The 72,089-nt window shown below is 36.6% G+C and overlaps 1 protein-coding gene across 1 annotated transcript; it reads right to left on the reverse strand.

Annotated features, from left to right (window-relative positions):
- Positions 1–3,285: 3,285 nt before the first annotated feature.
- Positions 3,286–29,641, reverse strand: LOC127878290 (ubiquitin-protein ligase E3C-like). Its single transcript, XM_052424810.1, is given in 19 exon segments — positions 3,286–3,456; positions 4,347–4,634; positions 4,991–5,089; positions 11,160–11,375; positions 12,609–12,889; positions 14,076–14,217; positions 14,878–15,051; positions 15,460–15,564; positions 15,819–15,997; positions 16,154–16,308; positions 16,634–16,720; positions 17,150–17,325; positions 19,944–20,083; positions 20,625–20,852; positions 21,136–21,368; positions 23,863–24,015; positions 24,513–24,656; positions 25,648–25,760; positions 29,516–29,641. Coding segments are annotated over 19 exon segments (3,210 nt in total).
- Between the last annotated feature and the right edge of the window lie 42,448 nt (positions 29,642–72,089).

Consider the following 72,089-nt stretch of genomic DNA (forward strand, 5'->3'; position numbering starts at 1 on the left):
GACGAGTTTTATCCCTACGATGCCGAGAAACAGCTCGGCTTCGATTGGAACGACGACTCCAAGAATAACGTCTCCTAGAGTCTCGAGATGATCGGTACCGATCATATCGACACCGTGAATGAGGGCTACTCAATAAAGGAGATCGTGTACGACGTCTACCTCTATTGTCAGTACTAGTTGACGACTCAGATGCCTTTGATGAAGAAGAGGAGAAGGAATAATCTGATGAAGATGATCGATGTCTCTTTCTCGATTGATGACCGGTGAACTGTGACCGTTGACCGGTAGTACTGACTGTTGACCGGTGACCGGTAATATTGACCGGTGACCGGACCGGTCCCTGTTGACCGGTGGCATTGACCGGTGACCGGTAGTATTGACCGGTGACCAGACCGGTCCCTGGTGACCGGTGTTATTGATCGGTGACCGGACCAGTCACTGTTGATAGACCGGTCCCCGGTTATCGGTACAATGGATCGATGACCGGATCGGTCCCCGCTGACCGGTACCTAGGACCGTTGACCGGACTGGACCCGGTGACCGGTACCACGGACCGGTGACCGGACCGGTCCCCGGTGACGTACCGATCATACTATGACCAGTGTTGTCACCAGGCAATGACCGTATGGCGGCTGCCAAATGGTCCGACATTGGTAGTTCCATGACCAATGCCATCGGGCATAGACCGGCTGACGGTTGTCACCATATGTTTTGATGTTGATTGACTTTCTAACGAAGTAAGCATAGTACGACCTCCATCTTGCCTTATACCTAGTGACTGATGCTGCAATTTCTCGTCCGAAGTCTGCAAAGTCACCGGAACTTTCTCATCTGATGAAGTTTCATCTGTCCGTTTTCAGCTTAGAAACGTTCTGCGATGGATTGCTCTCTGCCACGTCGCATCGTCCCAAGCACTGCAAACAGAACATTTATGTTCAATGGTACAATTAGTACAAGACAAACATGTCTTGTGGAAATCCCACGAAGCCTTAATGTGTCCACACGAGCCTCTAATTTGTAAATTCATTCTTAGAAAGAAATCTACGTAAGAGAACAATTTATTTGAACAAATTAATTGAAATAAACAGTAAACCAAAGCAGAAATACTGTACAATATATTTAATACTTGTTGACAAAAAAGGCCACGAAATGCACGTGCTCAGTTCATGTGCACATGTAAAAACCCGAAAAAGTGTTGAAAATCAATTAAAAAAATAACAAAATACTACGAAAAAAGATTTCTGAATGAAGCAGAAACGATAAATGATCTAATTCATCAATTTCAAACCCATATACCACGCAGAATATAATAAAAACATCCAAATTTCAGATCCGATGAAAAATGGCGAACTGCACGGCGTTCTCCAGAAAAGTAAATTAAGTTACGGTTCTTGATTTCCGGTTAGGTTACATTGTACTATGTTTAACCTGATCTGTTTTCAGTTAGAGAGGTGGTCAAATTCCGGCACTTGAAGATTTCTGGAGAAGCTAACCCTCCTAGAAAGGTATAGCTAGGGATAGCAGGTATGTATTTATGACATAAAAACAAACATCATATAAAGAAATTAACATGTTGACAAATAAAAATATGTAAGTACATTGGCTGATGAAAGTACATAGTATATGCCCCCAGGAATAAGCTGGAAGCTTATTCTGAAAAGCTTAACAGGTAGAATCAGAAAAGATCATTCAAGAATAAGTTAAGGTCTTGGGCAGATAATTAAGACTGCAAACCCAAATATTCCTTAAAAGAATAATGACATAGTGACAATACAGATGCAGTGTTAGAAGCAAATGGTATATCATCTAATGGTCAAGATATCAAATGAACACACAAGACAAACAAGGGCTGTTTGTGCAACATGCATGCCCCCATATGGGCTCTCCGTTATAGTGACAGCCATTGTGTGAATATGTTTTTTGTCACTGTGACCATGACCTTTGACCTAGTGACCTGAAAATCAATAGGGGTCATCTGCCAGTCATGATCAATGTACCTATGAAGTTTCATGATCCTAGCCATAAGCGTTTTTGAGTTATCATCCGGAAACCATTTTACTATTTCGGGTCACCGTGACCTTGACCTTTGACCTAGTGACCTGAAAATCGATAGGGGTCATCTGCGAGTCATGATCAATCTACCTATCAAGTTAAATGATCCTGGGAATAAGCGTTCTTCAGTTATCATCCGGAAACCATTTTACTATTTCGGGTCACCGTGAACTTAAACTTTGACCTAGTGACCTCAAAATCGATAGGGGTCATCTGCGAGTCATGATCAATGAACCTATGAAGTTTCATTATCCTAGGCATAAGCGTTCTTGAGTTATCATCCGGAAACCATTTTACTATTTCGGGTCACCATGACCTTGACCTTTGACCAAGTGACCTCAAAATCAATAGGGATCATCTGCGAAACATGATCAATGTACCTATGAAGTTTCATGATCGTAGCCATAAGCTTTCTTAAGTTATCATCCGGAAGCCATTTTACTATTTCAGGTCACCATGACCTTGACCTTTGATAAAGTAACCTGAAAATCACTAGGGGTCAACTTCGAGTCATGATCAATCTACCTATTAAGTTTCATGATCCTAGGCATAAGCGTTCTTGATTTATCATCCGGAAACTATTTTACTTTTTCGGGTCACCGTGACCTTGACCTTTGACATAGTGACCTCAAAATTAATAGGGGTCATCTGCGCGTCATGATCAATCTACCTATCAAGTTTCATGATCCTAGGCATAGGCGTTCTTGAGTTATCATCCGGAAACTACTTTAATATTTCGGGTCACCGTGACCTTGACCTTTGATCTAGTGACCTGAAAATCAATAGGGGTCATCTGCCAGCCATTATCAATCTACCTACGAAGTTTCATGATCCTAGGCATAAGCGTTCTTGAGGTATCATCTGGAAACCATTTGACTATTTCGGGTCACTGTGACCTTGGCTTTTGACCTAGTGACCTGAAAATCAATAGGGGTCATCTGCGAGTCATGATCAATCTACCTATCAAGTTTCATGATCCTAGGCCTAAGCGTTCTTGAGATATCATCCGGAAACCATTTTACTATTTCGGGTCACTGTGACCTTGACCTTTGACCTATGAACCCCCAGTTCTATCTTCTATCCACCTCTGGAGCATCATTCAGAGTTAAACCTCTGTTACACACGACTTATTGAAGCCATGAAGTCTTGACAGTACTTCCCAACTGCCACTTGAGTTACAATAGGATATTTGGAAAATTAAAAATATTTCTAATGTATCTATCTCATATTTTCTCAGCCGAGTTCAAAGCCTGCTTCTGACTCTATGGAGTACAGGAGCTTGTCTCTGAGCATTCCATAGTCATGGAACTCTGGGAGCTCGAGCAGGTTTATGCAGGTGCTTGCCATAGGAAGTCGGTCCGCCTCCCAGCCTGCGTTGTGGATGCAGAAGGCTGGATACAGCTCCTGTTAAGGAATACAGCATCATGTACTGAACATGTTTGTATAACAATTGTAAACTTGTATTGTTAGATGGAAACTGCCTACATACAAAAATTATAATTTAATATGATAATATAATCATTTAGCACATATTTCAATTGCAGTAATTGGTCATATTTTGTTGTATCAAATCTCAATGGAAAACTTTGTCAATCAGGGAGAAACTGACACATATACTTTAACATTTATTTGAAAGAATGAATATTTAACATTTTACAATTTAACTAGAAGTGACCATTACCAGATATTGCTTTAAGCGCACATAACGATATTAACCTTACGCAAGCATGGGCAATGTACCACATAAATTATCAGACCAATATGGGCAATGTACCAATTAAAGTTAAATGAAAATCCAGGCATGTGGAAGTTATTGAGCTGAAGCATATCAGAACAATTCGCAAAAAAGCTATTAAACAAGAAATGGATGGAGGCACATATGAGTGAACCTATACATGAAACGTCGCATTGTCAAATAACTTGCCTTGCTTGCCTTGTAACACAAAGACCACAAATAATGAAAAATGTTTAATATGTTCATGTGATAAATACATTTTTAGAACAAATGCATATTTTTAGTGAAATGAGTTTTTTTTTAAATGAATGAGTCACATCAGTACAAAGCTTATAGGATTTGGTAGATTCAAAAGTAGTTCAGTTAGTTTAAAAGCATGTGATTAACACGATTGGTCACTTCCTTTCATACCTCATTTTAGGAAAGCACTTTTTATATAATTTGATATTCCTAAACTTTTCATTAAATATAATTATGAAAAGTCAATACAACATACCACAAATCCAATTAATCTAGAATCCCAACACGTAAGTAATAAGGGGTATACACATCACCGGACCTTGAATCCCAGCAAAGGTGGTCGAGAGCAGCTAGTGATGAACTTGAGTAACTGCCTCTTATGTTCATCTGTAAAGTCCTCCACTATCTCCCAGAACATCTTGATGACCGGGTGGTCGGCCGCATACCCACCGCTGTAGTTGGTGTACGTGCGTAGGTCGTCTATATCTACGGGTACCGCCGCACCTGAGATGAGCACCTGTAACTCCTGCTGGTCAAACATCCGCAGCCACTCCAGGTTCAGTAGGTCAGACAGACCATTACGGAATGCAGCACACTGCTTGTGAATCTGTATTAGTAAACAAGGGAATGGCAATCTAGTCTCATGTCATATAGGTAAGGTTCAGCAGGTCTGACAAACTGTTACAGAAAGTCATACACTAACGATGAATCTGCATAAGTTAAAAAGGCAATGGTAATAGGATATCGTGGTTATTAAGTTTCTATACAGGTAAAAACTAAAAACCTAAACTGTTATGTTTTTAAACTTAGTATATGAAAAAGACAAATGTAACAAATATTTTTGCATCAATCTATTATTCTGGCACCAAACCACAGCATAAACCCTCAACTTTTATTTTTATTTAATGTACTAAATATCTCATAGCAGCAATTTTAAAAAGGTTTAACATAAACATATTGTACCCGCTTGTTTAGATAGAAGTCTGCCATGAGGTGAATGTATTCTATGCGATTGTTGGTTGTAACTGGTATGTTCCGGCCACCGTGTTTCAGCTCTACAACCTTCCAAAATTATATAATAAAGATTTATCAATTTATTTAACTTAAGGTTTGCATGTATGCTACCAATGCCTCAAATTTCATACCATTAACTTTAACCCCATCTCAACTTTAACAAGAGGACCATGATGGCCCTGTATCGCTCCACTGCTGAAAAAAGGCTGAAACAAATATTCTCTGCATGTGCAAATAGTTAAATATAGGCCCTATTTAAGCACATGAACACTTTTGTGACCCCTGGGCTTGGTCAAATTTAACCCCAGGGGCATAATTTGAGCAAAGTTTGTAGAGGACTACTATAACTCACTACATGTACATACAAAATATGGTAGCCCTAGGTCCTAGAGTTAAGGACAAGAATATTTTAAAAGTTTTCACAAAATAAGCAAGATATAAGCGTATATAATGTTCAATTTTGTGACCCGCGGGTCAGGGTCTAATTTGACCCAAAGGGCATAATTTGAACAAACTTGGTAAAAGACTATAAGATGTTACTGCATACCAAATTTGGTAGCCATAGTCTGAATGGTTTTCAATTTTTTTTTAAAGATTTCACAAAATAGGCGCTTTATAAGCGTTTATTCAATTTTGTGACCCCCAGGGCAGGGTCAAAGTTGACCCCTGAGGCATTATTTGAACAAATTTGGTATAGGTTTATTAGATGTCACTACATACCAAATTTGGTAGCCTTAGGCCCAATGGTTATGGACAAGAAGATTTTTTAAAGTTTTCACAAAAAAGGCCCCATATAAGCGTATGTTCAATTTTGTGACCCCCCGGGCAGGGTCAAATTTAACCCAAGGGGCATAATTTGAACAAACTTGGTAGAGAACTATTAGATGTCACTACATACCAAATTTGGTAGCCCTATGCTTTATGGTTGTCGGGAATTCATAACGTTGACGTTTATCCGCTAACATACACGCGACGTCATGTATACTATCGACGTCACTTCTTATGTTGTACATATACAAGTTCGTATTAACGTTTATTAAAAGGTCGAACCTAACGCACGATTCCGTAGTTTATTAACACTCTACGATCATACGCATCATTTTGGTGCCGTGAATAAAAGAAAAATGCAACTTAACGAAAAAATCTTATCAAACACGGAAACTGAAGGAATCGAATATGAAATTGTGGAAACAGAAATGTACATGATGGATTTACGCATGAAATTAGACACACTTATTGCCGAGCGTGATCAACGGGATACGAGCATAGTGAGTCAGCAACCGACGAGTGACATGGTTATTGTGGCAACAGTAACGGCAACAAATAATTCGCAAGAATTAATTGACGTGAAAAGATTCAGTTCGTTTCAGAAACTGATCAGAGTGACTGCTTATGTTCTGCGATATATTTATTATTGTCGCAATGGACGAAAACCAGCAGGCATAAAGCTAACCATTCAAGAAATGACAGAAGCTGAAACAGCATGCATTCGAACCTGCCAGATGACATCATATCCTGAAGAAATCCAGTATTTAAAAGATAACAAGAAGGTATCGCCGCTTGTTAAACAGCTTAAGCTTTTCATGAAGGACAATGTGATTCGTTGTGGTGGACGCTTTCATAATGCAGCCTTAGAAGAAGAGACGAAACATCCGATTTTGCTGTCGGCAAAGCATGCATTCACGCACCTGGTAGCCAAGGACGCCCATGAGAGGTTACACCATGCCGGACCCAGCTCAACTATAACACTTTTGAGAGGAAAATACTGGATACCAGCTATACGTCCATGCGTTCGTTCGATATTACGAAAGTGCGTGATCTGCAAAAAGGTTTCTGGTAGACCATACAAAGCACCAGACCCTCCTCCGTTACCGAAGACAAGAGTGTCAGACGTAGCCCCGTTCACGTATACAGGTGTTGACTATTCCGGAGCTCTGAGTGTGCGTGACACTAACGGAAACAACATGAAAACATAAACAATACATATGTCTGTTTATCTGCACCAGTACGAGAGCCGTTCACTTTGAACTGGTTCCAGATCTGTCGGCGGAGTCATTCCGGTTTGCATTTAGGCGCTTCTGTAGTCGCAAATCAACACCAAATTTTATGATGTCTGATAACGGCACGACATTCACGGCTGCTGCTAGACATTTGAATAATTTGTGTGAATCTGCGGTTGTGCGTGACGAATTCAACAACCGATTAATCGATTGGAAATTCATCCCTACAAGAGCCCCTTGGTTTTGGGGTTGGTGGGAAAGAATGATCGGTCTCACCAAGAATGTATTGAAGAAGGTACTTGGTAAAGCGTACGTGACATATGAAACACTACAGACTATTGTCACTGAAGCAGAAGCCGTTATCAACGACAGACCCCTTACTTACGTCACTTCCGGCGAGCTAGGACAGCAGGAAACATTGACGCTTGCCCATCTTCTATATGGAAGACGAATAACGTCACTTCCTGTCGAGCCTGCGACATTGCCAGCAGATTATTGCATCAATCGTTCGTCGCTTGTGAAGCAAGGTACTCGACGAGTGCAACTCATACAGAACTTCCGCGAAAGATGGCGACGTGAATACCTGACGGCACTCAGAGAAAGAAGTCAAGTAAGGGGAAATAACAACCAGACGATATCAGTAGGCGACGTCGTACAGATTCAAGATGACTGCCCGAGGACGCAGTGGCGCTTGGCCGTTGTGGAGGAACTCGTGCCGGGAAATGACGGACTCGCTCGTTCGGCGAAAGTTCAAACAAAAAATTGACTCACTCATCGACCAATTGTGAAACTTTATCCAATTGAAGAATGTGAAAACAATATCTAGAGACTGTTTATATAATGTGATAATAGAGACTTTATGTGATTATTGTGATAAGCAGAGACTTACGTTAATTTAATAATACGTGTTAACATAATTTCATGTTATATTTTACTATTGTTAGAATTTATATCATTTCGAGGCCCGGAATATGTCGGGAATTCATAACGTTGACGTTTATCCGCTAACATGCACGCGACGTCATGTATACTATCGACGTCACTTCTTATGTTGTACATATACAAGTTCGTATTAACGTTAATTAAAAGGTCGAACCTAACGCACGATTCCGTAGTTTATAAAAACTATACGATCATACGCAACAATGGTTAAGGACAAGAAAATTTTAAAGTTTTCACAAAATGGGCACTATATAAGCATATAATCGATTTTGTGGCCCACAGGGCAGGGTCAAATTTGACTCCTGGGGCATTATTTGAACAAACTAAGTGGAGGACTATACAATGTCACTACATACCAAATTGTGTAGCCCTAGGCCTAACGGTTATGGACAAGATTTTTTTTTTAAGTTTTCACAAAATAGGCATTATATAAGCATATGTTCAAATTTGTGACCCCGGGGCAGGTTCAAATTTAACCCCAGGGATAAAATTTGAACAAATTTGTTAGAGGACTATAAGATGTCACTACATACCAAATTTGATAGCCCTAGGCTGGATGGTTATGGACAAGAATATTTTTTAAGTTTTCACAAAATAGTCCTTCTATAAGCATATGTTCAATTTTGTGATTCCCCCGGGGCAGGGTAAAATTTGACCCCAGGGGCATAATTTGAACAAACTTGGTACAGAACTATAAGATTTCATTTCATACCATATTTGGAAGCCCTAGGCCAAATGTTTATGGACAAGAATGTTTTATACAGTTTTAATAAAATAGACCTTATATAAGCGTATGTTCAATTTTGTGACCCCCAGGGCAGGGTCAAATTTGACCCCAGGGGCATAATTTGAACAAACTTGGTAGAGAACTATAAGATGTCACTACAAACCAAATTTGGTAGCCCTAGACCCAATGGTTATGAACAAGACATTTTTTTAAAGTTTTCACAAAATAAGCCCTTTTTAACCATATGTTAAATTTTGTGACCCCCGGGGCAGGGTCAAATTTGACCACAGGGGCATAAATTGAAGAAATTTGGTAGAGGACTATTAGATTTCTCTACATTCCAAATTTATTAGCCCTAGGCCCAATGGTTATGGACGAGAAAATTTGTAAAGTTTTCACAAAATAGGTATTATATAAGCATATGTTCAATTTTGTGACCCCCGGGGCAGAGTCAAATTTGACCCCAGGGGCATAATTTGAAGAAATTCGGTAGAGGACTATTAGATGTCTCTACATACTAAATTTGATAACCCTAGGCCCAATGGTTATGGACGAGAAGATTTTGAAAGTTTTCACAAAGTAGGCCCTATATAAGCATATGTTCAATTTTGTGACCGCCGGGGCAGGGTCAAATTTAACCCCAGGGGCATAATTTGACAAAAATTGGTAGAGGACTATAAGATGTCTCTACATACCAAATTTGATAGCCCTAGGCCCGATGGTTATGGACGAGAAGATTTTGAAAGTTTACACAAAATAGGCCTTATATAAGCATATGTTCAATTTTGTGACCCCCGGGGCAGAGTCAAATTTGACCCCAGGGGAATAATTTGAAGAAATTTGGTAGAGGACTATTAGATGTCTCTACATACCGAATTTGATAGCTCCAGGCCCAATGGTTATGGACGAGAAGATTTTGAAAGTTTTCACAAAAAAGGCCTTATATAAGCAAATTTTCATTTTTGTGACCCCTGGGGCAGGGTCGAATTTGAACCCAGGGGAATAATTTGAACAAATTCAAAAGAGGTTCACCCCAGGAACATTTCTGAGAAATTTCATCAGAATTGGACCAGTAGTTTAGGAGAAGAAGATGTTTTAAGGAAAAGACAACGCACGCACGACAGACACAGGACCATGACATAAGCCCCCCTGGCCTCTAGCCAGTGGAGCTAATTATTGAGTGGAAATCACATGTTGATGACCACTTAACATACACGATCTTATAAAATTTTACATTTAGATTTGATTAACAGATGTCAGCCTTTCACACAGCTAGATTGGGTTATTACAAGAATATTGCTAAAGCAACAACAAAGACTGCTGATGTGGCTTCTTAAGTAAGCCCAAGTCAACTCCTGTGATACACATATTGTTTGGTATACGATATACAATGTATAATAATTGTTTAAATCTCATAGCAATAAGGATTTAGAAACAATGGCTGTTTGTAAAACATGCACGCCCGCCAAATTGGCTGTCAGTTTTAGTGGCAGCCATTGTGTGAATACGTTTTTTGGCACTGTGGCCTTGACCTTTGACCTAGTGACCTGAAAGTCAATAGGGGTCATTTACGAGTCATGATCAATGTACCTATGAAGTTTCATGATCCTAGGCGTAAGTGTTCTTGAGTTATCATCCGGAAACCATTTTTCTAATTTGAATCAACGTGACCTTGACCTTTGACCTAGTGGCCTGAAAATCAAAAGGGCTCATCTGCGAGTCATGATCAATGTATCTATGACGTTTCATGATCCTAGGCATAAGCATTCTTGAGTTATCATCAGGAAACCATTTTACTATTTCGGGTCACCGTGACCTTGACCTTTGACCTAGTGACCTAAAAATCAATAGGGCTCATCTGCGAGTCATGATCAATGTACCTATGAAGTTTCATGATCCTAGAAATAAGCATTCTTGAGTTATCATCCGGAAACGATTTTACTATTTCAGGTCACCGTGACCTTGACCTTTGACCTAGTGACCTAAAATCAATAGGGGTCATCTGCGAGTCATGATCAATGTACCTATGAAGTTTCATGATCATAGGCATAAGCGTTCTTGAGTTATCATCCGGAAACCATTTTACTATTTCGGGTCACCGTGACCTTGACCTTTGACCTAGTGACCTCAAAATCAATAGGGGTCATCTGCGAGTCATGATCAATGTACCTATGAAGTTTCATGATCCTAGGCCTAAGCGTTCTTGAGTTATCATCCGGAAACCATCTGGTGGACAGACATACGGACGGACCGACATCTGCAAAGCAATATACCCCTCTTCTTCGAAGGGGGGCATAATAAGAAAAGTTTGGCACCACTGAGATAAAATTCTTGGGGAAAGATTCAAGTAAGGACCGAATATTTTGACATATATCAGCAGGGGTAATTATAACCCCCCTAGCCTAGCGTCAATAAGACAAATTAAACTATGTTACACAAAAGATGTTACCTTTGTTTTCCCAAACTCGTCAACAGCCACAGTGAAGCTGAGGCCAAGATTGCTGACATCTCCCTCGTAGTGTTCGAGGAAGAGCAGGTTCTTGTAGATCTCTGGGTCGAAGGAGGCTAGGTGACTAATATCCAAGTTGTGGAGGTGACGACTTAGCAGCTTAGACAGGAAAAAGGACGCCATTGGAAGCGCAACTTGTATATTCTCATAGATCGCCTGGGTGTGGAGAAAGTAGGCACCAATTTTAATATGAAATTATTGGCCAATACTTATCAACAAGTTTTTTTCCTCCTCAAAAACTTTTGTGAATTGTAAAGACCAACAAATTTACACCTTCTTATCAAGCATTAGTTATGATCAGTATATTGTTTGTCAGCTAGGATAATTGTTCAACATGTAAAATTGAGTTTTTTATTGTTGCTATTCTAAGATTGGTTAACAAAACTCCTGTTTAAACAAGAAATTCTCACAGCTTTGAAGAATATCCATGGATGCCGTATGCTGATATATGCAGTGAGTTGCAATAATGAAAAGAGCACCGCATAACGGGTGCCACGCTCAGCTGCGGGTGCAATTTTGAATAAACGAAAGCTTGTCAGATTATTTTTTAGAGGTCACAGTGACCTTGATCTTTGACCTAGTGACCCAAAAATGGGTGTGGCATGTAGAACTAATCAAGGTGCAGCTACATATGAAGTTTCAAAGTTGTAGGTTGAAGCACTTTGATTTTAGAGCCAATGTTCAAAACCTTAACAAAATGTTCAGGTTTACGCACGACGCGTACGGCGGACGACCAGCTGGCTATGACAATACCTCGTGTTTTCTCCAAAAACAGCCGAGCTAAAAATTGGACCATGAGACGGGCCAGTTTTGACCCCAGGGCATTATTTGAACAAAGTTTTTAGAGAACCACAGTTCAATTTGTAATACCAAATACGAAACCTGTGGGCTTTCTGGTTTCGGACGATACAATTGTTAAAGTAATTTTTATATTTAAGTCTATATTAACTATTTGATCTACTGGGTATTGCGAATTTTCAACCCAAGGTCATGATTTGTTACAACTTCATCATAGAGAATCAGTACACAATGTTCCCTACCATATATGACGCATCTGGACATTTAAGTATAAAAAATGCATATTTAGCAAATAAAATCTTTAGCAATAACACAGACATTTTAGGATGAAAAGGGACATAACTAACACCATTTTTTAAAGATTAAAAAAATCGCATATACAAAATGTCATATTATAATAAAAATCATTGCAAATTTGAAAGTTGAACATAGACAAGTGAAGAAGAACATTTCTGGATTAATTTATGTTTACTAACAGACAAACAGAAGTACATGTTATATTTGATTAAAATCTCCACAAGTAGCATACCTTGACAAATAAAATGTTAATCAAATATTATATAAGGTATTTAATTACAGGTAAAATGTTACCTTTCCCAGCATCCTGCCCAGGAAGAAGTAATGTTTTTCAAAGTTATCCACCAGTAGAGCAGACTGCTGGTTGGGAAACAGAAGTCTGTCAGTGGTCTGACTGAAGAACCCTCGGTTGGGATCAAAGCCAAACTTCAGCAGCTGTCCAATGAACTCCCTGAAGATGCCGTCCCCGTCTATACCTGCCTCATCCATCCCTGCTGCATTCACCAGCTGAACACGCGTCTTGTACTTCAAAGTGGGCACCGAATGGAAAAATTGGCCACTTGTAAACAATCATTCTGAATAATAGCCCTAAACCATTGTGTTTTTTTTTTCATTCAAATAACTGTTGTTGTTTTTTTCATAAAAATACTAACCACTGAATGGAGTAATGGTATAATTATTGAATGATTACAGGTTTATACTTAAATCCGTAGCAATTTGTTATAAAATTTACATACATTAAGTGATTCGAGAAAAATTGTATATAAAACATCATAATGTATTAACAATCTCATGTAAATACGTCACTTGTAATATTAAGTAACTTAGTACACCTCTTTTTGGGGAATATTGCCTGTACCATGCAAATTGGTAAAAACAAGACTATTGCCAAGCAATATAGTCCCCTACCGGCTCAACCATTGTCTGAAATTCCAACCTTGTCAAAATTTTTATTTTCTATTTTTTGCCATAGCAACCATAATTTTTGACGTAGGAACAAAATGAACTGACGTGCATAATGTCAATTTTGCCATCTATCCATGTTTCAAGTTTCATGAAAAAATATTAAGAACTTTTTAAGTTATCGCAGGATCCAGAAAACCACTATTTTCAGCAGTATTTCTAGTATATTTGTTGCCATAGCAACCATAATTTTTGACGTAAGAACTAAATGAAATGACGTGCATAATGTCCATATTGCCATCTATCCATGTTTCAAGTTTCATGAAAAAATATTAAGAACTTTTAAAGTTTTCGCAGGATCCAGAAAAGTGTGACTGACTGACGGACTGACAGAGCGCAAACCATAAGTCCCCTCTGGTGAAACCCGTAGGGGACAATAAGCGCAATAAGCACTGAAATTGGGGAAATTGGCGTCATGAAATTTTCAGAAAGGGAAGTTTATGTCTTTTCAATTGCTTGGTATTTAATAGCATAACCACATTCAGATATTGTTTTACATGTCTTTTTGATTGAAATGTTCAGTTCCAGTGCTCAGAGTATTTGCTTAATTCATGTGCTTTTGGAACAAAATCCACGCAATTTTTCTTATTTTTGGGAATTTTTTTATTAAATTGAAATTGGGAATTTTTTCATTTTTCCTCAATGGGAAAGTACCTTTTACGGGTACTTAATAAAGAAGGAAAAAAATGCTGGTACAATAGTGTGTAAATTTCAACAATAATATCTGTATGATCATAGCATAACTATTTTTCATATTCTGCAAAATTGTGTACAACTAATTTATGGCTTACACCATACCATTGTCTAGTGATAGTTTTTCAAAGGCGTCCTTGTAGATATAGTTCCTCCTGATCATCACACTGACAGATCGGATGCCTATGAACGGACTGTTCTCGGTCTGGAATTCTTCCTTGTCCTTCTGCAGAAACTTGTGAAATATCTGTGGAACAAATATGACTGTCATCTAAGGAACAAATATTGCTTTCGTTTAATGTTGCAACATGATAAACATTCATAATAAATATAAAGTAATGATAATTCGGAACATACCGCTGAAAAATGTTTTTACATTTAAAATATACAAAACCATAGTATTCTATTATAAAATACTTTATCAGTGAATAGATATCTTAAATAAATCACATGATAAACTAAATTCTATGTTTAGTGATATAATATTTATCCACATTATACACAGTCTTCTTGGATGTCCTGTAAAATATCACTTGAAGGTTCTCACTAACTTAACAAGAGATTGCCAAGCAGCATGGTCCCCTTCCGGTGAAACTCCACCATTGTCAGTAATTTTTTATATATTTGTTGCCATAGCAACCAGAATTCTTGACGTAGGAACAAAATGAAATGACGTGCATAATCTCCATATTGCCATCTATCCATGTTTCAAGTTTCATGAAAAAAATATGAAGAACTTTTAAAGTTATCGCACGATCCAGAAAAGTGTGACAGACTGACTGACAGACTCACGGACACACAGAGAGCAAACCATAAGTCCCCTCTGGTTTCACCGGTAGGGGACAATTAACATACCTTTAAAGTGTATGAGAAAGTATATTATACTATAGAGAGCAATCCTTCCTACCTTCACTCTTTCATGGAAAGCTACAACGAAGGGCAGCTCTGTGAGAATAACGAGGTTCTTGTCGTCCCTGTTTGACAGCGGTGGTCCGCCTTCCTCCGCGTTGATACGGGTCAACCACTGCATGGTAACAAATGGGCGACGGACCAACATGGAAGAACCGTAGATCTGTGATGGCTAAATAAATTGGGTGCATTTTAAAATACTACGAGCAATATAGTATGTTTAATGAACAAAAAGCTAAAGAACACTATTTTTTGTTAAACAGATATGTTCAACTTAGGTTTGGTGAAGATCAGATGGAAACCTTTATATATTGTGACCCTGACTATTGACCTATACACCAAGAGGGGTCTTTTTTTCCTTCCATTAAACCATCATATTATTTGCATAATAATGGGTCGAAGAGTTTTCAAAACATAGTGCAGAAACATAATGGTCTACGGGCTGATCATCCAGATGCAGACCAATAAACCCACAGATGAGAATAACAATATAATTCATCTTCTTCAAAGGGGCAGGGGGTAAATAGATCCTTATTACGTTCTTGAAAATTAAACAAAATAATATAAGTCACCAACTTACTGCATCTGCAATTATTTTGAACCTGTCAGTTAGCCAATGATTTTTGCCACAGAATGACTTTCTTGAGTCTCTAGTATGTATTTGCCGAACAAGGCCAGCAACCACCTTTAAACAGATTAATGAGCAAGTTTCCAAGCTTTAAATTGAATTACAAAGATCAACACATTTTAACTTAATAATACTGCGATAACCAAATAACTTCAAATTTAACATTATACAACATAAACATATGATTTGTATGATATATTTTATTTGTGATACATTGTCAGAAATAACAGTAAAATTTCACTATTTTTACAAACATGTTTAACCTTCTTTATACATTTTCAAAAACGTATATGACTGAACATCAGACAGACCTTAAACAAACTTCCCCACTTCCTCTGGCGTTTATTAGCAAGAACACGTCTGTAGTCATCATTGACTGTTGGCCTGGCGTCTGGATGGGCCAGCTCTAGTATGCCCAGACATACATCTTTCAACGCCACGGACATATTCTCTACTTCTTTCAATTCAAACGGCATACTTGATCCAGGACCTGTGACCAGAATTAACAATGACAAAAGATATGGGAAATGTAAACGAAATATAAATAACAAATAATAAATATTTGAAACATAAAAAAACATACTAAATTTAAGTTACAGGATGTTGCAGATTATGGTAAATAAATTCTGGCAATTGAACAGCCCACCTTTGATACCCCCATAAAAGTCAGCATCGTGCAGTGTGTGGAGAGAATGGCTGAACATGGAGCAGAATGTAGACAGCAGTGGGACAATACGAGCCATGTCACTCTCTTCCATAGCCTGACTGCAGCTAAGCAGGTGAATAAGGGGCTTGGTCTCCCTACAATGTACAGCAGACTGTCAGGGCAGGGCTCAGTTTAACTTGTATATCAGGAGCAAAATCAAATCTTCGCAATCAAATTTACTTGTATTTATTACTATTTTCTGAAATTAATTTTACTAAAACATTTTACTAAAACATTTTTTGCATTGTTATTAAATAATAATATATATGTCAGTTTCACTAAAACCTACATTTGCGACCTGATTTTGGACCCTCCTACACATGGAAGGCTTTGAAAAACTAATTTCTTATCGCATTAGTATATTATGTAATTATTAGTTTGTTTACTTAGTAATAATTTGTGGTGCCTCTTAGTTCATACCTGGTCTGGGTGACCGTGGATTCTTGAACACAAAATTTCCACAGATTTCTTATAAATGTCGGATTGTAAGCAAGGCTGAACAGCATTCTGAAACAAACAAATTAAGTTAAAGTATTATAATATTTTAATAATTTGAGTTAAATTAATCCGTACCAATAACTTGTATGAGGTGTTTGTAATGTTAAAACCAGTTTCTGCCTAATTCTGTAATGCAATCACTTGTTTTATCCACTGACGAGTTTTTACACAATTGAACAAAAAGCTCTACTTGTGTTGGTTTCTTAAAACACATGCATTTACATTAACAATAAGTCTTGTTCTGGAAAAACTGGGCTTTATGAATTTACATAAAGTGTAATTCCAGAGGAGCCTGTGCAGTCTTCCAAGAGACTGTAACGAAAAATTCCACAAAAAGTGTAAAGTGCTATCCCTTCACAGGCTAATCTGGGATGAAACTGTAAGCAGATGGATCAGCCCAGTTTTCCAAGGTTCCAATAATGACACACCTATTCTTACCTTCTTCTATGGATGGAGTATCTGTGCTGGCTGATCAAACAGTGACATATGACGGCTACAGCGTGCAGTACGGGTGCCTTGCAGTGAACCTTCCCCACCAGTCCCACTATCTGGCTGACGTGTGTGTGTGAGTCCAGGGCTGACAGACACGCCTCCCTGACCTCTGCCAGCTCACTCTATGGGAAACATACAAAGTAAGTCACAATAATTTTGCAATCAGGGAAGATCCTTTCCGCCTAAATGGGATTTCCCCTAAAAAGAGACGTCCTTTACACCAAACACCATAAAAGCAGAATGTTTGAGTTTAAGTAATTTGTACCAATGTGGACTGCACAGGCTTATCTGGGCGACACTTTATGAATATGCATTAAGTCCTTTTTTCCTATAGGACAGCTGAATTTTGAAACAAGAATTCTTGGTTAAACAGTTATAACCCCAATAGTTAACAAGAGCACCGCCTTGCGGGTGCAGACCGCTCATCTTTTTTCTTTTTAAAGGTTAAGGGACTCTCATTTTCAATCACAAAGGAGGGAGGGGTGGAGTGAAGAGCGGTGCATTGTGTGGGGGTGTGGACATTTATTACATTATCTTCCAAAAATGCGAAAAAAAGGAAAACAAATCGGGGGGGTGTGGGGGGTGGGGGGGGTGGGGGTGGGGGGTGGGGTGGGGGGGGGGGGTGGGGGGTGGGTGTGGGTGGGGATTCTTGGGTGCGATGGTTGGACGGTATTTCAAACATAAAATAATAAAAATAAATATTTGTGTTTTTTAGCCGTTTCAAAAAAAAAATTGAGGGGGGGGGGGGTGAGGTGGGGGGTATAGTGTGAGGGTGTGGTGGTAATTTGTGAGATGATCTTTAAAAAAAAATAGGGGGGGGGGATTCGGGTGGGGGGAGGGGGTGGGGTGGGATTCTTGGGTGCGATGGTTGGACGGTATTTCAAACATAAAATAATCAAAATAAATAGTTTTGTTTTTTAATCGTTTAAAAAAAATTGGGGAGGGGGTGGGGTGGGGGGGGGGTATAGTGTGAGGGTGTGGTGGTCATTTGTGAGATGATCTTAAAAAAAAAAAAAAAAAAATAGCGGGGGGTTCGGGGGGGGGGGGGGCACGGGCGATGGTTTGGGTGGAGTCTTTTGTGGTATGTCAGGTAAGAGTAGTTTTGTCAAAGTATCAATCAAATCTAATCATAAATAAAGAAGTTATGGCAATTTTAGCGAAATTTAATAATTTGACCTTGACATTCAAGGTCATTTAAAGGTCATGGTAAAATTCAACTTGCCAGGTACAGTAACCTCATGATAGCATGAAAGTATTTGAAGTTTGAAAGCAATAGCCTTGATACTTAAGAAGTAAAGTGGATCGAAACACAAAATTTAACCATATATTCAAAGTAACTAAGTCAAAAAAGGGCCATAATTCCGTAAAAATGACATCCAAAGTTATGCAACTTGTCCTTTTACTGTACCCTTATGATAGTTTGCGAGTGTTCCAAGTATGAAAGCAATATCGATGATACTTTAGGGGTAAAGTGGACCAAAACACAAAACTTAACCAAACTTTCAATTTTCTAAGTATAAAGGGCCCATAATTCCGTCCAAATGCCAGTCAGAGTTACATAACTTTGCCTGCACAGTCCCCTTACGATAGTTAGTAAGTGTTGCAAGTATGAAAGCAATAGCTTTGATACTTAAGGAATAAAATGGACCTAAACACAAAACTTAACCAAAATTTCAATTTTCTAAGTATAAAAAGGGCCCATAATTCTGTCAAAATGCACGCCAGAGTTATCTAACTTTGCCTGCCCAGTCCCCTCATGATAGTAAGTAAGTGTACCAAGTTTGAATGCAATAGCATTGATACTTTCTGAAAAAAGTGGACCTAAACGCAAAACTTAACCAAAATTTTCAATTTTCTAAGTATAAAAAGGGCACATAATTCAGTCAAAATGCACGCCAGAGTTATCTAACTTTGCCTGCCCAGTCCCCTCATGATAGTAAGTAAGTGTACCAAGTTTGAATGCAATAGCATTGATACTTTCTGAGAAAAGTGGACCTAAACGCAAAACTTAACCGGACGCCGACGCCGACGCAGACGCCGACGCCGACGCCGACGCCAAGGTGATGACAATAGCTCATATTTTTTTTTTCAAAAAATAGATGAGCTAATAAAAAGCAATCTTGAGATAAACGTTTTGATTTGAGTGGGATATACACTGTCAGACAAAACAATAAATGACTCAAAAGGCCACTTGAAATAACTATTAAGCCCAGGGGAGCATTTATTTGAGAATATCACATAATACAAATCTACAATCTTGTAACATTTGGCTAATTAAACAACACGAATAAGAGTTTATCATGACACCATTTGCATTAAGATGGGATTGTAACATGTACAAAGCAGTGGCTGAAACATCAATTTCAGATCATTCCAATGGCTAGTACTCCACAATTCAGGAATAATATGGATGAGTAATCAAATTTGATCTCGTTATTATGTCATTATATATGAGCCTGGCTCTTTTTTGTCGTTTATGGGAAGCCTTTTCTTCAATCCAGATTAAGCAGAAAGTGTTGTCCCTAATTAGCTTGAGCAGACTGCACATTCTAATATGGAACGGCGCTTTATGCACATATATTAAACCATGATCACCCACAGAAAGGCTCATATATTACTGAAGCAGTGTCTGATAAGATTAAAACAGCTCGAAAATTATTCATTGTTCTACAGAAATCAGCAAACCAATAAACTCTGCCCATTTCTGACTAAAGAAGATGAAAACATAGCTGAAACTCACATCATCATCTGTCTCCATGTCCTCTTCCTCATCAGAATCATCGTCATCATCATCATCATCCTCACGGGCTGCTGGCAATGAAGGCAGTAACCACTGTATCACCTGCAGGTACCCACACACTGCAGAGTGGGGAAGATCATCTGAAACTCAATAAAGAACAATCAAAACTCTGTAGCAAAGAAGAGTCTGCAGACAACACATGAGTGTCATGTTATAAAATATCATGACAGATTTGTTTGATGTTGTTAAGCTTTTTTTTTTAAAGTTATGTGACATTGCACAGTTCAGATATGAAGATAGTTTCGCACTAATGTTCAATATGGTGCTTCTAGAATACACAAACATTAATGTCCACGTAACAATTCTTAAAAATAAGTTAAGTTCTGCAACATTAGCAAGACAGGCCTTTTCCTGGCGTTTCTATGGGTTCTTTAAAGTGACCCATTCCCAAAGCAAAATTGTAAAACCAATTTGAAACCAAATAATCCTTATTTGATGTTTGTTTCAAAATAAGTGTCTTATAATTATTATTTCTCATCTCTATTTTTTAGTACATCTAAAAAAGTATGAAAATTAAGATTTTTTCTTAAATTTAAATTATTATAAAAAGTCATATACAAATTCGCTTTCATAAAAAGCAATTTTTCCATTTGGCAAGGAAAAGCCATGCGGGAAACTTACCCAGTGCTTTAGCCCCAAGAGTGACAAATTCACCCAGAAGCCAGGATGTTTTTTTAATATGTGCAGGCTTCTTCGAAGTAGACTGGCCGGAGCCCCTGTTCTTCCCAGCACCAATTGCTTGTTCTTTTCTCCCTGTTATCAAAGTTGTAATCAGATCCACAAAGGGAAATGGGTATTTGCCGTACGCCATTGCAGGTATGAGGAACTGTGATACCTGCTCTGAGTAAGCTGGACACAGCAACGTCTTGCACACGTAACTAAGAACCTGTTGACTGTAATAGACAGGACAACGTCTTGCAAACATAACTTAGAACCTGTTGACTGTAATAGACAGGACAACGTCTTGCAAACATAACTTAGAACCTGTTGACTGTAATAGACAGATAGTTGTTAATCCTTTACCTCTGTGCATTTTAACAGGTTTGTAGTCCCTTAGAAAATCAAAAGAAATTAAAGACAATTTTTACTAGATTCAAGTTTTTAAGGCGTAATTTCCAAATGACAAATGCACCCAGAAGCCATGCTGTTTTTTCAATAGGTGCAGGCTTCTCGGTAGAAGACTGGCCGGAGCCTTTGTTCTTCCCAGCACCTTGTTCTTTGCTCCCTGTTATCAAGGTTGTAATCAGATCCACAAAGGGAAATGGGTATTTGCCGTACGCCATTGCAGGTATGAGGAACTGTGAGACCTGCACTGAGTAGGCTGGATACAGCAACGTCTTGCACACGTAACTAAGAACCTGTTGACTGTAATAGACAGCACAACGTCTTGCAAACATAACTCAGAACCTGTTGACTGTAATAGACAGGACGACGTCTTGCACACGTAGCTCAGAACCTGTTGACTGTAATAGACAAGACAACGTCTTGCAAACGTAACTCAAAACCTGTTGACTGTAAAAGACAGGACAACGTCTTGCAAACGTAACTCAAAACCTGTTGACTGTAATAGACAGGACAACGTCTTGCAAACGTAACTCAAGACCTGTTGACTGTAATAGACAGGACAACGTCTTGCAAACGTAACTCAGAACCTGTTGACTGTAATAGACAGGACAACGTCTTGCACACGTAACTCAGAACCTGTTGACTGTAATAGACACCACAACGTCTTGCACACATAGCTCAGAACCTGTTGACTGTAATAGACAGGACAACGTCTTGCACACTTAACTCAGAACCTGTTAACTGTAATAGACAGGACAAGGTCTTGCATACGTAACTCAGAACCTGTTGACTGTAATAGACAGCACAACGTCTTGCAAACGTAACTCAGAACATGTTGACTGTAATAGACAAGACAACGTCTTGCACACGTAACTCAGAACCTGTTGACTGTAATAGACAGGACAACGTCTTGCAAACGTAACTCAGAACCTGTTGACTGTAATAGACAGCACAACGTCTTGCAAACGTAACTCAGAACATGTTGACTGTAATAGACAGGACAACGTCTTGCACACGTAACTCAGAACCTGTTGACTGTAATATACAGCACAACGTCTTGCACACGTAACTAAGAACCTGTTGACTGTAATAGACAGGACAACGTCTTGCAAACGTAACTCAGAACCTGTTGACTGTAATAGACAAGACAACGTCTTGCACACGTAACTCAGAACCTGTTGACTGTAATAGACAGGACAACGTCTTGCACACATAACTCAGAACCTGTTGACTGTAATAGACAGGACAACGTCTTGCACACATAACTCAGAACCTGTTGACTGTAATAGACAGGACAACGTCTTGCACACGTAACTCAGAACCTGTTGACTGTAATAGACAGGACAACGTCTTGCACACATAACTCAGAACCTGTTGACTGTAATAGACAAGACAACGTCTTGCAAACGTAACTCAGAACCTGTTGACAGTAATAGACAGGACAATGTCTTGCACACATAACTCAGAACCTGTTGACTGTAATAGACAAGACAACGTCTTGCAAACATAACTCAGAACCTGTTGACTGTAATAGACAGGACAAGGTCTTGCACACGTAACTCAGAACCTGTTGACTGTAATAGACAGGACAATGTCTTGCACACATAACTCAGAACCTGTTGACTGTAATAGACAGGACAACGTCTTGCACACATAACTCAGAACCTGTTGACTGTAATAGACAGGACAATGTCTTGCACATATAACTCAGAACCTGTTGACTGTAATAGACAGCACAACGTCTTGCACACGTAACTCAGAACCTGTTGACTGTAATAGACAGGACAACGTTTTGCACACGTAACTCAGAACATGTTGACTGTAATAGACAGGACAACGTCTTGCACACATAACTCAGAACCTGTTGACTGTAATAGACAGGACAACCTCTTGCACACGTACCTCAGAACATGTTGACTGTAATAGACAAGACAACGTCTTGCACACATAACTCAGAACCTGTTGACTGTAATAGACAGGACAACGTCTTGCACACATAACTCAGAACCTGTTGACTGTAATAGACAGGACAACCTCTTGCACACGTACCTCAGAACCTGTTGACTGTAATAGACAGGACAACGTCTTGCACACGTTACTCAGAACCTGTTGATTGTTATAAACAGGAACTTGTTGACCCTTCACCACTCAGATATGCACTTTGACGGGTTTGTTGTTCATATGAAAATCAAATTAAATTAAAGACAATTCCTAATAGATTCAAGTTTTAAAGGTGTCATTTCCAACCTGAAGATACAGATTAGCAGCAAACAGCATAAAACTTTAACAGACTGCGAGTTACTCGCAGACTTTTCTTGTGTTATGCTGGTTGCATTTTGCCACTTTCACTTTGCTGGGAAAGGTTTGAACACTGTGCTGCTATGAATTCGACCCAGAATTATTGATCTCTTATTCAATTGCTGCTATTCACCTTAAAGTTGCACCTTCACAGATAAAACAGTAAACAATAATACATAACAAGATATTTGTCACAGACAAACCAGCAGTACCCTAATGGATGAATATTGTCAGATCAAGAATAGGATATCTGTAAGTTTCATAAACGTAGCTTTAAGTACTTTTTTGTAATGGCAGGATGCAGATTTTATTTTGCAATTATTTCTGTAACCATAGCAACCAGAATTTTGGTCTTTCAAAATCTTGAAATGACATGCATGTTCATTAAATGGCCCTCTATCCACATACCGACTTTGTAAGACTGCGCAGGCTCATATGGGATGAAACTTAAAGCCCTTGCATTTAGCCCCGTTTTTCCACAGCAAGTCTCATTTACCTGAATGTGGAGTCTTTACACTGTGCAGCATAGCAGATGGGCTGCATGACCAGGTCAAGAATTCTGCCAGCCGCCGGTGTGGGTTGCTGGGGTCCCCTCTCCAAGTTGCCTGGCACCTTGTGCTCCAACAGGTAACGCATGCGATGAAAATACCTTGCACAGAACAATACCATATCATCAGTTTGACACAATGACCTATATCAGCCTTGTACAAGGAAAACTGGGCTTAGTACATGTGAATAAAGAGTTGTCCCAGATAAGCCTGTTCAGTCTGAACAGATTAATCTGGGACAATACTTTCTGTTGCATGCAATTCATCGTTAAAAGGAAGTCTCTACTAAACAAAAATCTAGCCTAGGCAGAAAGTGAAGTCTGAACAGACTAATTCTGGATGACATTTTACACACATGCATTAAGCCCAGTTTTTACAGAGCGAAGCTAATATGAACCAGCACATATTCTGTACTTGTAAATTTTTCATTGACATAAAAAGAGAAAACAAACAATAACTTACTATCATTATTTACAGCTGACACATGCTTAGCAAAAAATACCGTGTAATTACCAGCTTTATCATTTAGTCAGTACTTTACTTTTCATTTTTCTTCATTCAAGTTTTATCTCACAAAAACATCATTATCAGTATGTACATCTGCTTACCCTTTTCAATGAGACATCGCCACAGGGTCTTAAGGAAGTTGGGGTTTTGTAAAGTGGTAGGAGTTGTAAATACCTCCAACATACGCATGGGGATTGCTATGGACTGTTCACTGTCAACAATACTCGTCAGATATCTGTATATAAACAAGACAGGTTCAAACTCAATACATAAAATCAATGCACACAATTTTCATCATATAAGCTCTAAAATACACTTCTTCCTATTACAAATGTGTTATAAAAATTAATAGTTCTCTGCTTCCAACTAAATTACATAGTAAATAAATAAGGTATTATACAAACATTTTTCCAAAAGGGCCAAAAAAAAACAAGATTGCCGAAATAATATTAAAATCACAGTTTTAAACGGTTTAACAAATTGGGAAAAAAAGTGACTTCTACTGACAGTGTACCCAAGCATTTTTTTAAAATAAACCAATCGAGGTAAAAAAACAACACAGCCCATGGGCTACCAAAATTTGAGTTGGACTATTAAAAATTGCATGTGCAAGCAAGGCAGGCTACTTAAAATGTCTATCCATAGAACCCGGTATTATGAAAAATTCAAACGAATAACCTTTTAACTGTTCCGCTGAGAGTGAAAATCCACGTTAATGCATTTGTTTTTTATGTGTATTATCTGTATGAATACATATAAATGTAGCACTTTTTTCCATTAGTTTTGCTACCAAGTACTTAGTCTGGCAGCCCAGTTGGCTACTCTCAAGTTTTAAATTTATCAAACCCTGAACTAGTGACCATGTTTGGACACCATATGACCCAGTTTCTAGATGAGAACAAAAGTTCTGACAAAATTGAAGATTGAACAATTTATGTTGCTTGCAGTGAGTTCAGGACTTCAGGACAGCATTTTTATTTATATCACACAATTTTAGATTATAAATCATTTAATTAATGCTTCATAATAGTATCAATCACTCTTATTTTTATCAACGTTATGTACATATATATGTTTTGTACAACGCCATTGAATATAATTATATAAATAGGCGTTTCATCAAATGAGCAAGTTTCAAGTTTCAATTTAGACAACATAAGCGAGACGAAAAAAAAAATTGTGATCACAGAAGCTCACCATGACCAAACAATCCGACAATCCTATACCTGAGACAGAGTGCCAAGATGTTCATGATCTGCTGGTGTCCCTGAGTGCAGTCAATGGTGAGAATTCTCAGGTAGACGTCCTTATGCTTCACCAGCAGCTGACACAGCCATACCTACAATATCAACACCGCTGGGTTAAAAACAAAACAATGGAAATCACGCTAAAAATGAGGGTCACACTGGGAAAACAAGGCTTAAGGTATGTGCGTAAAAAATATCATCATAGATCATGATGCAGTACGCACAGGCTAATCAAAAACAACACTTTCCCCTTAGACTTGATTCTTGTTAAGAAGACACTTCCAAAATTTCCATTGGAAAGTGTCGTCCCCGATTAGCCTTTGCAGACTGCACAGCCTTATCTGAGATTATACTTTACACGAATGTTTTAAGCCCGGCTTTGTTAAAAATTGACTTAAATTCAGGACTGAGTTTAAGATCTTGCTGTTGTTGACGATGCTGGAACAGCATCGTCCAAGGTTTGATAACCATCTAAAAAAAATTCACAATGGCGACCTATGTAAAAGACCGAGCCAGTCCGATTAAGATAACTCGATTTTTCAGTTACTTCCCTTTTGCATTCGCCACTGCGTAGGAGATTGCTCGTCATTGATAACATTCTCCTAGCAGAGTTGTCGTTCGTGTTTCAACATTCAACAATGGCCGCCCCCGTGAGAGTCTCGATTCAAAACTTTCTTACTGCATAAATTGGCTTGTTTCGCTATTTAGAAGCTGTCATTTAGGATATATGAATTATTTATTCACTAAATCTCCGCTTATGACAACAATAGTTGGAATTCGAAGGATATATACTCGATGTGAATGAAGGACTTTCTGGATCGTAACAGCTTGACACGGCAAAACTGGCATACTGGTATTTTTAGTTATCAATATAAGTCACATTGTGCTTTATAAATTGTATTCGAGCATTTTGCGACTTATTGAATGACTATGATACCCGATATCAACATTTCATCGGGGATTTGCAGATCACCAAGCTGTCCTGAAATTCAACATTGATTTCAAACTCTTTACTGGTTTGTACTATTTCTTAGTGTTAGTACTTTTTATCATTTTAAAGTTAAATGAACTGTGTCACAGTAAAAGAGACATTAAGGCGATTGTGGCCATTTTGGATCTAGATCAGCCTGCAGTCGCTTGAAAGCTGTTTGCTTAAAAGCTTTTTTCTGACAATAACAAATAATTTAATTGGATACTGATTTGACTGCGCTTTTCCTGTGACCTGGCTCAAATAATAGAATTGTCATTACTCAAATTATTTATTTCGAACATTAATCAATTGTTTTTCTTGTCCCTCGGGATCAACGACTCCAGCACTTTCCTGTTGAGAATTGAATACTGCTAAAGGCGATGCTAGGGAGCGTGAGAGATGTTGCACCTTCCAGTATCGCTCGATTGTTCATTGTCGGCTCGGGTACTACGTACATGTACCCCGGGTACTCTTAAGTATACTTACATGTATCCCGGGTACGGTAAATATACTAAAATGTACCCGGGAAATTTAACCCTAAATCAGTCGTTGTCAACTATTTTTTTGTAATAATTATATATACACATTTATGTCAATTTTCTGTAGAATGGCCTCTATATTATCGGAACACATACTCAAAAAGCATGTAAATGCAGTGTTTTTTTAAGAGAAGTGTGTTTAAGATAATCGGTTGCTTGTTTTACGACATCGGATTTTGGGCGCGAATACAACTCGGGTACAGTCTATTATGGACCGAGTACAATTATGTTTATTTACCGTACCTGGGGTACATGTAAGTATACTAAGAGTACCCAAGGTACATGTAAGTATACTTAAGAGTACCCATGGTACATGTAAGTAGTACCAGAGCTGACAATGACCAATCAAGCTCCATTATCCCTCATGAACCGACTCAAAAAACCGAGTCGGCAATATTTGACTTTATTTTTGGTTTGGTTGCTCTCGAGGGATCGAAAATTTCAGAATCTTCCTAAAAGCCCTACGGGTTTGATCCCCAGAAGCGACATTGAAAACTAGCATACTTTGTTATCTAAAAGGCTGCTAAACCTGATATACAATGATAATGTAAATTTTCTCTCACATGATGTTCATCAGTCATATTATATAAAAACTTACAGCAGTAGTAAACAACTGGACAATAATTAATGAACGCATCTTTCATTTGTCTTTGACACTTTGATTTTGACATGGCCTAGATTTAAATATGTGACTGGACTTTACCAGCACTCTTGTAACAGAGCTAAAGTTTAAATTTACCATTGAAGATCACCTAAATCCAGATTTGCTATTATAGACGTGTGGAAAGTTTTAAGGGTGTGACAAGTAAGAAAAAATTGGTCATTACCCAGAGGCCACAACTGATCTATGACTGTATTAAAACAAGAAAAATCAGTGCCTGATTTAGATTTCCTTAGATAGTTCAATAAAAACTAATTTCATAACACTGGTTACAGTTTAACAGTAATGCTACCAATGTGTCACACCAGGGCCTTGAATTTGAAATCTAGGACATGCATGGTCATTTCTTCATGAAATCAGGACACAAAATTGTATTTTAAGTCCTTAATTGACCTGGCAATAGTTCTCAGATTATTATAAGCTAAATCAGTATATTTATATCATTATTTATGCTTTGTGTATTGTAAACATATACACAATCATGCAGTTACATGATAGCAATAAATAATATCAAAGCTACCCTAACTATAAAGGTCATTGACAAAGCCTATGGTCAAAATGTTAACACATTGAGTGTAATCGCCCTCTCGTGCCAGCAAAAACAACACGTTGACAGTTTGTCATTTTTTACAGTTCTACTTTCACTTTCATTTTGTGATATCAAACTATTAACAATTATGTGGCTGAGAAAAATATCGCGATTGCTTTTTATGCCCCCGGTAGGGTGACCTATATCAGTTGAACTGTCAGTCAGTCAGTCAGTCAGTCAGTGTGTCAGTCTGTCCGTCCGTCCGAAAACTTTAATGGCCATAACTTTTTTAATATTGAACATAGAAACTTGATATTTGGCATACATGTGCATCTCAGGAAGCTGCACATTTTCAGTTGTGAAAGATGAAGGTGAAGGTCATCCTTCAAGGTCAAATGTCAAATATAAAGCGTATGTCTGTCCGTCTGTCCGAAAACTTTAACATTGGCCATAACTTTATCAATATTTGCGTACATGCGTATCTCATAGAGCCACACATATTGATTGGTGAAAGGTCAAAGTCATCCTTCAAGGTCAAGGTCAAAGGTCAAATTTTGCAATATTGAAGATAGCAACTCCATATTCGGCATGCATGTGTATGTCATGTTGCTGCACATTTTGAGTGGTGAAAGGTCAAGGTCATCCTTCATGGTCAAAGGTAAAATATATGGCTTCAAAGCTGCGCAGCAGGGGGCATTGTGTTTCACAAACACAGCTCTTGTTTAATATATTTTCTGCACATTTCTTCAAAAAACTTACATCAATACACGATTTTCTTCGTTAATTCAATCATTCCTGACAGACTTGTGTACATATTTGCTTACATTTTGACGCGCGTAGGTAGGACCGCATTACCGCTTCCGAAATGTGTATTCATACTATTGCCTTCGAGGAACTTATCTGATGTTTGACGGAAAAGTCCGAAAATGTGCGAGTGTGGGTCAAGTTCCCCACAGGTATTACTTTCCCGTTCCCCCAATTTTTTTCCCGTACCTAAAATTTTTCGTACCCAATTTTTTTTCGTACCCAATTTTTTTTCGTACCCAATTTTTTTGTCATGCTTTTATATCCATCCTCTCAAAAGCATCGTCACACCAGTACTGTCAGTACTTTGATTTTTACATTGTTAACACAACTCCACGTCTTACCAGCCGTTCACCATCCACCTTGCCTGCATAAAACTTGCAGATCAACTTCACAAACTCTTGTAGGGCATTTTCAGTGTATGGTCCTTTCCCCACCATGGTCTTCGTTTTATCAAACTGGGATTGCATGGCTTCTTTCTGAAAATTTCAAAAAGAATTCTTTAATATTGCAACATAAATGCTCACTTCACAAGCATGTCCATGCTAGACAGACTGTGTAGAGTTGAAACACTTATAACATAATTTTAATAAACATGCATGATGAACAAACATGGTTTGTAGTCTATTATACTATATTAAATAGTACAATAGTTTTAAGTATTAACGCGAGATTATACGATTTTTTATATGTGTTTAATTGTAATATATTGATAAAATATGTTACAATAACAAAAAATAGGCAAGAAAAATTATACATTAAAGTCGAATTTCATAAAATGCAGCGAAGACAAATTAGCGCCGCGAGTCGATTGTGACGTACATATCTTCCTACAATAACCGAAGCATTTATCTTAGTATTAGGATCGGAGTTAGTGTTCTTGTGTCGTATGAATAGATATCGTTGCAGGAAATCAAATAAACCGTTAAACTAAGTTTAGATTCACATCGTTCATGTATGGTATACATGCTGGCGAATTCGGCTGTACAGCCGTTTTCAATTTCAGAATTAAATATCTGGCTTATTTCGCATTTTTCGACACATGTTCTTGTTAACTTTTATTTTAATTTATATTGAAATATATATATATATAATACACATTTTATATAAATTCATAAATATTTGACAATATCGTATAATCTCGCTTTAATGCCCACTATTTACTATGAAATAAAATGCCAATTATAAAAACTGACTGATACAAACTAGCATATCATATGGGTTCATTTGCCCTGCACATTTGTCCGACCAAAAAGCACATATGATATTATTGTTTGCAAATGTGTATGTCACCAAATTACCACAATATTTTAATCTCTTAGTGTTCATGCATGTTTTAAAGGCTTCATTTCCAACCCTACGATACTTACCAGAAGCAAACTTAGCTTATGAGTAGGAAAGGGTTAATAATTTATAGCTTACCATATGCTTTTACAACTTTCATTGGTGTATTACACGTATAAGACATGGCTTAAAATTGCAGGGACCTTTTCAGATATTTGTGCATGTTTTGAAATTTGTCATTGAATGCTTTTATTGATAAATGTAAACATCGACCTAAATAGTTCTAGAATAAAACAAAAACATGAGGGCCATGGGCCCTAAGGCGCTCACCTGAGACCCAAAGGAACTAAACTATTCTGGGAAGGTGGAGTTCAAAATAATAAAAGTACTTCATACAGACGGGCGTACATACTTAGCTTGCGCTTTATAGTTCGATTATTTAGTGTAAACTCTTCAAAAGAGGACGAGTGCTGAGAAGACAGGCGGTAGTACAGACTTAGTGTGCTCTATTATTAAAATACGTTTTCACTGTTTTTGCATTCAAAGTTATTAAGAACAATGATATTCTGATTTTCAAGTAATACTGCATTTCACATATCATACATGACGTCTGTATATAGAATTAATTCGAATAATGGTATTTCTGACTTTCACATAATACTGTATTTCACATATCATCCATGTAGGCCTACATGACTTTTGTATATCAATCTGTATTTATGATTTAAAATGAAATTTCTTACTTCATTTAAGAGTTAATTTTTGTTAATTATTCACATCTGTAAGTGTTGTTTGTAAACAATTCCTCTACGCTTCTTCTCTTTATTTACAACCTATGAAAAACTAAAATGCATTTTAATTGTGAAATTTATTCTCAAATACAAGCTGCATTTAATATCATAAGTATCGCAAATAGTTGGTTTTAAGTACATTTTCACTATCTCTTTAATTCTTGAACAAAGTACATCTGTCATATGATATGTGTACATGTAGACACGATGGTTTTTTGTCAATAAATTTTCAACAGTAAAGTTGGAGAATATGTCATTCTATTTTTTATTTATCAATATAATTGAATTGTGACAACAGTTGATGCCTATAAAGCTTGAAAGGATATTTTTACATACATATCTTTACTTTTTCTTCTTGATATTCATAATATGCACTGGGACTTTTTGATAGTTATAAGTTAAATAATAGCCATATTGACTAAGTTCAATCAGGCATCACTGTTCTTAAAGCTAAAAAAATATGAAATATCACGCCCATTAAATGTATATATATTATATAAACCTTTCTTGGAAATATATTGGAAAGTACATAATTTTGCTATTTCAAGAGCTTGCTTCAATGTTGTAATCTGTTCTTTTCATGTAGTCAGCATGCTGATTTTTATACGAAAATTAATGCCATACAGATGTATTTATGTGTTTATCTCTATATTGATACCACTGTATAGCAATTGCTGTTCCCTGCTGGTCCCTGTAAAGTTCTGTAAACAAGGGGTTAGGCATCAAGCAACTGTCAGAGATAATGAGGTACCTGCTGTGGCTAATGGTTATTTCATTGGTCTGCAGTATTTAAATTACATGCAACAAAATGTGTGAGAAGTGGCCAGCACAGGAATTTGGGGCTTGACTCTAAACTGTTATATACAGTTGTTTTTCCCCTAAGTAATTTTCTGTGAAATCAATATTACTACGTAAAATTTTGAGATTATTTAATAAAGGGTTTTCAGATGGCAAAAATATTTTGTTGCACTTCATCCCCAACCAATCATAAACATAACTAGAAATGCAGTGGCAGAGGCCGACGCGTATCCCCACGCCGCATGTTTGACCAAGGGGCCATGCATAGTAATGGGGCCATGCATAGTTGAGATTGACCGTATTGTCAAAAGAGAAGTTCAGTATCAATTAGAAGTATATCGGTGTAGAAATTAAGAAATTATAGTAAAAGGCAATTTTGGGTGGGTGTCGCCTATGTGGGCGGGGCGCCCCAGGGTTGGTAGTCGGGGGCATGCATAGTTGAGATTGAAAGTATTGTCATAAGAGAAGTTCAGTGTCAATAAGAAGTGAATCGGTGTAGAAATAAAGAAATTATAGTAAAAGGCAATTTTTGGTGGGTCTGGTCTATGTGGGCGGGGCGCCCCAGGGTTGGTAATGAGGCCATGCATAGTTGAGATTGACCGTATTGTCATAAGAGAAGTTCAGTATCAATTACAAGTGAATCGGTGTAGAAATGAAGAAGTTATAGTAAAAGGTAATTTTGGGTGGGTGTGGTCTATGTGGGCGGGGCGCCCCAGGGTTGGACATGGGGCCATGCATAGTTGAGATTGACCGTATTGTCATAAGAGAAGTTCAGTATCAATTAGATGTGAATTGGTGTAGAAATGAAGAAATTATAGTAAAAGGCAATTTTGGGTGGGTGTGGCCTACGTGGGTGGGGTGCCCCAGGGTTGGTAATGGGGCCATGCATAGTTGAAATTGACCGTATTGTCATAAGAGAAGTTCAGTATCAATTTGAAGTGAATCTGTGTAGAAATGAAGAAATTATAGTAAAAGACAATTTTGGATGGAAGTGGTCTATGTGGGCGGGGCGCCCCAGGGTTGGTAATGGGGCCATGCATAGTTGAGATTGACCGTATTGTCATAAGAGATGTTCAGTATCAATTTGAAGTAAATCGGTGTAGAAATGAACAAGTTAATGTAAAATAACATTAAACAAGGGCTGTTTGTAAAACATGCATGCCCCCAATATGGGCTCTCCGTTGTAGTGACAGCAATTGTGTAAATATGTTTTTGTCACTGTGACCTTGACCTTGGACCTAGTGACCTGAAAATCAATAGGGGTCATCTGCCAGTCATGATCAATGTACCTATGAAGTTTCATGATCCTAGCCATAAGCGTTCATGAGTTATCATCCGGAAACCAATTACTATTTCGGGTAACCGTGACCTGGACCTTTGACCTAGTGACCTGAAAATCAATAGGGGTCATCTGCGAGTCATGATCAATCTACCTATCAAGTTTCATGATCTTAGGAATAGCGTTCTTCAGTTATCATCCGGAAACCATTTTACTATTTCGGGTCACCGTGAACTTGACCTTTGACCTAGTGACCTCAAAATCAATAGGGGTCATCTGCGAGTCATGATCAATGTACCTATGAAGTTTCATGATCCTAGGCATAAGCGATATTGAGTTATCATTCCGAAACCATTTTACTATTTCGGGTCACCATGACCTTGACCTTTGACCTAGTGAACTCAAAATCGATAGGGGTCATCTGAGAGTCATAATCAATGTACCTATGAAGTTTCATGATCCTAGGCATACGCGTTCTTGAGTTATCATCCGGAAACCATTTTACTGTTTCGGGTCACTGTGACCTTGACATTTGACCATAGTGACCTGTAAATCAAAAGAGGTCATCTGCGAGTCATGATCAATCTACCTATCAAGTTTCATGATCCTAGGCATAAGCGTTCTTGAGTTATCATCCGGAAACCATTTTACTATTTCGGGTCACTGTGACCTTGACCTTTTACCTAGTGACCTGAAAATCAATAGGGGTCAACTGCGAGTCATATATAATATATAATTTAATTGCATCCATTTTTTCAAAAGATTATGCATTTATCTTTCCAATGATGTATGGTGATATAGTGGGTCATTGCTTGATCATGGTAAAAATTGATATCGAACTTCAACTATTTTATATGTAATATAGAAGGAAATTAATTGCGCATGCGTAACCTTTAAGCACATCCGACCAAGTTAGTCGTCTGCCAGAATGTTGACATTTAACCATCAAAAACTCTCTGTATTGCAAAACATAATTGCCAGATGTCATTTTGACCCAAATTAGGGCTGTTTGCAATTGGGCTGTTGCACTTGGGGTCATGAGGGGGGTAAATGCTGGAAAATCACACCGAAACCTGTTCCGGAGACATATTCTAAGACTACGTAAACATCCTGTATTGTTTTTCAGTGCCATTTTGACGTTTATTTGCATCAATCTCAATAATGAACATAATGCATGTCTTTATTTCATCTGTATTTATCATTATTGTTTACTTGTTGAGCCTTTTACTGTTAAAATGCCCGCCAATTTTGGACCGACACTTCTATCTGCCTTCGCCTTCAACCCATTCAGGCAGAGCTACTCAGAATAACACTACTTTGCCTTATTTTACCTGTTTGGATATCTTGCTGAGTTCAAGTAAAATCAAGTATTCAGCTGAAAACACAAAAAAATGATAATAATAATATGTCTTCTTACCTGGAAGAATGTTGTTGTGATAGACCCTGCATGAAAAACACCAGGGAATCTGTATTTAAGTGACCTCAATATTAGGCGTAAACCTAAGTGTGAATTTGTAGGCGGTGTCGAAACGGGTCTATAGCTCTGCCTGAACTGTCGTCCGATTGGTTTACAAGTCCGGCTGAAGTGATAGGCCATCAAAAACTGTACAGCATGACTGATTCGGAGACGGCCCTCAACACTCGCCCAGTCGTGTCGAGATGATCGGTGTCTTTGCAGGTTAGTACGCCGTTATTTTCAATTAAATCTATTGTAAAATGATTTCTTTGATATCCTCGCACACTTTTGTCACCAAAATTAGGACAATTGGGTGTTTTACATTGACTGCAGCTCTGTAACAAATTTTGTGGCGATAACTTTGCCGGAGTGCCCGACAATGTGATGTTGGCGTGGTGAATTAACCATTTGCAGCAAATAAAGCAACATAGACTATTGAAAGCTTACTCTAGTTGTATCTAACTTACATTAGTTTGCACCGTAATGGGTAAATGTGCACAAAAAACCTTTTTGTTTTCTCAGATTACACGGAATTGAGAACCCGGGCCAGACTGACACTTTCCGGAGCCTGTCCGAGACGGAACTCGAGCCGAGGAATCATAGGTCCAGGTGTGACAAAAGACTTAAAGCTCATGTCTGACGATGACTTTTTTTAGTCAGAAAGTCAAATGTGTTGTTTTTCCATGCCAGCAAGCCCTTTTGTTGGGTCAAATGACATCAGAATTGCTGCTTCTACATGGATTTTACCTAAAATGTGCAAAAAAAAATATAAAAAAGTTTGTTCGAATCCAGTTCAAAACCTGCTTTGATGCACAAATATTGCCATTGATGATTTTTTTTCACTTATTAGGTCATATGTTAGATCAGCTTTGCCTATTAGAATCGAAAGTCATGCCTTGTATGGAGTCTAAGTGCTGCATGTATGATGTAACCAAGTTTGGCTTTTCTACCTTAATTCTTGACGCGAAACGCTGTTACGCATGGCGCTTTCAACGGCAACTTGTATGAATTAATCTATGTGTCATTGTTCCGGAACTTTGTGATCTTTCTCAAAACAGATTATACCTGTGGGAAAAGTGCCTTAAATTTAAATTTGAAGGGGTTGGGCTCTCTTAAAGGTCACATAACCCCAAACCGGAACTCCTGTTTGCAGGGTTACATCCACTCAGTTTGATACTTTCCACACATTGTTCAGTGCATGCTGCATAGGATTTGTAAAATACATTGCAAATGGAATATTTTGGTTTCAATTTGAAGGTATATTTGTAAGCAATAAGAAAAAAAAAGCCATTTTTGTGCTCTACTTTTTCTGTTGATGGTTCCCGGCTTTGAAAGTAGGTCATACTATTTGAGCCCAAAATGGTCGCCTGCACAGCTGTCAAAACCGCTTTGCCAATTCTAAGGTGAATATTTTGAGTTACAACGTATATAATTCAATGGCATCCATTTTTTCAAAAGATTATGCATTTATCTTTCCAATGATGTATGATCATATAGAAAATTGCCAGAAAATTCAAACGATTGTTTGAAATAGTTTGTTTTGGGTATTCGCACAAGCTTTAAATGTGTGTTTGTTGAAAATAACACAAACCATTTATAATAAGACTTCAATGCTTCATGAACTCGTTTTGGTTCTTATAGTTTTTGTATCATGAAATTTGAAAAGCCTTACAAAATTAAACTGAACATGTTTAAAAAACAAAGCAGCAATAATGTAATCCCATATTACAGATATCCACAAAACCCACAATTTAATATACCAGACATACTAATTCATTGTTATAGACTAAGCATATATATAAATATACTGCTATTTTATCAGAACACACCAAACACCAAAGTTCTGTATAGTTTCTAGCATTTTGTATGTGCATAGTAATTTTGCTGGGCAACCAGCTCACACAGACTAGTGCTAAAAAAAATAATTAAGTTGAAAACTGTTACATTGTGCGCACAAACTATTCACTATAGAACACTATACCTCTTGCTTTTTGTATTCCCTAACATCTATATAATTTCTTGAACAGTTCTAGGGCCTTGAAGCTTCCAGTTGCTAAAATAAAACAAGTGAAGAATGTAAGTTACATATTAAAATGATTAAAAGATTGAGTTAAGTGATCTTGATATTTAAATGTGTACAACAGGCATGGCATTACAACACCCATCATTCCCAAGAACATGACTAAAATGTAACACAAAATATACTAAAATGTATCCATATGAAACAAAGGCTACATACTAGCAAACCACACATTTCTTATTTACTTTTGACTTTTTCAGTCATATATTGTCATTACAAATTTGTACTGTGTAATTTTGGGATTTCGTACATTGTAAATTTTAATTAATGAGTGATCAAAGAATTCAAAACTTTTTAGAGTGGAGCAGTCTTTGATTTAATTACAGTATTTTCAAATAACACGTGTGAATAAAAATCGCTTACGGATCAAAATTTGACAAATTTTTTTACGAATTAAAGCTTTGTCAACTGTTAATTTTATTTCAGTTTCCAGCTGGAATAATAATGTACCGGGTAATGCCATCAAAAACAGTTGTCAATAAACTGGTCTTAACAGGGACATGTATCGATAATTGTTAATGTTGTTCTTCGCAATAAGTTATCCATTTTCTGTGTTCTATATTGACCTTAATCACAGACTAAATACAGACCTGCTTCATTAAATTCATATGTCCAATAGAATTTTATTATTTTTATGCTCCCCCAAATTTTTTTTGGAGAACATATAGTCGCCGCTTCGTCCGTCCGTCCGTGTGTCCGTCCGTGCACAATTTTTGTCCGGGCTATTTCTCAGCAGCTAATGACCGGAATTCAATGAAACTTTATGGGAAGCTTCATTACCAAGAGGTGATATGCATATTATCAGCCGGTTCTGGTCGGATGATTTTTCACAGAGTTATGGTCCATTGACATTTTCTATAAACTGTACATATAGTGCCATTCTTGTCCGGGCTATTTCTTCCCAACTACTGACTGGAATACAATGAAGCTTTATGGGAAGCTTAACTACCTTGAGGAGATGCGCATGTTATTTGTGGGTTCTGGTTAGATGATTTATTTAGAGAGTTATGGCCCTTTGAAATTTTTAAGTTTAACCATCCATCGTATTATTGTGTCCAAAGTTATGCCCCTCAAGACGTTTCCTTTTATCTGAACATATAGTGCAATATTGTGACAAAAAAACACCTTGGGGAGCATCACCCGTTCTCCGACGGTTTCTTGTCTTAAATAAAAACTATTAAACTAAAGTTGTAAACAACATCGATTAAACTGAAAGGTGACGAATATGCAGGGTTTTTCCAGCAACCATATAGTTTAAAGTGCGTTAAGTTGGTTTTAACTAGGTTTATTTTCTACAAGTTCAAAGCATGTGATTGGTAACAAATGCATAAATTACTTATTACAAACGTGCAGTGTGACAGAACACTTATAAAAGTACAACTTTATCTGAGCAGGTATTTATGTTTGCATTTTAAATGCATTAATATTTTTTGGAGGCATTTCAGCATTTTTATCCCTTGATTTATATCACATGTTAAACACATTAAATGATTTACTTGAAAAAACAATAATTTGCACACATACTAGCTAATTTCCTTCGCAAATTTGTCTGAATACTGTAGATTTCCATGTTTCAGCTCGCATCGTATTGCCGTTTTCAAGAGCCCGTTTAGCTTACGTTCAGCTCATCGTAATGGTTTATTATTTTTTCAAACAGACAGAGCTTTCAGACCTATGCATTTTCACTCTCGTAAACGAAAAGAAAACTGACACTATTTCCCGTTTAAGTGTTATAAATCAATCTCCTTTTGAAGAACGTCGCTTACATCTTTAACAAATAATAAATATTTGAGTTGAGTCGGAAAGTTGAGTCGGTCTCAACTGAGATAGGTTTTGAGTTCGTTTGTGAGATACACATCATACTCAATTCTCAGGTGAGTGGGAATTCAAATCTCATCTGCTGAGTTGAGTTTAAAACCTGAGAACGTTCGTGATACTAGGCCAGGGAACTACAGATGCTCTGCTCGCTGTCGCGAAACGTCTTCCGCTACCAGTTCTGGGAAGAAAATAATTTGCGACGATCTTTAATTCTAGACTTTGCGCAACACAAGTCTGACTGAATGAACATAAAATACAAAGTGTGTAGTTATAATGTTCTTTTTAGTGTTGTTGTTTTTTATGCGCATGTATGTACTTTGTGTGCTTTTTTAATATGCTAAATGTTCATTGAATATTGATGGAATATTTGTTATTATATATGTGGTTTGTGTGTATGTTGAATTAATTAAACGAATTTACGATAATCCTTATTGTTTTGTTTATTATACTGTAACCTAAAGCGATTTTTACAAAGCCTTTATTCTATAGCACCGTCTTACATGTAAAAAAAAGCGTTTGCGGTTAGAAATTGAGTATCATCAACCGAGACAGTGAAAACAAATAATATAGGGATGGGACCGAATATCCAAATATTTGAATATTCAAAAATCGGCCGAGTATTTGAATCCAAAATTGATATTCGAATATTCTGTTTTTATGCAAAGATACTTCCAAAAAAGTTATATAAGTACATGTACAAAGTCGCAATTTTGGTTTCCATTATATTTCATTGCTTTGATTACAGCTTACATCAATCACGGAGTGTATATTGATAAGAGATGAATCGAGTATTTGACACTTACTGTAGTAAATTCAATCTTATGCAAAAACTATTCATCCGATTTTATTGGTTTATACGTTATCTTGTTGCTTATTAATTCCTCTTTCAAAAAAATAAATAACTTTTAGTATATTTCCGTTGTTATTAATGGATTTATAGCGAGTTCAACACACGAAATACACATTTTATGTTTTACCACCGCGCGTTTTACCGTGTTGTGGCGATCGATCTTTTACAATTAGCGTACAGCGAAGCGCCGAGGTTGTACATTTTGATGTACCCACTCACGTCTTTTGTTAAATTTTAGTTTCATTTCTCGGCCGATTTTGACAAATTATATATCATTAGAAAGCTTACGTTACGTAGTAAACATATATATAAATATATATTATGTTTTTCTTCTGATTTCGACAGCCCGGCGAGTTATAACTTTAACTTTTGCAAATATCATACCGTTTTGGAGTTTTAGAATCTAGATTTACGGTTGACATGTTCGTACTTAATACCAATTTGTAGCGTTTATATTTGGAGTTCAGTTTTAAAAATTACATCTTGCTTAGGAGAATATAATTCTGTATACGATAGAAAAAAATGTTTAAAAACGAAAGTAATTAAGGAATGAAGGCTGATGAAAGTAGCGCGCGTTCCTAACGCACTGAACTGATGCTACGGTCTTGGCGATTATGCTTTTGTTTAGAAACCGGCCATTGAATTTCCTTTGCCATATTATTATATTTTTTATGGAATATATTGTAGTATTTTGTTCACGAAACATATCAATAAAGCTTATTATAAATGAATCTTAATAAATTAACGATTTCAGCTCTTGTTTATAACACAGAAAGGGTGTTACATTTATGATGAAACAGCGTATATAGCGGACCCTCTCGATATTACATGTATTCGGTTTTGCATGCATACTTGAAATAAAATGGGTGTCAAAAACATTTATCGTTTGCTGTTTATTATCAACGAGGTAATTATGTATAATTATATGACATGTTATTTACCTTAAATTATCAATTTATTAAAGATTCTTGAAAATCATGGTCGGTGTTACGCGGGTCATTTCGTATTTCGACATCAGGGCATCATGTCCAACTATTCAAAATCAGATTGTTTTTCACTGGGACGATGACGGCTTAGATTTAGACAGGCAGACAGATAGTTTATTCAGACTTATACAGCAGTATATCGTCTTCAACTCAAATATATAAATTATTTTTAGACGATTTGTTAGGTGATTACACATATAGCAGTGATGATTCTGAGAATGTTGCCATGTTTCTTATCCGTGTAATCTAGAGTCCATTTTTATCGCGGTGTTCAATAAAAGATATCTCAATAATCTTGTTTATTGATAGATCTGTGGTTTTATTGCCCCTGTGTTCAGCACAAAGCAATTATCTCGTTCTGATCAGATACTGTGCCTAACAATACTAAATAACACTATGGTGTCATACGCCACAGCAGGGACCTATACTTGTATATTGGTCCCTAATCAGAGGTGGCAATGTCTGGTCAGTTTACACTTTTTATGATACCTCCGTGTCTTCTCGTGGTATTAGTGGTCATTTCTTGGAGTAATGTAACGCCAAATACTCAATTTTTGCGTTTATAAGATATGTAGCGTATTGAAAACATTTATAGTCATCTGCCCATACAGATTGCCATAAACTAAATACTGTATAGATGTCAGCCAGCTTAATCATAATAATTATAAGTGCTTAATACCAACACATGTACATTTTAAACATTTAAAAAATCGAATACTTAACATTTTACGTATTTAGCGGGTACCGGTAAAAAACTCCGTCATTTCGTAGTCCTATAAAGAGTGTATGGTAGTGTACGGAACAACATGATAAAAAACAGCATTCTCATCTGACCACAACGGGGTTAAATAATCTTTCCGAAAAATACAAATAATACAGAGTTATAATTAAGAATTTTATATATTTATAACTCTGATAACTTATAAAGATATTTCAATATACATGCATAGACAGTTGACCGCGATTTTCAAGAATCTTTAAATAATTTTAATTAATTGATAATTTATGGTTAATAACCTTTCATATAATTTTACATAATTACCTTTTTGATAATAAACAACAAACGATGAATGTTTTGACACCCATTATATTTGAAGTATGCAAAGCCGAAAAATATCAAGAGGGTCCGCTATATACGCTGTTTCATCATAAAATTAACACCCTTTCTGTGTTATAATCAAGAGCTGAAATCGTTAATTTTTTAAGCTTCATTAATACTTAGCTTTATTGATATGTCTCTAGAACAAAATATTTCAATATATTCCATAAAAAAATAATAACAATGGCAAAGGAAATTCAATGGCCGGTAAGATGTTATTTTTAAAACTGAACTCCAAATACAAACGCTACAAATCGGCATAAAGTACGAACATGTCAACCGTAAATCTAGATTCTAAAACTCCAAAACGGTATGATATTTGCAAAAGTTAAAGTTATAACTCGCCGGACTGCTGAAATCAGAAGAAAAACTTAATATATATTTATATATCTGAAAACTACGTTACGTAAGCTTTCTAATGATATATAATTTGTCAAAATCGGCCTAGAAATGAAACTATAATTTAACAAAATACGTCAGTGGGTACATCACATGTATAACCTCGGCGCTTCGATAAAAGATCGATAGTTACGACACGGTCACGTGACAGACACAACAAGATATTTGGCGTAACGGTCCCGTTTCTTATCCGTGTAATATAGAATCCGTGCATCAATGAACGACATGATAATTGGCAGACGGGATGGTATAAGGAGAGGGACCAATCATCGATTTACTATCAATTCATAGTTATGCAATTTGTACAGACTATTTTCCGAAAATCACTCAAAAATGAAATTACATATATTGATACACATTGAAAAAGTGTGTTTTGACAGGGTTTTTAACCTCAGCGGTAAATTGTATAAACAGTGGTTAATATTAACTTTAGTAACTTGATTAACGCAGTTATTTACATGGTTATTTGTATTTGTATAAACGATGGTTACTTCGTTGTAACCTAATCATTGAAATTTGTTAACTTATCACAGTAAAATTACCAACAATGCAATCCTGAAAATGACGTTGTTTTCGCGCAATTTGTCAGATGAACATTGTCCAATATGGCATCTGACTCTGTCACAAAAGAAATAAGCGAAAAACAGGCTAAACCCTTTAGTGACCGAGAGGTCGACGTTTTTAAGAACTTAATGAAAGAAAATCTTCATAAACTCAAAGCAACCAAAGCGGCCACTCGTTACCTAATAAGTAATGGACACCATGCTCGCTGTAGTCAGAAACTTAGTACAAAACATTATTTAAAACCCCATTAACACTCAAAATCAACGAATATTTCGTAATATATTTCATAAAATAAAGTTACCTATACAAAATCACTGTTCCTTAAATCAATAGCCATAATTTCAACGCTAGATGTGGTCTGGAAACATAGATTTAACAAGATACATTGTTACCAGACCACATCTAGCGTTGAAATTATGGCTATTATATACGGAACACTGATTGTGTATGGGTTAACTTTATTTTTAAAAATAATTAACGAAATATTCATTGATTTTGAGTATAGATGGGGCTTTAAAAGGATCTGTCTGGTTATGATGTCTACGCATTGAATCGCAAAACTCATTAATTTATCGGGATGATATAACTATTGTGGTTGATCTACATTAGCGACAAAGTAATTGACATGGACTGAAGTAGGGTGCAACGAAGCAATTCAACAAAACGAACACATGATTTTTAAAATATGTTGTCACAAGATTTATTATCGAATCCCGGGTGAATACAGTTTCATGCTTTTGTACATAATTTCACGAAATTTATGATCGAATCCCGGCTGTTAAAAGTTTGAAGCAATAAAAGTGTGCGTTTTGCAACACTGCGTTTTGCAAGATAGAATCTATATTTGAAATATGAAATGAGTAAAAGAGACATAAAACCATTCTTTAGAACGAAATCACTTTCATTCAGTATCAAATTAATTCAAGTTTGTATTTAAATAGCTAATATGTATTTAATGTTTATGCCATTAAGCATTAAATATTGGGAACTTCATTCGTTTCAAGTTACTGAATTAATATACGTAACATCACTAAAAGTATGTTTCAATTAAGATTTATTTAATTGAATTCTTACATAGTTGATAAGTCTACTTATTGCTTTGTTCACTTAGCTTACTTTACCTTATCACTGTCTTTCATCACCACCGGAAATAGATAACCAGCGAAGCGAAAGTAAACATCACGCAAGAGGTAGTGCTCGTGAATGAATAAGTTTTACCATTTTTATCGCGAACAATTTCAAAAAACTGTGTGACAAATTAATAGTGGACATATCAATCTTCTATCATAAGTAGTTGGAGTTCTTTATAAATACATTCGAGTGTTGAAATAGATCAATCATCAGCTACCTCAGGTACCGAAAACTGAGTTGATTGGGACATCTTTTTTCCTTTTGTCCAAGGAAAATATAATTATTTTGCCGAATTGTTCAATGGTGTGCACAAAGAATTATAGAAACTATCGGTTTTTGCAAGCTTCAGCCCACAAATCAAATTAGTATGCAAATGTTTGGCTAAAATATAAACTTCGTTGTGTACGGCGAATAGAACCTGACGTGTATATATATATATAGCAAAATAAAGTTAAATTGGGTATGGCAAATAGTTTTGAGTTTGTAAGTGAAAATAAATGAAAATTTCGCAAATACGTGACCATCTTGGTATAAAACAAATAAATACAATTATATTCTTTGCGATGAGACTGTTTATGGCCCAAGAATACGTCTGATGCATTGTTGATATTTAAAAAAATGTTTTGTACCTGCTACATAGCGAATAACAGGTTACTGCCTGATCTTTTTGTTATATATCAGGCAAGGCCGAGCCTGATATATTACAATATATTACAAAAAGATCTAACCTATTTTTCTGTTTATCATACCTCTACGTCCCCAATTTTAAAGAAATAATGAAAAAATCGCTAAAAAGCTGCAGTTATAAAATAAAATATCATGCAACGTTTTATCATACCACCGCATTTATAACTGCCTGATATAATGTTGCCTGATATATTTTTTTAATACGATGGTCACTGGGATGTTCTTATATCAGTCATGTGTGAAGGATGGTCATATTACTCGGAATAAACTATAAAGTAATCGTCTAAAGTGAAATCGAATCAGATTCAACAAGCCAAACTATTTGTCCCAAGATGTGATATTTGTTAAACACAAAATGCAACACAGACAGCAAAAAACATTATCTTTTTGCAAATATTAAGCGCGCATGCTCATGACTTCACATTATCAACATGTCAAACGATAAAATTCATATTTTTTCCCGCTAAAAATGCAGCTTTTTAGCATTTTTTTATTATTTCTTTAAAATCGGGGACGTAGATGTATGATAAACAGAAAAAAACAGGTTACTGCCTGATCATTTTGTAGTATATCAGGCTCGGCGCGAATAAAATAACAGCTCGGCAAGCCGCGCTGTTAAATTATTTTAAGCCTTGCCTGATATATTACATAAAGATCTGACAGTAACCTGTTATTCTCTATATCAGGCAGATATCAATGCGGTGGTATGATAAATCGATCGACCATTGTTCAGTCCGTATTTTAGTTTAATACGATTCTAGCGCATTTCATCGTAGTTATGTTATAAAATCAAGATGAATTGATACAATATTTACTAACAAGTGGATTTCAATCAGGATTTGATATACAACTCGTGTAATTATTGGAACTCGGCTGACTTCCTGTTCACAGCGTTGTAGCGTTCAACCGCAAACGCACATAGCGTCGCCATTGTTTTAATTTCAGCATATGTGCTTTGTTTGCGTATTAATTCGGGGGGCAAAAGCAAAGTTAAAAATTAAGGTTTATACATCATTAAAAATGGCAAAAGTCCGACTTTAAGAATATTTATGTACATTGAAAAAATATTTTCTTAAAATCATTTTAATTTGCGACAACTTTTGCCAATACGCTGCAACTATTCGCCGTACATGACTTTAACTATTCACCGTACACGACTTTTGCCATAAACAACTATTCGCCGTACACTACAGTTATTTTAATTTAATAGATTTCCACGAATAATAATCAAACCAAAACAAGAAATAGCGTTAATATGGTATATATTGCCTATAAGAATAGGAAATCAACTCCATACCCAATGGCAAACCATGTAATCATGAAAGAAAAGCTGTTTCTTAGAGAAGCTCCAATTTCAACCCGGTACCAAGCAGTCATAAATTTGTGTAAATAACGCTTTATCAATACGAATTGCAAGATCGATACACATTTTTAAACATATTTATCTTTCTGTAAGATGCCAAACACGCACTGGTTATCCAGGAGCGAGTTATTATTAGATATTTTAGGTAAATACTGACTGCTCTCCATGGTTAATTTGTTTACTTTCGCTTCGCTGGTAATCTATTTCCGGTGGTGATGATAGACAGTGCTTATACATATTGAAGAGTACAGAAAACAGAACATTGTTTAAGCCCTGAAAAAGCTGATTTTTTCTCGCTATTGGTAAACCTTAAATCTTAATGCAGTCTAACAGAGCTGTCTGCGTCTAACATACCGGTAATGTTGCACTCGAGAAGTAGAAGTTGGTTGTCAATAGGAGGCAATAAAGGATTTGCGATGGTATCTTTTAGCCAGACAGAGCTTGAACAGCCACTTTTATTGTGAATTTATAGAACGTTTTAACGAATATCTAAAAAAAATGTCTCATATCGGAACGCCGGAACAATCACCAAACTGGCGGGACTGTCCCGTCGAGATCTAGCATGTATGTTTTAATTCCGTTATCCATATATCAAATCAATGATTATCTAATCAGAATTCAGTTTCTCAAATCTAAACCAATTAAATCATTCTTAAATGGTTCTTTATTCCAGAAAAAAGCAAAACCGAAAGCATAAATATTATCGATGGAAATTAATCCAGATCAATTATAAGTATAGAAATAAATAGAATTACGGTAATGTGTTTTCCTGAAATATCTTACACCTAATGAAACTAAACAGTATTTATTTAAAAAAGAGCATGATAACAAATGATCTTTGAAAAAAATATTACTCTATCCTGCTTTTCAAAGCCGCACATAAGATACGATTTATAGTGGCATTTGTGGCAATCAGGAATAGTAATTTGCTCCGTACGATCATAACTTCGGACATTTTAATATAAGGTTTAAAAATCGAATATTCGAATATATTCGAATAATGACAATCAAACATTCGAATATCGTTTCCAGTATTCGTTCCCATCCCTAAAATAATACCATGGTTTACTCGAAACCTGCGATAATTATTCGAGCATCGAGGTCAGTCCCGTGCTTCCTCGAGTTATCGCAGTTTTACCAGGATAAATGACAACTTTGCAAACTTATGCGTACCACTGAGCACACTTAAGGAAGTTAAGCGTGCTTTAAAAAATTCTTAAACATAGTTTCTCACTGTGACTTTCATGTAGATAACTATCAATAAATTATTTGGAATACAAATTTAAACAGTTATGATTTTTTTTCTGATAATTGCTTTACATTATGCATATAAACATAATTTTCTTTAAATACATTTTATTGTCTCCTCAATTACATCTTCTTATGTATATGTTGTATATAATAATGAACAAATATTGATAATTAAGTTTAGTTTAAACCTATTTATTTAAGCTTGTTAATGGTAACAGTGATAGCCTTAGGCTTATTGAAACACTCTTGAGTCCGTTTCATGGGACTTATAACCAGTACTTTTTGTCTTCGAGGGAGATTGAAAGAATGCTCCCACTGTGGGGATCGAACCCTTGACCTCCAGGTTGCTAAGCCAACACCATATCCACTTCGCCATGGCGAACTCTCAATTCTTTCTTCACTGAAGTCCAATACAGTAACCTGGGCTTGTATCGGACACCCTCAGGAACAAAGCCGTGCTTTGTAGTGACGTCAGTTTATTTTGGGTAGCTTAAATTTTAAGCGACAGTCGCAGCGACGCACGATACTTTGCGCGATACACGAAGCGACTAGCGAGAATGTACCACGACATATCGCCCTTGTGTAGGTAGCCCAAAAGGCAATATATTGTGTTAAATATATCGTGCGTTGCCGCGACTGTCGCGCAAAATATCGTGCGTCGCCGCGACTGTCGCACAAAATATCGTGCGTCGCCGCACCTGTAGCGCAAAATATTGTGTATCGCTTCGTGTGTCGTCCATGATGAAAGAAGGGCGAGATTATAGTTAGCACTATTCGGATTCCGATCATAATCTGACTTAAAAGGTTATTGTTCGGTGAAGTAAATGATCCCTACTGATCCGAGTTATGAAGAATAAATTAACAGCTTTGATGAATAAGTTCATTCTGCTAAAGTGCTCAAAGACAGCTATAGGCAAAAACCCTGGACAGACCGCAAAGTGAGATCCTCTATGAGCAAGAAGGAGAAAATGTACAAAAAGATGACGAAAACAGGAAAAGAGAAAGATATCAGTAGATAAAGACTTTGTAAAAGAGCATCCCAGAAGTTAGAGAGAGAAACATACCAGAAATATGTCAATAACTTGATAGAAGTAGATGATCCAGACAGCCCCAAACCTCCAAAACAGAAGAGATTTTGGAGTTTTATCAAATCCCTAAGGAAGGACAACACATGCATCTCACCATTGAAGGATAACGGGAGGCTCTTTGATGCTGCACGTGACAAGGCAAACATCCTGAACCGTCAATACAAGTAGGTCTTCAAGAACGAAACAGGAGGCGAGATCCCAAACCCTGCAGGTACGCCCTACTCAGACATGGATGAGATCAACATCAAGGAGGAAGGCATCTTGAAGCTTTTCAAGAACCGTAATCCCAGGAAAGCTTCAGGTCCTGGCAATATATCAGCAAGGATACTGAAGGACTGTGCTGAAGACTTAGCCCCGATCTTAAAGGGGCCTTTTCACAGATTTTGGCATATTTTGAAGTTTATCATTAAATGCTTTATATTGATAAATGTAAACATTGGTTCTTAAAAGCCCCAGTAAAAAATCAAGAATAAAATTAAAACAAGAGGGCCAAAATGGCCCTAGTTCGCTCACCTGAGAGGAGTCGGTTCGTTCAATTTTTACCTAATCTGTCAAACTTGACCTAGATATTGTCCAGACAAACATCCTGGTCAAATTTCATCATTATTTCATCTGCGAGTCATGATCAATGTACCTATGAAGTTTTATGATCCTAGGCGTAAGCATTCTTGAGTTATCATTCGGAAACCATTTTTCTAAATTGAGTCACCGTGACCATGACAGCCATTGTGTTAATACGTTTTTGGCACGGTGACCTTGAGCTTTGACCTAGTGACCTGATAATCAATAGGGGTCATCTGCGAGTCATGATCAATATACCTATGAAATTTCATGAACCCTAGGCATAAGCATTCTTGAGTTATCATCCGGATACTATTTTACTATTTCAGGTCACCGTGACCTTGACCTTTGACCTAGTGACCTGAAAATCAATAGAGGTCATCTGCGAGTCATAATCATTGTACCTATGATGGTTCATGATCCTAGGCATAAGCGTTCTTGAGTTATCATCCAGAAACCATTTTACTATTTCAGGTCACAGTGACCTTGACTTTTGACCTAGTGACCTGAAAATCAATAGGGGTCATCTTCGAGTCATGATCAATGTACATATGAAGTTTCATGATCCTAGACATAAGCGTTCTTGAGTTATCTTCTGGAAACCATTTTACTATTTCGGGTCACAGTGACCTTGACCTTTGACCTAATGACCTTAAAATCAATAGGGGTCATCTACGAGTAATGATCAAAGAACCTTTGAAGTTTCATGATCCTAGGACTAAGCGTTCTTGAGTTATCATCCGGAAACCATTTTACCATTTCGAGTCACTGTGCCCTTGACCTTTGACCTAGTGACCTGAGTATCAAGAGGAGTCATTTACGAGTTATGATCAATGTACCTATGAAGTTTCATGATCCTAGGCCTAAGCGTTCTTGAGTTATCATCCGGAAACCATTTTACTATTTCGGGTCATCGTGACCTTGGCCTTTGACCTAGTGACATGATAATCAATAGGGCTTATCTGCGAGTCATGATCAATGTATCTATGAAGTTTCATGATCCTAGGCATAAGCGTTCTTGAGTAATCATCCGGAAACCATTTTACTTCTTTGGGTCACCATGACCATGACCTTTGACCTAGTGACCTGAAAATCAATAGGAGTCATCTGCGAGTCATGATCAATGTATCTATAAAGTTTCATGATCCTAGGCATAAGTGTTCTTGAGTTATCATCCGCAAACCATTTTACTATTTCGGGTCATCGTGACCTTGACCTTTGACCTAGTGACCTTAAAATCAATAGGGGTCATCTGCGAGTCATGATCAATATACCTATGAAGTTTCATGATCCTTGGCATAGGCGCTCTTGAGTTATCATCCGGAAACCATTTTACTATTTTGGGGCACCGTTACCTTGGCCTTTGACCTAGTGAACTGAAAATCAATAGGGGTCATCTACCAGCCATTATCAATCTACCTACGAAGTTTCATGATCCTAGGCATAAGCGTTCTTGGGTTATCATCCGGAAACCATTTTACTATTTCGGGTCACTGTGACCTTGACCTTTGACCTAGTGACTTGAAAATCAATAGGTTTAAATATGATGTACGAGTGATAGAATTTGCATGAACTGTGTCAGGTTAAAAAAAAATCAAAGCAAATTGCACAAAGGAACTCGAAACAAAACAAGTAGTGAATCAAGACTTAATATGTCATCAAGAAGATTACTAACATTAAATAAATTGATAATTGTATACAGCGAAAGTGTTAAATGAAATTAAGAAGAAATGAATTTTGAACTTTAACATTTGAAACATAATTGAACATTACAACAAGAAATGTGCAACAAGAGAAACTAGTCAAATACACAGATTTCACAGTTATCAAGATGGCCAAAAAAGCCCGTGTTCGTTCCCCTGAGACATATTGGATCCAAATTTTTAAATGGCAAAAAATAATATCATGTGTTTTGAAATGTTACAGTTCTTACCGACATAGTGTCAAAATTATGACAGTGCCAAGTCATCTTTTGAGGCAATTGATAAGCATAATTTTGTCTGGATAAACAAGAGTCATTTAAGAAATGTATGGGCAGTAGAAGACTATTACATGCCAAATACCAAACCTTTGAACCCTGAGGTTTCAGGAAATAAAATCTTTCTGTATACACATATATAACGGAATCAAGGCTGAGCAAATTTTGGCCCTTATGAATTTTTTTGTAGAGAATAACCATAAGATGTTACATGCCAATTACCAAATAACTTTTGGACCTTGCATCTTCATGGGTTGAGTTTTTTATGTTTGTAACATATACATATAAAATAGACAATTTACCAGCAGGGTCAGGCGTGTTTTAACCCACGAGGCATGATTTTTTTAAACTTGGTAGACCGCAAACATGCAAAGTTAAATGCTACATATAAAAGCCATGTGCCTTGTCATTTTAGAAAAGACTGTGTAATTTTTTTTGTTATTCAAGTTTTAATAAATCATGTGACCCCCTAGTGCCTGTCCATTTTCAAGGGACCCAAGGAACATGATTTGAACAAACTAGTAGAGGACCATTGCAGCGCTCAGGAGGAGAAGTAGTAAAAAAGTAGTAAAAAGGAAAAGTTTATGCATGCATGCTCGGACATCATGATTTCCTAAAAGTACCCCGTGGGCACTATGTGCTCAGGTGAGCTTACAATAAATTGCTAACAGCTTTAATGGTGGATGAAAACAATAACACTCTCCTATATCAATTACACTCTCCTAAATATTAGTCCATATTTATGTACAGACAGTCGGTCTAATGTGTCCATAGTTTGAACAACTTGGCAAACAGTGATCTAAATTTCAAAACAACAAAGACTTCATAAAAACCAGCACGCAGCGACTCAAAGCAGGCTTTGTTATCAGTAAGCGTTCATTTAGCATCTAGTAGCAATTATTTCAATTAAAGAAACTATTTTAAATTAGTTTTTAAAATACATTATTACATCTATTAGTTTCTTATTCATGTCAAAAAGTTGTACTTAAATAACCGAATTATGTTATTTCAATATAGATAGAAGTTTTGTTGAAATGTTTCGACTTATATGCTAGATAAATTACCTAAAAAGCTAAAATGATGCTTTAAATATTCTCACAAAGTTATAAGCCTGTTCAGATCATGCATATAGAATAATGAACAATATACATGTATACTGAAATCCTATCACTTGCCCACCTCAAAGCAAACTCATTGCAAATTAATAGAAAATACAAATATGATATTATTAAAATTGTGTACATTTAATAAATACTAATGCACAAAGCAACATATTGCTTTGCACGAGACACCTCGGATCATCCAAATTACAAACCATAAACTTGAATTCTTTGTGACTACTTAGTAATTTAGCTCAACGCATTTAGAACTTATTGCATTAAATAAACAAACTCACAGCAAATATGAAATCAAATAAATGGTAAGATGATACAACGTGGCTTGCAAAGACTTTCTCCCAGACAGACAAGGGATGAACAACTAGTTCTTTTTTGTTTATTTAATAAATTTTATTAGAAACCATGCAATCTCATTCAGCTTCATTAAATTACTTAAAGGTTTGAACCAGAACAATATTCCAATAATTGTTAGTACTTGTCCAGACTTCAACTAGCTACACGTCTTTTTGCAATAACTGAACTGCTTGATATTGAAAACCCAGACTTACAAAGTTCCATGTCCTCTTGAATGTAGCAATCACTTAATATTCATCAGTGATATCATATCAGCGATATCATAGTAATATCTTTTATGATTATAAAGAAACTTTGATTTTTGCCTTCCTGACAGTATCATTATTAATATCCATGCAACCAATGGAGGTAAAACAACAACCAATGTTCCCCGGATGTCCAGTTTATATCACACCAATATTTGCAATCATTATAATATCATTATGTTCTTGCTTTTAAATAATTTTCTGATACATTTTTTATAGTTTAATTAAAATACACACTCACACAAACAAAGTCGCTTAGACAGTGAAATTAAAATGTTCCCTGCTCATTTCCCCTACACATTTGTTTGTGTTGTACACAACACACCACAATCCAGCTCAAGCTAGCAACGAGCCAAAAGCCTAAAGAATGGTGCAGGTATCCTTATTTGGCTTGGGCGTGGGTGATTGCGGCCCCGCGAGGGGACTGGTGGGGTGAGTTTTGCCAGTCTTGCCCCCACTATGGATCGAGTGAAGGGAGTGGTAGCTGTGAAGCGAGAAGATGCTGCGACTGTCAAAGAGCATATCAACGTCGTTACGAAATGCGTTTACAACACGAATCTGAAATAATAAACGGGGTAAAAAAAACAACCTTATGACGACATTGAGGACAACACAAATAAAAACGTGACGATAACTGAACATGATGAAAATACATGTCAAAATAAACAGATAATGCAAGCAAGGTTCTAAAGAAAATGGGATAAAATTGTAATGTAAGGGTACATCAACATCATTGAAGAATTGAAATTTTGGTTGAATAGTGGATGACTGTGGGTCTTTGAGATTGACGAAATAATGGGAAACACAAATCTAACAGATAACACAGAGAAAAGGTGTGTTTCTAGAAAACATTTTCACTGAAACAGACAAAGCACAACTGCTGCAATAAATTCCTCCATATAGAAAGGAATGAAGGAACCACAGAATACCAATCTTGTGAGGAATCTACAATACAGGAAAGGCTTAACACCTAAAGGGAGGTCACGAGGTGGAAATTAAGAAAAAAAAGTACACGTATAACTGAACAGACGCTATAAGCACGGTTTGGTAGAGCTAAAGGATTCATCTTCCAAAGAGATTCTTGTTCTTCATAAACTTGCTGACAGATTTTGACCGTAAGGTCAGTTATACAGCTTGAGATCACAGCACAGATGGGTCCACAACACTGGCTATGGTGGCACAACACCTCATTTTGGCTGGGGACCACAGAGTGTTGCAGGCATTCACATCTCTTTCACAGTACGTATGGATATAAAACAACTTAACAACATATGTACAATGTCAGGCAAAATAGTTCGCAACGAGTGAATATAAGTGTCAACAAAAACCTTGTATCGCATCCAATATCCCATCATATCCATGTCCAAAAAATTGTGATCACAATACTTTGTGTACTGATTTGTTCGTGAGTAAGTACAGAACACTTAAAAAATCCAGATGCAGAACATGTGTGAAAAACACCAATTATCAATAATAAGTCAACTTTGATCTTATTCCCTTATCCCTCAAACATTAAACAAGTAAATGCAAGACAGGGTAAACACAACAGTGAATTCTGACACGGTTCACAGGAACTGATACAGGGGTGTGATATACCCAGAAAAATCACTGGCTAACACATGAGCCTTAATCTGAGAAAAACTCACTTAACCCTTTACCACTTAGATACGTATTTTCACTTAACCCTTTACCACTTAGATACGTATTTTCACTAAACCCTTTACCACTTAGATACGTATTTTCACTTAATCCTTTACCACTTAGATACGTATTTTCACTTAACCCTTTACCACTTAGATACGTATTTTCACTTAACCCTTAACCACTTAGATAAGTATTTTCACTTAATCCTTAACCACTTAGATACGTATTTTCACTTAACACTTAACCACTTAGATACGTATTTTCACTTAATCCTTTACCACTTAGATACGTATTATCACTTAACCCTTAACCACTTAGATACTTAATGCATGTCAGCACAGGCTACCGGTAATCAGGAACGTCACTTTCTGCCAAAAAGCAAGTTCACTATGAAGAGACTTCATTTATACTAGAAATACCATTTAAGCTGAGAGCATCATCCATGACAAGCCTGTGCAGACTACACAAGCTAATCTTGCATGACATTTCACGCTCATGCATTAAGCCACATTTTCCAAGACTGCGGCTCACATGGTAACCCAGTTAGCTGCATCACTGCCTTAATAGCTCGAACGATACAGAAAGACTTCTTGTGACAAAACATTTAAGTTAAGTTATCTAAGCTTATATTTATGCAATCTTTTATTCAATACATACACAATATCTGCAGCCCTAATTTCAATCCAGAACTTGAATAATCAGAATGAAACAAAATCTTCAAAAGAACCCACATCTCTTAATGATTTTCTTTGTAGTATCACGTAGCATTTCAAGTATATACTTCATAATCAGATCTCTACATAGAAGGCAGTCTGGACAAAACATTATGCTAATAATGAACTGTCAGATTTACGATCTACGATTCTTGTATAGTGAACTTATTAACAAGGTCGAGAAAACAATCTTGGCCAAGTGGGCCTTTAATTAAATTCTAAAAACTGACAAAGAACACCACACCCCTGTGCCAACACCACACCCCTGTGCCAACAATCTCGATAACAAAACTTGCAAAAACGGTCACATTCCTCTGACCTTACCTTTCCAAAACAAAAACATAATTTCTCACAGACCAATTTCGAACTATGTGACGAATCCAGCCACGAAAATTTCCGAAACAATCCCCCCAAAAAAGGATTGACACTTAACCCTTAGATTGTTTTTTTTTCGATCAAAGTTTATCATATATTCCTACATAAACATCCCAACTCGATCAGCCAATTTTTTGCATCAAAACCCAATTCTTGTTTAATACCATCACTTATTCATGCAAATGCGAAAACATCACTTGTCCAGTGTATTTTTAATCTTGAACAAAATTACCTGAAATAGCTACACTCGTGCAACATTGATTTCAAAAACTGATAAACTTGAAAAAATGTAAATCCCTTTTAGCCTTTTATAAGGAAAAAATATTGTACAATGCCAATAGAAGCCAGAAAAAAATCTAACTTTTTTGTAGGTCTACAGTTCCTAAAATCTGTCTATATTTTTCTCTATGTCCTTTAAAAGTATTTTAAGAGCACAAACATTCTGTATAGTGGACTAGTAAGACAACATGACTTATAACTAACAAATAAAGTTTTCACAGGTAGTCTAAAATGCTCAGAAAGTCACAATTTCACTTCGTAAACAAAACCTACAGTGGCTTACCCAGCAACAACAACAACAACAGGTCTATGCGCCCACAGACACAAAGTAACTAAACACTGACATTGAATGAGAACAATACGCTAAGAGAGATAGAACAATTCACAATAAATGTTTCATGTTACCGACACAGGTCATCAAAGTTAAATCCCTCTTTACTTCTAGGAAGTAAAGTATATCTTCCAAAAATCTAACACAACAGACTATATACATTGCATGATAGACAGATTTCAGTGTCTAGAGAAAGTGCATTGACTGCAGTTTCACCATCCCTACTTAGAGCATAGCAGATTTGGGCTCAGAAAATAATAGATCTGTAACATATTTAATAGATACACTCATTAAATGTCAAACATCAAATGAGGAATAAGTAAAATTTCCAATGATTAAAACATTCTTCAACATCCAATTTTCCCCAATTCATTGTAGAAATATGCTTATATTACATGAAAATATTACAAAAGCACCAGTGAACAGCAAGGCTTTAGTCCTAACTTTTTAAACATAGCTCCAGAAATTCAGTAAAATATAAAAAAGATGAAACAATTTACGCAAACATAAATGCTTCCTCACCTAGCCCATTTCAATATCCAAAACGACTGCAAATGCATTTTGCATAAGCCAGTTAAACAATGAACAACCAACACTTCAGGAACAGTTAGAATGAAAAATTAAGTGTCTAAAAAGACACCTATCAGTTGCATTACACAGAACTAAAGAGCATAAGAACTTTTTCCAAAATTTCTAGAACTCAGTTTCAATTGATAGTCTCATGTCACAGCATCAACATACTTTGGAAAGAAATTTAATATCTATGTAACTATAACTTCTCCAAAATGTATAAAACTCAGTTTCAATCAATTGTCTCCACTCACAGCGTCAACATACTATTCGGAATCAGAATTCAGAATCTATAAATAGACATCGTCCTCTTCAACGGCTGTCGATTCTAGTCAGATCGAAGTCTCCGTGACTATCTCGTGGGAAACCTCCTCTGACCGATCAACACCTTTCGGAGGAGATCTTTTCAGCGCGGGGTTCGCTGTAGCAAGCAACGGCGATCGTTGTTTACTGACTTATGGCACACTCTCGCAGGAATGTGAGTGAGTTTGGAAATTCTCCACAGGCGTATGTGCCTCACGGTCTGGCGAATTCATATGATACAATGTGTACTGGTTTCTAATAGGGAACGACGTGGTGCGGAGCAGGTGATTGTTATACACCTTATCACCGATGGGCCGGTGCCCGTGGTGGCTGTGCGAGCTGCGCAGCCCGTGCAGACTCTGATAGCTTTGCACGCTTCGCTTCTCCTCTAGGTCTTCCCATGTTGACTTAAAAGCTTTAACAACTCTCAGCTGTTAAATAGAGAATAAACAAGAACGGTACCAGGGCAGTGTGCGCTTGCTTCGTGACCCGCCCCAATCCAAACTCATCAGGAGACCTAGGCTTTTCTAGTTTTTCAAGCAACAATAGCACATACTTGTGCCAAGTGTTAGGTTTTGTTTAAAGCTTTTTTATCTGTGTGGCAAACACTGTATGGTATTATCTCATGAACAACAAGGACCTAGATTTGTTATTTTTATTATACATTTAGTTTTGTTCCTAAGTCAACATTATTCTACAATAAACTTCCCTGAAAGACTGAAATCATATAATGTAAGGTATACTGATTCTATGGAACTCAACTGCAGATACAATCTTGGCTAGGGGATGCAGCTGGCTAAGGAAAATCCAACAACAATAAGCCGGAACTCAACAAGAGCTGTCAGAGGACAGCGCGCTCGACTATTCGAGTGCTTGACAGTATAATGTAAGCCACCATTGGGAAATTGTTCATATTCAATAATTTATTAGACAATCTTTCTAAAATAAAAAAAAATAAAAAAGAAATAAAAACATTTTGGGTGGGGGTAGGGGGGGGAGGGGGGTATAATGTGGGGTGTGGTAATTTATTAGATGATGTTTTTTTTTTTAAATGGGGGGGTTGGGAGGTAGAGGGTGGGGGTGAGAGGGGGGTATAATGTGGGGTGGGGTAATTCATTAGGTGATGTTTAACAAAAATGGGGGAGATTGGGGGGGGGGAAGGGATTCTGGTAAGGGGCGTGGGGTATTGTTTGGGTGGAATCCATTGTGGTATTCAGGTAAGTGTTGTTTTGTCAAAGTAATAATAAAGCGTGATCATAAATACAGAAGTAATGACAATTTAAGTAAAATGTTCAATTATCTAAGTGTAAAAGGGACCATAATTATGCCAAAATGCTTGATACAGTGGACTGCTCTTGTTTATAGGTTGGGGTCATGTTGGTCAACAAGTATGCAACATATAAAAGCAATATGTCAAAGGATATAGGAAATATTTGGGGTAGTACGCAAACTTTAACATAGATTTATCAATAATATGAATATTCTAAATATAAAAGGGGCCATAATTATGACAAAATGCTTGATAGAGTTGTCTGCTCTTGTTTATAGGTTGGAGTCATGTTAATAAACAAGTATGCAAAATATGAAAACATATGTCAAGGGACAAAGAAAATATTTGGGGTAGAACGAAAACTTTAACATTTGCACTCTAACGCAGACGCCGATACCGGGGTGAGTAGGATAGCTCCACTATATATATTTCATATATAATAGTCGAGCTAAAATGTAACAGAAATTAATATTAGGAGGAATCACACAGGTAAAATAACACTCTTCAAAGGGTTACACAGAACTAAAAGTTTAAAAACAATATCTTAATTTGCTCCTATTCTATGGGGAGGTAATCAGTTTGGCATTCAGTCGTAGCAGAACAATTTCACACAGGGTGATCACACTGTTAATGGAACCAGCAAGTTTAAGAAATATTGATAAAATCTGTATTTACTAGAATGCCTTGTCCTTGATACAATTTGTTTAATATTTTCACTTAATATGGTAGATTCAGATTCTCGAAGAGTCAGATATCAGAAATAAACAACAATGAAGACTATGGAAAGATAAACAAAGAGTGTATAGTTAAATGAGGACTATAAACTAAACATTAAGCCAGAGTTTGCAAATAAACAAAATGAAAGCAACTGATTAAAATGCCTAAGGCACAGAAACATTAAGTGCTTCCGTCTGCAATAGGAATGAAGTTACTAGGAATTTAACATCCCAATCACCAGCATTTTATGCTCAAATAACAGACCAAGATAATGACCATTAAATAGGATCAGAGTTTGTAAGAAGACCTCCAATGCTGGTCATTGTGACAAGAACAAAACGCACTTCATTGGAACTACAGATAGATAAAGGAACAAAGATAGATGATCAAAAGTCAATGAAACTGCTATGAATGTCTATCTGGGAAAACAGGGTTTCATGCATGTGTGTTAAGTGTCCACCCTGATTAGCCTATGCAGTCTGCGCAGGCTAATCAGGGATCACTCTTTCGCCTAAACTGGATTTCTGCTGAGAAAAAACTTCCTTTAAACTAAAAATGCAATAAAAACAGAAAATATATTCCCTGTTTAGCCGGTGTGTTCTGCACAAGCTTATCTGGAGCATCACTTAACGCACATGCATTAAACACTGTTTTTCTAAAGTTATGCTCAAATATTAAAGTCATAGGAAAATACAACCAACAGTCATCTATTTTAATGGAAGCCAAATTCTACAGATATATTGCAAATGATTAGCAAATCATAACAAATACTATAGGTACAAAACAATCTTACAAGGAGATTTCTTCGTTGCCTTTTCCGAAAGCTTGTTTTAGTGGCAGAGCCAAAATAAACGTAAATCTCTATTGGAAGATTGATAGGTGCATGTTCTGTTTATTTTAAACTTGCTGCATTTATGACAATTAGTTCAAATGTATACATATATATGGTTCTACCTCCAAAATGCCTTTCTTATCATCACACACATTATCAAAACACCATGCACAAATATCCCAGTTGCTCCCAGTCTTTGGTTTATACTCAATTATATCAGACAAGGCATAAAAGGTTTATGATTTTATTTTTTGGCATAACTGGCTAAGAACATCAGACTTAAACAATGACTAGGTAAAGACTATAAAAAAACATGATACAAGTATTGAAAAATAAGTCTAGTATGATTCAAGCCAGTATGCCCTCTTCTTTCTTGGTAATGACTTATGAGCGCAATCCCTAACAAAAAGGGCATACTGGCAGAGTCCTTAACCAGCTCTTCAAGGTGCGAGGTGGGGACGGATGGTGAATAATGATGTCAATTGATAAGTAATCTTTGTTTGTAAACAGAAGGCGCATGAATATTAATTAGCTGCTGATGCGGTACGGGTTCAACTTTTCTTATTCAGGATGCTGCTTTGGTCACTTGATAAAGAAAATACCGGAAGTGCGGAATGTAAATACTAAATCGAAAGTAGAATGGGATTTCTAATTTTGCATAAACTGCATTTACTACGTAAACTTCAATTTATACTCAATTAAAATCAGACAAGGCATAAAAGGTTTATGATTTTATTTTTTGGCATAACTGGCTAAGAACATCAGACTTAAACAATGACTAGGTAAAGACTAGAAAAAACATGATACAAGTATTGAAAAATAAGTCTGGTATGATTCAAGCCAGTATGCCCTCTTCTTTCTTGGTATTGGCTTATGAGTCAATCCCCATAAGAAACAAGGGATGATGGAAAAGTGCATTTGACAGAATAAATTGTTTTGTGGCCAATATAATTGAAATGTGTTTAAAATGAAATCATACAAAATGTGACAAAAATATATTAAGCCAAATTTTACATCCACTACTTCAAAAATAAATACTGATAAAATCTTTAAACTTTCTTGTGGAAATGAATAATTAATCCAAGACATATGTCATTTTTCGATTGCAAGGCAAGGTGAGACATTATTACTTTATATGTAATATTCAAACATATTAAAAAGATTGTAATAAACACATTATAAGTGTTCTTTCCTACAGAATGTGTATAGAATAGTGATTTTCTGGCCAAATATTGCTACTGCTCACAACATCAGAGTTTGAAAGTAAAGAGACTGCAGACAGTCAATATGTTTAGAAAAAGCAACAGTAAAAACATAATTTTGATAATTCACCAACCCACTCTTAGACTTAAGAAAAGAGCATTGCTTAAAAGTAAGAAAAATAGGTCCAGCATTTGAATATAAACAGAATAAAACTGGTGATAATGTCCTTGACAAAATGTTAAACATGTAAAGACAGTCAATTCCAAGTTTTTACTTAATTTATTTAAGCAATTTTTAAAGATTCCAATTGTAATGATATTTCTTAGGCTTAAGTCTAAGCTGTTTTTCCTCCCAGAAATTGTCACAAGAAAAAAAAGAATGTAGAAGCAACTGAGATGTTTCTGAAAAAAAAGAATACATGGCATGGAATACACGGTCGTCAAGGGGCCACAGACAGTAGGAGCCACTTACATGTTGCTGGAGGCTCGTGAGGCCCCTCACCCAGAGGATCCGTCCCCAGCGCCCCTGGTTTTCATAGAGCAAGACTCGATTTTAACACAATATACAGTTTTGATAACCTCCCTAAGTAATATGATAGAATACATTATTAAATGAATGTATAAAACAAGAGCTGTCACCATAGGATGACTTATGCCGCGTATAAACGCTTGAGAGAAGTTATGAGCTTTTTTCGAAACCTAAACACAGATTTCAAAAACCTAAACGCGGACCCTTAGTTCAAGGTCAATGTCACAGGTGTCAAAATTTATGTGCGAATGGAAAGGCCTTAAATTGTCCATATACACATGCATACCAAATATGAAGGTTATATCTCAAGGGACATAGAAGTTATGAGCATTTTTCAAAACCTAAACGCAGATTTCGAAACCTAAACGCAGACCCTTAGTTCAAGGTAAAGGTCACAGGGGTAAAAAATTGTGTGCGTATGGAAAGGCCTTGTCCATATACACATGCATACCAAATATGAAGGTTATATCTAAAGGGACATAGAAGTTATGAGCATTTTTCGAAACCTAAACGCAGATTTCGAAACCTAAACGCGGACCCTAAGTTCAAGGTCAAGGTCACAGGGGTCAAACAATTTTTGTGCGTATGGGAAGGCCTTGTCCATATACACATGCATACCAAATATGAAGGTTATATCTCAAGGGACATAGAAGTTATGAGCATTTTTCGAAACCTAAACGCAGATTTCGAAACCTAAACGCGGACCCTAGGTTCAAGGTCAGGGTCACAGGGATAAAAAATTGTGTGCGTATGGAAAGGCCTTGTCCATATACACATGCATACCAAATATGAAGGTTATATCTCAAGGGACATAGAAGTTATGAGCATTTTCCGAAACCTAAACGCAAAGTGTGACGGAAAGACAGACAGACGGACAGACAGACAGACGGACAGTCCGATCACTATATGCCACCTTTTTTTCGAAAAGGGGGCATAAAAACACCCTTAAATCATAAAATTTGGTCAACCCACACTTCATTAATCTAAAAGGTAACTTTAGTGCAACAAACTTGTACTTATGGGCAAAGATTTAGACAGGATTAAACACACACACTTAATTGCAAAATATGTTAACATTTTATTACAATTTCAGTCCACTAAGCTCCAGCCAAACAAAACAGGCACAGTGAAATGTAAATCAGGCTTAAGATAGATAACTCAGAAATGCAAAGTGATCATTATACGCTTTTTTCTATACAAGAGGGCAATCAGGCCCTTAGGCGCTCACCTAAAAGCCAAAGGAACTAGACTATTCTGAAAAAGAAATGCAAGCTGATTCATGAAGATTATTTTGGACCAAAAAAGTGACTTTTAACATGTTTTTTATATTTGACCTTGTAACCTAGTTTTTCAGCTCATATGACCCAGCTTTAATCTCTGGCAAAATTTCATTGGGACAAATGTTTTGACCAAGTTTTGTGAAGATTAGCCAATAAATGTGGCTAATATAGTGTCAACAAGTTTTCACTAAAGCCATATCGCGGGCTTAGCGCAAAACGGTCGTAACTGACTTTTTGTATACTTTTCAGTACGATAAAAAATAATAATATTTTATTCATTTTTATCAGTAATACAAAATTATTTTGCATAAATGTAGGAATTGTACATAAAGTTCACACAATATACCTCTATTGGCATTATTGTTTTCAGAGATATTTGTTAAAAATCAAGATACGACTGCTTTGCGCTTAAAATCTTGTAATGTTTGATTATATTTTTATGCAAAAAGGTCGTATCTGAAAATCAGATCAGTTTTTTTTCTGTTCATATGTCTTAATATGAAGACTTTTATTCGGAATACTTGGAATATGTGTTTATTTAAATAATTTTTTTAATGATGGAAGAAAATACAAATATTAACATTTATTTGAATTCAATTTGAATTACCTGGAGTACATGAAATGCACAGCATTGTGCTTGTTTTTAACCAATAACTATAACTATAAAGTATTATCACTTTATTTTTTTTAATTATTTGAATGTATGCTGACATACTAGTAACAGAAAAATGATCATTAGACAGTGACTGGGGTCCTGTACAGAATTATTAAGTAGAAGACCAATACATAAGAAGAAACAAGTTATTTTCATATCTTTAAATCTTCATAAAGCATTTAATATTTGTATTGTAATTATTATAATTCAATAGAGTTCAAGTCAAAACAAGTCTTATCAGCTTATTTTAATTAAAAAAACTAATGAACTTTGCTATTAAAAGCAGGCCTATAACCCTCTTTCTGAATTCAAATACAAACTACAATGTTTTCAAATATATTTATTGTGATATACGAAAAATGTTAAGACAAAAAAAAGTACAAAATCCTTTTGATCTTTTTCCTACCTTTTGAGCATCATTATTATAATTGTCTCAGTCTGACATGTTACACATTGGTACCATTGTGTCAGTCTGACATGCTATGTACTGGTATCATTGTCACAGTTTGGCATGATACATAACGGTACCATTGTCTCAGTCTGACATAATAGTACCATTGCCACAGTCTCACATGCTACTTACTGGTATAATTGTAACAGTCTGACATGCCACGCACTGGTACCATGTCACAGTCTCAGATGCTTCGCATTGGTACCATTGTCACCATCGGACATGCTACGTACTGGTATACTTGTCACAGTTTGACATGCTATATACTGGTATAATTGTCACAGTCTCAGAGGCTACGTACTGGTATAATTGTAACAGTCTGACATGACATGTACTGGTACAATTGCCACAGTCTGACATGCCACGTACTGGTACCATGTCACAGTCTCAGATGCTACCTACTGGTATCATTGTCACAATCTGACATACCACGTACTGGAATAATTGTCACAGTCTGACATGCTACGTACTGATACAATAGTCACAGTCTCACATGCTACCTACTGGTACCATTGTCACAATCTGACATGCTACGTACTGGTATAATTGTCACAGTCTTACATGCTCCTTGCAAGTAAAATTGTCACAGTCTGACATGCTAAGTTCTGGTATAATTATCACAGTCTACCATGATATGTACTGGTACCATTGTCACAGTCTAACATGCTATGTACTGGTACTATTGTAACAGAGTGACATGCTAGGTACTGGTACCATTGTCACTGTCTGACATGCTATGTACTGGTACCATTGTCTCAGTGTAACATGCTACATACTGGTACCGTTGTCACAGTCTCACATGCTACTTACTGGTATAATTGTATCAATCTAACATGCTACATACTGGTATAATTGTCACAGTCTCACATGCTACGAACTGGTACCATTTTAACAGACTTAAATGCTATGTACTGGTACCGTTGTAACAGTCTGACATGCTACCTACTGGTATCATTGTCACAGTTTGACTAGCTATGTACTGGTTCAATTGTCACAGTCTGACATGCTACATACTGGTATAATTGTCACAGTCTGACAGGCTACGTACTGGTAAAATTGTCACAGTCTCACATGCTACGTACTGGTACCATTGAAATAGTTTGAAATGCCATGTACTGGTACCATTGTCACAGTCTCATAAGCTGCGTACTGGTATAATTGTCTTAATCTCACATGCTACATGCACGTACAATTGTCTTACATGCTACGTACTGAAACCATTGAAACAGTCTGATGCGATACGTACTGGTACCATTGTAACAGTCTGACATGCTACATACTGGTATCATTGTCATAGTTTGACCAGCTATGTTCTGGTTCAATTGTCACAGTCTGACGTGCTACATACTGGTATAATGTTACAGTCTGACAAGCTGCGTACTGGTAAAATTGTCACAGGCTCACATGCTACGTACTGGTACCATTGAAATAGTTTGACATGCCATGTACTGGTACCATTGTCACAGTCTCATAAGCTGCGTACTGGTATAATTGTCTCAATCTCACATGCTACATGCTGGTATAATTGTCATAGTCTCACATGCTACGTACTGGAACCATTGAAACAGTCTGATGTGACATGTATTGGTACCATTGTAACAGTCTTAAATGCTACGTACTTATACCATTGTAACAGTCTGAAATGCTTAGTACTGGTATCGTTGTAACAGTCTGACTGGTTAATTGTGCTGGGACACTTGTCACAGTCTGACATGCTACTTACTGGTAACATTGTCACAGTCTATCATGCTACATACTGGTATTATTGTCACAGTCTAACATGATACATACCGGTACCATTTTCACAGTCTGACATTCTAGTACTGGTACGATTGTAGCGTTTTTATTTATTTTTTATCAAGTACCAGAAATGGCATTTTCCAATTAGGAAAAAACCTACAAATTTCCCGATTGCTGTAAAAAAAAAATTGAGGAAAACAAAAAAAATACAAATTTAAATTAGTTTTCCTATGCAGCTCTATGGTATGACAACTTGACAACATTTAGTTATTAATTTTTAAGTTTGGGAGCAAAATATCAAATCTACCAATTTCCCAATATGAAGACTTCACAACGTGAATTTTTCCAATTTCTGGGTTTTTCTCACACAATTTGGCTGGTACCAATACTTTTCCCAATAGGTAACACAAATCACGGCATTGTCTCAGTCTGTATGTATTGCCACCATGGTCTCAGTCTCACATTACACTATCATGTTTATATTCTTTTTCAGTGCAAAACGGTTGCAACTGCAGATACGACTGTTTTGCAATGAAAATAATTTCATTTTCAGATACGACCTTTTGCCAAATGACGGTTTTAGGGGTTTTTAAAAGCAGAATTCAGCTTAAATATTTTTTCAGATTATAAATATTGACATTATAGTACAAAATATGCAATAAAGTCATTTTTGTAAAAAATGTCAGTTACGACCGTTTTGCGCTAAGCCCACGATATAAGGACACCTGCCCCCCCCCCCTGGTGGCCATGTTTTTCAACGAACCATAACCATTTTCAAACTCACTCAAGCTATTGTTAGAACAAATGTTCTGATCAAGTTTCATAAAGATTGGATAATAAATGTGACTTCTAGAGTGTTAATAAGGTTTTGTAGTAAATAGCCATTTAAGGAAAAATGCCACGCCCCCTTGCGGCCATGTTTTTTAAAGGATCTCAACCATTTTTGAACATAGCCCAGATATTATTAGTTCAAATATTCTGACCAAGTTTCATGAGCATTGGACCACAAATGTGACTTCTAGAGTGTTAACAAGGTTTTACAATACAGTAAAGCCATATCAGGAAAACTGCCCCGCCCCATGGCGGCCATGTTTTTCATTCAACTGGAACCATTTTCAAACTCGTCCAAGATATTTTTGGGACACATGTTTTGACTAAGTTTCATGAAGATTGGACTAAAAATGTGACTTCTAGAGTGTTAACAAGGTTTTACTATAGCCATATAAGAAAACTGCCATGCCCCCTGGCGGCCATGTTTTTCAACCAACCGAAACCATTTTCAAACATGTCTAAGATATTATTGGGACACATGTTCTGACAAAGTTTCATGAAGATTGGACTAAAAATGTGACTTCTAGAGTGTTAACAAGGTTTTACTATAGCCATATAAGGAAAACTGCCACGCCCCCTGGCGGCCATGTTTCTCAACTAACCGGAACCATTTTCAAACTCGTCCAAGATATTATTGGGACACATGTTCTGACAAAGTTTCATGAAGATTGGACTAAAAATGTAACTTTTAGAGTGTTAACAAGGTTTTACTATATCCATATAAGGAAAACTGCCACGCCCCCTGGCAGTCATGTTTTTCAACCAACCGGAACCATTTTCGAACTCGTCCAAGATATTATTGAGACACATGTTCTAACCAAGTTTCATGAAGATTGGACAATAAATGTGACCTTTAGAGTGTTAACAAGTTAAATGTTGACAACGCACGACGCACAACGCACGACGCACGATGGACAAATGGCCATCACAATAGCTCACCATGAGCACGTTGTGCTCAGGTGAGCTAAAAAGGAAAAAAAGTAGCCGGTACCAGGGCTCGAACCAGTGACCCCCGGAGTCCTGGAGTTATTCTAAAGTAAAAACGCATTAGCCCTCTCGGCTATTCCGCCGGGCATACACATGTTAAGTATTTTATACCTTATATAAGCAATCTTCGCAGTTTCGTAAATTTAAACGACAACAACAGAACTCTCCAAATTATTCAATCGTTTCGCGTTGCAACGCTTTATAAATTTTAGGTTTTCAAATCGTCAAAAGATACATATAATGGCTATATTGGACTATGGTAAATGTTCAGTAATACAGTTTCCTCACAGATATCATAACTAAAACGAAAATTTGTGAATCTGAAACAACTTTATTCAAATTTGTCAATTTACCAAACCGTGAAAAGATCCCTTTAACCCTGATTCTTCAGCGCGAAACTTGTCAACTAGTACATCAGTCAACACGTAGATTTGGTCAACTCGTACCCGATTTGGTTAACTCGTACCAGATTTTTGGTCAACACGTACCCCCACTAGTCAACTCGTACCCAATTTGGTCAACACGTTCCCTCCTAAAAATTGTTTTTATATATCAAAGACGTGAAATATGTTTTTTATATGTTTTTTATATGAATATAGGTTTGTTTTTGTTTTCAAGTTTTTTTGTATTTTTTTTTCAAACGTAGAGAAGTTCATTATTTTTTACACGTGTATAATGATAGAGGACGTTTTTGTCGTACCTATAACTGACACGTGCTGTAGTTAAAATGTTGACTAATAACAACTTCATTACAACATGACCGTCGGCGATTTGCTTAACAAATTGTTTGTCGTGGATTTTAATTGACATGCGCGATAGTTATCGGCCAAAGCACTTCCAAGATATGGCTCCGGACACAAAAGTGCCGGACGGACGGAAAGACGGACGGACGGACAACGTCAAAACAATATCCCTCCGCCTATGGCGGGGATAATAACAATAATCGTCTGCAGGCAAAACCCACGAGCGCGTGACTAAGTCAATTGATCTTTATCGCTGATAAAGTGTTTAAAACAACACTAAGCTTGCAAGTGTTTTTATAAGAAGGCGATAAGAGGGTAAGTGATCAGCTTAAAACGCAAAACATACACTGATTTATCACATACCATACCCTGTTTCCCATGTAATATAACCATTACATATATTTTTATATTTCACATGTGTAATATACTTTTCAAGCATTTTTATTGGCTTAGTTTTCGTTTATTGACCAATCGCATTTTGCTATTTTGCTGAAATGATGTTACAACGTCAAATGACGTCACGAAATGTAAAAACATTCGGGATTTATCATTATGTTTGTGTAAATATTTATTTAATTTGTTCATTTAAAAGCATCTGATAAACAAGGGTTGTTTTTAAAACATGCATGCCCCCCATATGGGCTGTCAGTTGTAGTGGCAAGCCATTGTGTGAATATGTTTTTGTCACTATGACCTTGACCTTTGACCTAGTGACCTGAAAATCAATAGGGGTCATCTAGCTGCCAGTCATGATCAATGTATTTATGAAGTTTCATGATCCTAGGCGGAAGCATTCCTGAGTTATCATCCGGAAACGATTTTATTGTTTCGAGTCACTTTGACCTTGACCTTTGACCTAGTGACCTGAAAATCAATAGGGGTCATCTGCCAGTCATGATCAATGTACCTATAAAGTTTCATGATCCTAGGGGTAAGCATTCTTGAGTTATCATCCGGAAAGCGTTTTACTGTTTCGAGTCACTGTGACCTTGACCTTTAACCTAGTGACCTGAAAATCAATAGCGGTCATTTTCCAGTCATGATCAATATACCAATGAAGTTTCATGATCCCAGGCGTAAGCATTCTTAAGTTATCATCCGGAAACCACATTTCTAATTCGAGTCACTGTGACCTTGACCTTTGACCTAGTGACCTGAAAATCAATAGGGGTCATCTACCATCATGATCAATGTACCTATGAAGCTTCATGATCCTAGGCCTAAGCATTCATGAGTTATCATCCGGAAACAATTTTATTATTTCGAGTCACTGTGACCTGGACCTTTGACCTAGTGATCTGAAAATCAATAGGGGTCATCTGTCAGTCATGATCAATGTACCTATGAAGTTTCATGATCCAAGGCCTATGCATTCTTGAGTTATCATCCCGAAACCATCTGGTGGACGAACCGACCGACGGACCGACATGTGCAAAAAGTTAATTGCGTGATAAGTTATCTTGTTTTTTGTGCATGATGTGCTATATTTTTTTTATAAAGAATGAATGAATGTTTGTATTTTGTATGAGGCTGTTGAACACGCGTTGCCTATACCACGTGACTTTTTTTAGATCTGTGTGGGGAGTAAAATATCAACTAAAGGTAACATTTTTAAGGTTTACTTTTTAAATACTGCACCATTTTAAATTGGATAAAGTATAGAGCTCGTTCATTCATGAGAGTTTTCTATAGGTATCATGATTTTATAAAAACAAATAAGTATTTTTTCAGTAAAGTGTAACGACGCGTTTGAACGGTTAGAAAAAGGTAGGATCAGTGTGAGGACATTATTTTATTTTGACACAGAAACATCACCTCTGGTGAAATTAAGCAATAAACGTTATGGGCGGAGCTTACAATATATCATTTTGCATCCTTTATCATGTTTCTTTTATATATTTTTTAAAACAAAATCAAGACAAGAGGGCCCAAAGGCGCTCACCTGAGATAAAAAGAAATGACATGTTTTTTGCAGCCCAAGATATCAATGGAACAAATGTTTTAACCAAGTTTCATGAAGAATGAACAAACGGTAGCCATGTTTTTAAAGACCTGAATCATTTTTTAACTTGTCCAAGATATCATTGGGACAAATCTTCTGACCAAGTTTCATGAAGATCCAACAATAAATGTGGCCGCTACAGTTTTAACGAGTAAAATATTCATGACGCACAACGGAAGACAGACAATTGACAAAAGATGATCACAAAGTCTCACCATGAGCAAAAAATATTATGCTCATACAGATTGTCACCATGTTTGAAGATGATATTATTAAACTAATAGAGTAAACTAAATCAAGATATGATAACAACATTTGCACTCAGCAAGTGTTATTCAGATAGACCTAACAATGTGACTAAAAGTATTCAAAATGTTTCACTATAAACAACTGTAGACATACAAAAAAAACTACTACCCCCTGAGAGCCTTGTTTATAAACAATAATGAACTATTTTCAGACTCATCATGCAATTATATTTCCAACAAGCAAATTCGTTGAATTTATATCCCCCGCAAATATGCTTCTGGAAACAAAAGTGTTATATTTGACACTCAAAAAAACTTTTTTTTCAAGATACAAAGGGCCATCACTTCGTTATTAACAGATGGTGTACAATGCCATTTGGCGTGCATCATCCTCTTATCCATATATATACTCATACCAAGTTTCAATGATATCCAGTTAAGCACTTCCAAGATATGGCACCAGATGGGCAGAAAGACGGACGAAAAGACGGACGGACGGCCAACGCCAAAACAATATCCCTCCGCCTATGGCGGGGGATAAGGAGTATGTTTTTCTCACTTTTATATGAGTAAATCCCCAAATTACTATATAAAGACTTTGCCGATTGGCTTTAATCATTAATATATTGAATCAAAATACGGACTCTGTGATTCGTGTCTTGGAGTTAATTTCATTAATTGTTTATTGTGGATTACAATTTATATCAAGTGTTTTGTTTGCCTAATCTTCATCATCATGGATGAGGGAGATAGTGACTGTGTTTGTTTTGTTTGTGGATATATTATTTCAGATGAGTGTAAGGCAATTGTGTGCGAAGAATGTGATAGATGGCAACACAGACACTGTAAATCTGGTAAGTAATCCCTTTATTATTTTTTAATTATTTTCATTTGAGAAACGGACTTCTACGGAAGCGTAAAAATGAGGAATACACACATATTTTTTCATAACTGATGGTATTTACATCTGTATAATATATAGCGTCAGTACATACGTTTCCGTAGATTTAATTGTGGGGATGTTTTATGTATTTGATTTAGTTATATAATTGTAGGGTCGTTGTGTGTTTTTGTGTATTTGTTTTAGTTATATAATATTAATTAATATCAAGTGCCTTTATTAACAAGAGCTGTCAGAGGACAGCGCGCTCGACAAATCGAGTGTATGACAGTATAACGTTAGCCATCGTGGAGAGGGGGGGGGTATAATATGGGTGTGTGTTTATTTAATAGATGATCTTTAAAAAATAAGGGGAAAAAATATAAAATATTGTGGTATGTCAGGTAAGTGTTGTTTTGTCAAAGTATTAATAAGATCTGATCATAAATAAAGAAGTAATGGCAATTTAAGCAAAATGTTCAATTATCTTAGTATAAAAGGGGCCATAATTCTGTCAAAATGCTTGATACAGTTGTCTGCTCTTGTTTATAGGTTGGGGTCATGTTGGTAAACAAGTATGCAAAATATGAAAGCAATATGTCAAAGGACATTGAAAATATTTGGGGTGATACAAACACTTTAACAAGTGCTGCATATTCTAAGTGGAAAAGGGGACATAATTATTAAAACATGCTTCATAGAGTTGTCTGCTCTTGTTTATAGGTTGGGGGTCATGTTGGTAAACAAGTATGCAAAATATGAAAGCAATATATCAAAGCACATTGAAAATATTTGGGGTAGTACGCAAACTTTAACATTTGCACGCAAACGCCAACACCAACGGGAACGGCAACGCCGACGCCGGGGTGAGTAGGATACCTCCACTATATATATTTCATATATAATTGTCGAGCTAAAAATACTCAACAATAACATACTCATGATAGCTTGATTGCTATTAATCAACAGCATAATTCCTTATTGTCCTTAATACAAACGTGCTATGTTAATATGTTTATTTAATCAGAATAATAATTGACCATATAACATAAATTGTCTTACTTTTGGTCCCTCCATAAGATGCCCAAATTCATACAAGCTGATAAACGTGACCGGATTAAAAGTGTGAAGCGCTTTTTGCAAGCGTGCAACACTA

The sequence above is a fragment of the Dreissena polymorpha genome, chromosome 4 (genome assembly GCF_020536995.1).
Source record: "Dreissena polymorpha isolate Duluth1 chromosome 4, UMN_Dpol_1.0, whole genome shotgun sequence".
Lineage (NCBI taxonomy): Eukaryota > Metazoa > Mollusca > Bivalvia > Myida > Dreissenidae > Dreissena > Dreissena polymorpha.